General features: G+C 46.0%; 1 long non-coding RNA gene across 1 annotated transcript; it reads right to left on the reverse strand.

The window, feature by feature from the left end:
- Positions 1 to 6,463: 6,463 nt before the first annotated feature.
- LOC102127810 (uncharacterized) lies at positions 6,464 to 60,325 on the reverse strand. Its single transcript, XR_006700335.3, has 3 exons — positions 60,002 to 60,325; positions 12,036 to 12,206; positions 6,464 to 9,393 (listed from the first exon to the last, which is right to left on the reverse strand). It is a non-coding gene; the product is annotated as an uncharacterized lncRNA (long non-coding RNA).
- Between the last annotated feature and the right edge of the window lie 11,764 nt (positions 60,326 to 72,089).

The following is a 72,089-nucleotide window of genomic DNA, read 5'->3' on the forward strand; positions in this document are numbered from 1 at the left end:
TTTTACTAGAGTTAAAGTTATTGCCTGTTTGTAGAGGGTTGGTCTGATAGGAGTCTGCTTAGCCATACAGAAATTGAATTATCTCAATATATTTTGAGATGGGGCTAAAAAACCCAGCTATTTCAACAAGACCTCTTCTCATAATTCCTTGTCCTACTGCATTTCACAAAACTTTCACAGGTGAAAGAGCTGTATGTGGTGGGGGTGCAAAAGGACAGAATCCAACTATAAATTCAGACATTACTTGACCTTTAACATGGATCATTGCAACATCTTTAACACATTAAGAAGCACTTATTGAGTGTCCACTATATGCCAACCAGCAGTCCTAATGGATAGTACATGTCAAAGCTCTTCCAACTCTGGCTAATACGGATATATAGATTGTCCTGTACTACCTAAGGCACAATTAACAGTGATAGCTACTATTTTGAATGCCAAATGTGTGCCATGTGCTGACTCTAATCATCACAACAATTCAGCATTTTTGTCATCTCTATTTCACATAAGCAGTGTTATGAAGTGGAAAATAACCAGGTGTTGGAATCAGACCGACCTGGATTTAGCTCTAGCTTTGACATTAGCTAAATGACCACATCATAAGACAAATCACTAATGTCTCTGAGTCTCAGTTACCTTACCTATAAACTTGAGCATTCAAAATTGCTGTAATGCTAAGAAATAACAGGAATACAAGACCTAATAGACAACCTCACCCAAAATGACTACTGTTATTTTCATGGCCGGAAATAACTTAAGATTAGAATGTTTAAATAACTTGCTCATGATCAGAAAGCTATATTGCCACATAATAAGTGTCAAAACTGGGTTTCAACCCATGTCCATGCACTTTCTTTATAGTTGGCTACATTATGTTCATAATTACAACCAATTATTGAGCACCTATTCATATTATGTTCAACAACTATACTAGGTGCTTTACATACCTGTAGCTAACCTTGAAACTAACCAAGAAAATTAAAAATGCAAGACCCTCAGATCAGGCAAATTTTCCCCTCTTAGAATCACCAGAATTTAGATCTTTAAGATAATTCTTACCATCCCAGAGTTAAGGTCTCCCCTTGGAGGAAGCATTGTTATTCATGGAGGTGCTGTCTACCCCAAAATACCCCACCCAGAGAAGGATATGCTATCTACCCCAAAATGCCCCACCCAGAGAAGGATATGCTATCTACCCCCACATACCCCACCCAGAGAAGGATACTCTGACTGTTCTGCAGAAGCTCTGTAGATGGCCACCTGGTACCCACTTTAGTCAAGAACACATTCCAATGCTCAGATGAGGTTAGAGAGAGAAAGAAGTTTCTACAGAAGAATATTTAAGCCTTCCCAAGTCAGTGACAGAGACAACAGCCTTCTGTTTCTTCCTGTGCATAGATGAAAGTCAAACTGGGTATTATTCACACGTTTTACACCTTGCATTTCAATCAAGTCCCAAGTTATAAAAAAACCTCCTTTGTCAAGCCCATCATCAGTGATTTCAAGATTCTTGAGACTTAGATACAGACCTCCCACACCCACATAGTTATTTAAAGTGATCACTGAACTCACTTAAGAGCAATTACCTAGCCTGTTGGCCAGATTCCATCCCTCTCCTGTATAGTATAATGTATTTTATTTTTTCTGTTTATTACTCCATAATTGTTGACTTACATGTTGGTGTAACATCTCAGTAATATTGTCATATCTACTGGTATATCTATTTGTTCAACAAGTAATTATCAAATGCCTGCCTGTATCAGACACAGAAGCTAGAGATATGCATAGTTGTATTTCATGTTCCCTCTCAGGCCTGACACAGTAGACAGGACTCTGGCTCTGAACTCAAGAGATCTGGACTCATGCTCTGGTTTCTTTATTGATTAAGTCAAAGACTTTGGTTAAATATCTTAACTTCACCTAGCCTCAGTGTTTACACCTGTAAAGTGGAAATAATTCATCTGACATTTCTGACAGGGTCTCATGAGGATCAATAAAGTTATATAAGTAAAAGCGTCACAATTATAAAAGTATATAAATGTGAGCTATTATTACAATTAAGTATTATATATCATCTGTGTTTATTACTAATTGTTTCTTTCACTGTACATTTGTAATAATTTTTTGAACAGAAATTGCTATTGTTATCATTGTAATACGTAACCATACATCATTATACAAAGACTTTGCTTAATGTAATAGTGGGTAAATAAATAAAGGAATTATTTGAAGGTAGCATGTTTTTTCCAAATATTTTTACATATCTTATTCATCAAATAAAGAAGGTAACCCAGCCTTCTTAGAGCTTACGATACAGTCGCAAATACAGATCCTCATCATTGAATTATTGGCTAGATCGGTGTTAGTAAAGATGAATGACAAGGAGCGATAGGAGCACAGACCAAGGAGATGGCTCTAGCAGGAAGGAGGAAGGTCTCACTAAGAAAATCATCGCTAAACTGAGGTTTTTAATTAAATAGTATTGAACAAGCAAGAGAAGGAGACAAGAAGAGTGCTCCAAAAGAGAGACTAGTATGTTTGACAGACCAGAATCAAGTGCTAACATTACTGAGTTTAGGAACTGCAATCAACCCAGAGTGTTAGGACTGGAGAGAACCAAGGTCAGGGAGGCATGAGATAACCCTGGGGAGACTGGCAGAGGCCAGATCATACAAGGTCCTCTAGAGCACATGAAGAATTTGGGGTTAAGCAAAACCCACTGAAGAATTTGAAGCAGGAGAACTATGATCACATTTCCATTTTTATAATGGAACTTTCACAATGAAATGGAAAATAGATCTGAAGGGACAAGACTAAGTGTAGAAAGGTCAGTTAAGAACCTTTGCAATGATCAAAAAAAGAGGAATGATGTCTTGGACTAAGCTGGTAACAAGGTAGAGAGAAGTATGTGAATCTACAAATATTTAAGACCAGGTGCAGTGGCGTGCACCTGTAATCCCAGGACTTTGAGAGGCCAAGGCTGGAGGGTGACTTGAACCCAGAAGTTTGAGGCTGCAGTAAGCCATGATCTCACCACTGCACTCCAGCCTGGGTGATAGAGTGAGACCCTGTCTCAAAAAATAAATAAATAAAATAAAATAAAAAATATTTCAGAGGTATAAGTGACTAGGGTTGGAGAAAGATTGGCTATGCAGCAGTGAGGGAAAGAGAGAACTCAAGAATGATTCCAGTTTTCTGGTGTGAGCAACTGAGTGTATGATGAAGATACTTACTGAGAGTATGATCGAACCATAGAAGCAGCAGGTTTGAGGGGGGAAACAATGAGGTTAGTCTTGGAGATGTTAAGTGTGAGGTGCCTGTGGCAGAGGGAGCTAATTGTCCTCCCAATAATCATTCTGAGTGGCTGGGGGTTATATGTGCTGTAGACACTCAGCTCACCTGAGTCTCTCTCTCCAACTTTCCATTAGGCAGAGCCATATGACTGCTTTGCAAATACCAAAGAGAATGCATGATATCATGGCTCAAATAGGACTGAAGTGTATTTCTCTTGCACAGCATAGTCCTGAGTTTCTGGGCACTCCAGGGAGGGCAGGTGAGAAGGTGCAAAGAACCTTGGCCTTACAAGCCAGTTGGACAAACTTTGTCCCTGTCATTTTCCTTCCATCATTTTAATAGATTTACTTAATTTTTTATTATTCTATCATTGGGTTGATAAAGCCTAGGGCCTTCTATTTTTCATTTTCACAATAGAATATCCCAGGTTTTAACTGGCTACTCGGTCACCTAGGTAATAGCACATTGCCTAACTTAGCTTGCAACTAGGTAAGGCCACATAGGTCAAGTATACAAGGGCCAGGTACGATTGGGTCACTTTCATTTCTTTTTTTTTTTTTTGAGATGGAGTCACACTCTGTCACCCAGGCTGGAGTGCAATGGCGTGATCTCGGTTCACTGCAACCTCTGCCTCCCAGAATCAGGTGATTCTCCCACCTCAGAATCCCGAGTAACTGGGACTACAGGCATCTGCCATCATGCCCAGCTAATTTGTGTGTGTGTGTGTGTGGTTTTTTTTTGTTTTGTTTTTTGTTTTTTTTTTGAGATGAAGTCTCGCTCTGTCACCCAGGCTGGAGTGCAGTGGCATGATCTCGGCTCACTGCATCTCTACCTCTGGGTTTACACCATTCTCCTCTCAGCCTCCTGAGTAGCTGGGACTACAAGCACCCACCGCCTCCTTGGCTAATTTTTGTATTTTTAGTAGAGACGAGGTTTCACCGTGTTAGTCAGAATGGTCTCCATCTCCTGACCTCGTGATCCGCCCGCCTCGGCCTCCCAAAGTGCTGGGATTACAAGCATGAGCCACCGCACCCAGCCAATTTTTGTGTTTTTTTAGTTGAGACGGGGTTTCACCATGTTGGCCAGGCTGGTCTTAAACTCCTGACCTCTGGTGATCTGCCCACCTCAGCCTCCCAAAGTGCTGGGATTACAGGCATGAGCCACCATGCCTGGCCTACTGGGTCACTTTCTTAAGAGGAAGCGGGTTGCCTTCAGCTTCCTCTTCGACTTTGTACATGCTGGAAACACAGTGCATATAAGACACCTTTCCCCATGTGGAAAAGGACAATACTTTAAATGGTGAAGTCACAAGATAGAACAAAAAACTAAATCTCTAGACAACTTCATGGACCCACTTGCCCTCCCTGGAAAGCCCAGGAATTCTGGACTTTGTTGTGAAATAAAAATAAACTTGTCTTGATTTGAACCATTGTACTGTGTATTCTCTTTGATACGGCAAAGGAACCAACAAGAGGTGCCTAGTAGAAAGTTGGAGGAAAGGCTCATGAGAGTTGGCGAGTCTGAAGCCTTCAAAAGGCCATTGAAGTTGTGGCACGTAGACAGATCGTCTGGACAAGGGGAAAAATAGAGAAAGGAGAGACTAGGTCAAAACCTTAAGGACTCCAACAAGGTGACAAGGACCAAACCCCAAGCTAACAAAACAAACTGACAAGTGAACCAAAAAGTGAGCAGACCCCAGGAGAAGGTGATGTTCCAGAAGAGAGTGATCATATGCTAGGGAGGGGGCCCACAAGATGAGCACCTGTAAGATTTAGCGTCTTGCAGCTCTTTGGTGACCTTAAGGAACAATTTCAGAGGCATTGGTAAAGGACAGAAGCCACATCCAAGTGGACTGCAAAGTACCTGCAGTGATGATTATGACACCGTCATTTAGAAAGTGTGGCTGGAAAGAGACAGAAAGAGGTAGTAAATCTAGAGATTATGGCAGGAGCATCGTTTTTAAGATGGGAGCAGTTTGGCCATGTTTAAGTGCTAATGAGGAGGGAGAGCATGCATGCAATCTACAGTCCAGATCACAAGGCGGTGAGAAAGAATGGGAAGATCTAGTGATCCAAGGTGGAGGAACTGGCCACAGAGGGGGTAAAAAAGATCACTTCTATCTTAACAGAGGGGAAGAAGTCTATCCAACTACGTATCCACTCCTCTAATCTGAGTGCAGATTAACAAGTCCTTTATTTAACTTTTATTTTAGGTTCAGGAGTACACACGCAGATTGATTATATAGGTAAATTGCATGTCACAGCAGTTTGGTGTACAGTTATTTCATCACCTAGGTAATAAGAATAGTACCCAACAGGGCTTTCTCAAACCATACCTTCCTCCCGCCTTCCACCCTACAGCAGCCCCCAGTGTCTGTCATTCTCTTCTTTGTGTTCATGGGTGTACTCAATGTTTAGCCCCCACTTATAATTGAGAACATGTAAAATTTGGTTTTCTGCTCTTGCATTAGTTCTCTTAGGATAATGGTCTCCACCCCCATCCATGTTGCTGCAGAGGACATGATATTCTTTTTTATGACTGCGTAGTATTCCATGGTATATATATACCACATTTTCTTTATCCAGTCTACCATGGACGGGCATTTAGGTTGATTCTATGTCTTTGCTATTATGAACAGTGCTGCAATAAACATACACATGCATGTGTCTTTATGGTAGAACGATTTATATTCCTTTGAGTATATACCCAGTAATGGGATTGCTGAGTTGAATGGTAATTCTTTTTTGAGTTATTTGAGAAATTGCCATACTGCTTTTCACAATGGCTAAAGTAATTTACATTCCCAGCAGTGTATAAGCAACAACCTTTTTTTTAATCATCACTTTAGACAAGCTAGTTACCAAATCAGTCAAGTAGGACTAATAAGAGTTTTTGAACAAACATTTATAATAGTAAACTCTCTTACAGAATTTTGAAAACACCCTAATCAGTGGATGCTGGATGCTGAAACTGTCCACATTTTATTATCTATACTAATGTGTATATGCAAAATGCATGTCATTCCCAATTCGACATTTAGATTAAGAGCCCCTTGAAGGCAAGAATTTGAGAGTTTTTATTTGAATCCTGAGTACTTCATAGGTGCTTAATAAATATCTCAGGATTCAGTTAAAAACTAGAGACTTTGCAAAGCTGTTTGTTTGTTTGTTTGTTCTCTCTTTTTTTTTTTTTTTTTTTTTTTTTTTTGAGATGTAGTTTTGCTCTTGTTGCCCAGGCTGGAGTGCAATGGCATGATCTCAGCTCACTGCAACCTCTGCCTCCCAGGTTCAAGTAATTCTCCTGCCTCAGCCTCCCAAGTAGCTGGGATTACAGGCACGTGCCACCACGACCAGCTAATTTTTATATTTTTAGAAGAGATAGGGTTTTGCCATGTTGGCCAGGCTGGTCTCGAACTCCTGACCACAGGTGATCCACCCACCTAGGCCTCCCAAAGTGCTGGGATTACAGGCATGAGCCACCAAGCCCAGCCAATTATTTTTCTTTACCAAAGAATTCATCACTGGGTACCTTCAAATAGTCGGCAACCCTGGTGCATTTAAAATTTAATATAAACTGACATTCAAATTTAGGATATAAACTTGGCATTTTGAATTATTAGCATTTGAATTATATGAATTATTGCCATAGAATCTAGCCACTCTGGTGTTTTAGGGGTATATCTATTAAGTAAAATCAAGAACCCAGAGCCTTTCTCATCAGTGATAGGAGGTATAGCTATTGAAAAAGATAGCAGTCAAAGAAATATTTCTGAAATTTCCAAAGCTAGGGATGGAGGAAAGATGCAAAGAACCCCAACCTGACCGGCCAGTTGGATAAGCCTTATCCTTGTGCCTCGAGTCATTTTAATAGATTCTCTTAATTTCTTATCATTCTATCATGGGTTGACAAAGTCCAGGGCCCACCTATTTGTCTTGCCCCTGCAGTGAGTTTCTTTTTGAGGCCAAGAAGTGATTATGGGAAGGAAATATGCAGCTATGCACACTCTGGCGCCAGTTTTTACTTAAGCTCTAAAAATCACCCTGCCATGCCTTTGGTTTCTGAATTATTAGTCTATTCACACTCTTTGCCCCCTGTCAGGAGATGGAACTAAGACATACTGACAGTTCCTGGAGAGCCGTGTTTCTCTCTTTTGGGTCACTGCAAGTCACCCTCAAGAACACAGATCGGACGATGTGGTTGATGGGAATCCCAGCCTTCAGTCTTTATCTGCCTTCGGGAACAGAAAAGGCAAGTGGCTGGGAGCGTTAAAACATCAGTTCTAGAGAATCACCATCCAGTCCAGTCCCATCGTTTTGTAAACAAGGACACTGTGCCCCAAGATGGGGAAGCAATTTGCCCAAGCTCATGCAGCCACGTCAGCAGCAGGCTGAGGCTGGGATCTGATCTCCTGACTCCGGGGACAAGGCTTCCCCTGGAGATCTCCAAATTAACACATTAACCCCTTTTCAAGTATTTGGTTCCAGCCATTTCTACCTTTTCTGCATGGGTCTGGGAGAAGAAGAAGGTACACATTCCTACCCACAAGCTCTATGTTTTTCTAAGATAAGAATTCAGTTGGGGTAGAATCTGTCCCTGAGTGACATGTACTTTCCATTTTTCCATCTTACTGTTTTCTACAAATGCCCCCAGGAGGTCACAGAGGCTGGAGAACTCGCCTTAGTGCTCTGCCTTCCTTATTAGAGTCTTCACAGCACCCCTACTCCCTCTCCTAAAAAAATTATTCCCAAATACCCAACCTGCCTGGCTCCTTTCCCATTTTGCAATTTCATCCTCTCAAAGCAAGGCATCTAGGCCTGTGAGGTCTGCACAGTCCAAAGGCACACATTGGCCAGGGAGCCAAGACAGTCCTTGAAAGTGGCCTCTGAACTTGGAAGCAGGAGCCACACCTTTAGGGCCCCTTTGTGTCTTTCAGGCCCTTTCAAACATGCATACACAGATAAATATGCACACACATACATAAACAAGCACGCACGTATGCAAACTCACACTTGAAAATGTGTATATACACAAAAACATGCATACACGTATGCAATGCACGCGCGCGCACACACACACACACGGGACAGCCAAAAAGCCAAAACAAAACAAAACAAAAACAGGCCCACGCCGGAGAGGAGAAAATGTCCCCTTTCCATCTGCAGGCTGCCTCCAGTGAAAGCATTCCTAAATACGATAGGTTAAATATATTGCTGCCATTACACTCTACAAGAAACACATTCCATAAAAACGAAGGTGCTGTAAATTATACAAATATGATGCTAACAAGCCAGGAAACGCGCCGCTAATGAGGTCAGCTACAGAACTCCCGCAGCGCTGCAAATCATATGCCAATCCTGCATATGAGGTACAAGAACGGCATTGGGTCAGCATTTTCTGAGTGTGTTTGTAACCTGCTGTTTGGTGTATGGTTACACAGGTAGATAAAAAGCCTCCACTTCTCCCCCCAGTGGCACCCCCACAACTTTGTTTATGTGTCAAATATCCAAGTCACCAGACGAGCACACTCTGCATTAATGTACCTGACTATTATGCCTATTGTTCTTCTGCTCGGAGTAGAGAATTAGTCACTCAGATGTGTAAATATTGGTTACAGTTTTGAAGCATGCAAGCTTTGTGTTCCTATCAGCCCCGTTCCTGGAGGAATTATGCATGCTGTTGGCACCGGGTTTTGTACACACTGTATTTGCTAAAGCTCTAAAAATCAAATAAACATGTTCTCGGCTCCTGAATTATTAGTCCATTCACCATCTTTCCCCGTTAGGGGGGGAAACAATAAACACACCAAAATATGGCATTTAGGAACTGCAACAAGATTTCTGCTTGGCATTTACAAGTTGGAGAACAATTGAAACACCCTTCCTCCGCCTTTGTCACGCAGCCTTCGGCACAGAGAGCCGAGACGGCTTTGAGGTCACTCCTAACCTCTTAGCGAATTAGATCTTTACCTAGGGTCAATGTGCAGGCTCCATTTCCGGACAGGTGTCAGACATGGGGTTCGGTGCTTCTCCCAGGGATGAGCCAGGGAGGGACTCAAGAATCCAGGCATTACCAGCTGGGCCATATAGCAAGACTCCATCTCTACAGAAAGAATTTAAAAACAATATTAGCCAGGAGTGGTGGTACACACCTGCAGTCCCCGCTACTCAAGAGGCTGAGGCAGGATTTTTTGAGCCAAGGAGTTCAAGGCTGCAGTGAGTTATGATCATGCCACTGCAATCCAGCCTGGGTGACAGAGCAAGACTCTGTCTCTTTAAAAAAAAAATGGAAAAAAAAAAAAAGAATCTAGGCATCAAAGAAACCCACTCCACCCAAATTCAGAGGTTACAACCACATCTACCAATAGCAGCCTGACTCCCCCGTCTTAGGGTTCTCTAACACTGTACTCCCTGCCAGAGGTTGGGATTAGCAAAGTCACATGATACAGTTTAAAAGGCATTGTTCAAAATGGTTAGATTCACCCCATAAACCAAAGAACCCCCAGACTGGCAACTATTTGGAAGAAAAGAGGGTTGCCAGTTTCATAGGCCAATCCCATTGTTTCTTGGCACATTTTTTTCCAATACTAAGATCCAGGGCAGTTAAGGTTTAAAGCCATTGAGGGTGAGTGAATAGAAAAATTGAGAAGTTTATAGTGAGATGCTCAAAAGGATACAAGCGAACATTTAGCAGATACATACGATCACAAAAATATCTGCTACCTCCCCCAACGCTAAGCAAGGTATTTATGGTAGAGCTTAAGTTTAGAGCCAACATCAGGGGTGGGGGCTATTTTTCTGAGCCGCCTGGCCTAGCCCTAGTCTCAGACACCTGTTTATACTCCATCTCAAAGGTTTTATTGAGTCTGTGTTCTCCCCAGTCTAGGGGCCCTGCCGTGGATCTATTTGTATACACACATCACAGGTTTTGGAAATAACTTCAGCACATAAATGCCATTATTTCCAACACAGTTGGTGTAAACCATATTTACTACCCAAACACTCAGCTAAAAATTGAGCTGCAAGGAAACAGTCGCAGCCGCAGCAACAACAACAACAACAAAGAAATCCGTGACAGCTACAAACCACAACCACAAATCAAACACATTTGTAAAGTGGCCTTGAGGTGGGAAGCACAAAACAAAGGCATAGCAAGATGGCAGGCAGCGGCGGCAGCCTGCACACTGGAAGGAAAATTCGATTAGTAATTCCCTACTCTAAATTAAACACAGACTGCATGTGGGGAGCACACAGGGATGTAAAAAGGAGTAGGATAGGCGCAGAGGGAGGGTGACACAGTAAGAGAAGCACTAGTTTTTTCTCACTACCATAAAATCTCAACAGTCTATGTGATCACTGACAAGGAAATCTCAGGATCTATACAGAAAGTGCTGGAACAGTCACTGGTATTCAACAGTCACCTAATATCCAGCATCGTCCAAACAAGACGGGATATTGAATAGGCAGCATCTCTGCAAATCAAGGCTCTCTCCCTGGCCTGGAAGTGGGAATTGTCTTGCTTGTTACTCCAAAGAAGAAAGAGAAGGCCACAACATCAAAGCCACACCCACACCCCAAGTGGGAATTTTCATTCATTCTTTTTTTTTTTTTTTTTTTTTTTTTGACAAGCATTCAGTAAGCACCTGTTTGGTAAAGAGTAAAAACGATGTGTTTGGCACTGTAAAGGACAGAAATATAGGTAAGACCTTATAGTCTCATAGAGAAATAAGAAACATTCATAAGCTCAACACAGTGACTCACACCTATAGCCCCAGCACTTTTGAAGGCCAAGATGGGAGGATGGTTTGAGCCCAAGAGTTCAAGACCAGCCTGGGAAACATAGCAACAAAAATACAAAATAATCAGCCGGGTGTAGTGGCATGCACCTGTAGTCCCGGCTACTTGGGAGGCTGAGGTGGGAGGATCACTTGAGTCCAGGAGGTCGAGGCTACAGTGAATGGGGATCACGCCACTGCACTCCAGCCTGATCAAGAGAGTGAGACCCTGTCTCAAAAAATAAATTCATTAAATTAAATTAAAATAAAGGAAACTATTTTAAGAAAAAAAGAAATGTTAATAAGAAAATGATGGTTAAGTAGAAAATAATGATAATAGCCTTTTTTAAAATGTCAAAAAAGCAGTATATGATTGGCAGCCCAGTGAGAGAATGATATGAGCTGTAACTCCTGACTGAGTCCCAGGTAAAGAGAGAGCACTATAGGCTGGGGGCGATTCAGGAAGGCTTCAGGAGGAAGTGGACCTTGAAAGCAGACAGAACTGAGCTGGACAAAATAGAGTCAGGAGGAGCAGACTCAATGCAGGAGAATTACAGGAGATGGGAACAGCCAGGAGATGGGAACAAACATAGGCTGTCTGGGAAGTCCAAAGCGACCGTTTTGAAAGATGTGCAGATTTGTAAAGGGGAAGGGAGGCAGATAAAGTTGGAAAGGTTGTTTGTTTCTGCTGAACATTAACCAAACTAATAACTTGGAGATTTGATCATAGTTCAAAATTACCTGTAATAAACACTAGGCAGGCTTCAGTAGAAGATAACCCTTATTCCTGTATTCCTCATGTGTTTTCACAGAGGGAGAGGGAGTCACTACAGAAGCAGGCACAGGACTGTGTGCTGGAAGATGGAGGCATCTCTCTCCAGCCTGTGTGAGTCCGTCGTGAACACATAAGCACTGGGTCATTCACGCTACCTCCCTCCTGGAAGGCACTAAGCCAGCGTAGTATACTTACCAACCGCCTCTGTCTCCTCTCAGGCAAAATGCATGTTCAGGGGAGGGCAGGTGAGGGCCAGAGGAAGAGGGTGACAGAGAGATACGGTTCTTCCAGGCCAGGCAGAAGGTACTTGAACTCGGTAGGAAGGTCGGCTGTTTGTAACGGGAATGAGTCGAAAATCACCATCACCTAGAACAGACAAAGTGTGAAATATGCATTTTTCTCTTTCGTTTTACACCATTTTTATGAGACCTCTGTGTAGACGCAGCAAGCAAGCCCTTGGCTCAGGCCCTGCAGGGTTGGCAGATTTATTACTGAAGAAGAAAAAAAATGAAAACAGTTCAGCTGTCTGGCCAGGTAGAAGGGATTATCTCCACTTGAAAGAAATAGACAAAAAAAGACTTGCTGGGGTGGTGAGAAGGACACTTTCCCTGCCCAAAGCTGTGCGCCCTCCACGGCAGCTAAAATCCGCCACTAATTCTTCAAATGGCTCTTATTTCCACCTCCAACCTGGCTATGAGAACCAAACTGCCTCTCCTGCAAGCCCCTTCACTGGCTCTCTTTGTACCAAACCCTCTTGGTGCCTGTCCCAGCATGGTGGAGTTGCCAGCCTGATACGGACATTTATTCTTCTACCAGCACCAAGGGGTTAGGCCCAGACCTGGAAAGTGCTCCCCAGATGGGGCACCTGGTAGGACCTGGGTCTAGAGAAGCAAATCACCACAAATTCCAGCTCCTGGAGAGGACTCCAGTCAAGAACTTGGAGCACCTCCTCTGGCCTTCTCCAGGGCCCTACCCTACCCAGGGCTCGGCCCAGCATCAGTTCAGCCTTGGGTCAAATACCCCATCTTATTCTCCGAAATAGTAAGACTGTCAGAGTACCAAAAATGGTTGTCACAATTTACAAAATGCCCTTTCACTCACATTATCACATTCAACCAACTATTCATTTTAACAGACTTCATTCTTACCATGTGCCAGGTACCATGCTAGGTACCAGGCATAGAAAGGGGCCATGATGACACAGCGCCAGCTCTCAGGACTCTCACAGACCAGCGGGCTGGCGTCTTAGTCCTCAGGCTATAAATGGTCCCCCCTTATAAATAACAGAAATTTACTGCTCACAGTTTGGAGGCTGGGAAGTCCAAGATCAAGGTGTCGGCAGATTCAGTGTCTACCGAGGTTTTCCACTGCTTCATAGATGGTACCTTCTGTACATCTTCCACCAGCGGAAGGGGCAGAAAGCCTCCTTCAAGCCTATTCTATAAGGACATTGATCCTAGGCATGAGAGCTCTGTCACCTTCCAAAAAAATCCTCACCTCCTAATACTATTGTACCAGGATTAGGTGTCAACATACACATTTGGGGATGGGAGGCGGGACACAAACATTCGGACCTAGCAGCTGGCTTTTCCCAGCCCCCACTCAGGTAGGTGTGATTTTCATGCCTACTGCTTCCTGCTTCCTGTCCTCCCTTCCCCTCTCCAGCCAGCCTTAGAAGACACTTTTCCATCAGTTCTCCTCTCCCAGGAGCTCTGTTGCTGCTTGCCTTTATCAAAGGCCACACTCACCCAGAGGAGAAGAGGTAGATAAGAGAAAAGACACGTCCTACATCCCGGGACCTGAGCCTGGCACCTCGTCCCCAGCTTCTTACTACTCGCCTTCTCTGGTCATGGAGAACTGGTTGGCTCTCCCCACTTCTGACTATACCTCTCAGTCCCCCAACCCTTGTCTGCCCCCTAGAAACTGAGATCTTGAAGTCCCAGCTGGGGTTCCTTTTCTGAGAACATTGCAGACAAGGGAGGCTCAAGCCCTCACCCCTCCCTCATCCATCAGCCTCACCTGCAGCACCGGCCCCTCCTGCATCACTGTCTGGCCAGACTCCACCTCCTTGCCCCACACCCCTACCCTCTCTCCAGCCCCGAAAGAAGTGAGGGGTGAGTGTTTGCAAAGTGCTGTGAGGAGGAAAGAAGCCAAGTACTTCCCATCCACAAGAAGAAAGCGATTTTAATTGAAAAACGGAATCACAGATTACATGCAAATCTTTGTTGGCAAATTTCAATTACCGCCAAATTAAATGCATAGCTAAGCTAAGCATCTTCGGGACACTCCATTTAATGTTTTCCCGGGATGTGTCCACAGCAATCAGAGGCAGCATGATAGGTATCCTCCTGCAGAATGAGCCCGCAGGGAAGAAGTCTAGGATGCTCAAGCTCTAGCTGCTTGGGGCCCACATTTGGACCTTCAACAAGGTTATCTCAGCTGCCAAGTGGCCCAGGAGGGAAGAAGAGAAGAGTTCTTCCTGGCTTTACCCCTCCAGCCTCCTGTCCTTCAAACAAAAGCAGGCACCAGCAAGGGAAAAAAAGAGGAAGTATTCTAATAGCAATAATACTAAAAATTACCCTCCAAAAAATTGCCTTGTCTTTGCCTATTGTTTTACAAATGAGAAAACAGAGGCTAGAGCATGCCTTGAGCAAGCTTAAGCAGCTCGCCGCAGGGCCAGGACAGGAGCACAGGTTATCCATGCCCAGAAAAGGATTTTGTTCCTAGATCACCCAGTTAACCCTAAAGAACAGGGCGCACACTCTGCTGGGGGCCTAGGGATGATGATGCTGTTTTTATTCAGCTCTTTCTCATTTCACTCTCATACTCTACTTTGTATTGGCAACTGTGTCAGGCACTTTGCTCCTTGCCACATGTCCCTCAATACAGGTGCTTTGACACACCAGGCACTGTGCTAGGTACTGGGACTAGAAGACCAGAAACCCAACCACTCGCACATTGCACACAGCTGTAGGTCATATCCGGCAAGCACTGTGTCTTGCTGTGACAGTGAACACTACAATCACCACACCTAAGACTTTGGTTATAAGACAGTCTCTCCAAGCAGATTGTAAATGCCTTAAGGGAAGAACTGTGATCACTGATCTAAGCAACTCTACCCTCTAGGTCCAGCACCCTTCAGAACCTCCCTTACTGTGCACTCACAGAAAGTAACACATATTGGAAAGAAATCTGTAAGATCATGGTAGTTGTTGCTCAAGAAACATGGGGATAGACATGTGAAGTACTGCCCTGAATTAAGAGGTGTTCCTTGATGCCTTCCATCCAAACAGGAAGCTACTTATCACTATGAGATTGTTTTGATGCTGGCCAATATTCATGTCTCCAGAACACACCACGGGGCATTCGGTTAAGCAATAGTCATGCCCATCACAGCAGCTGTCTTGGCCTAGGGTACTCCTGCTCTGACCTGGTGACAGACCCCAGGACCTTTTGGACACCTGAGTGTAGAGAGCATGAGAAGGTGATCTGTAGGCCTAGCCCCAGAGTGGGAAGCCACACGGTTCAGGGAGCTGGAGCAGCTGCCCTGTCCAGGGCCCCCATCCTCAGTCTGATGAGATAAGCCAGGAAGAGTCTGACAGGCCAGGCTGCTAGAGAGAAAGAAAGTCCCCCTCAACAGGGCCTGGGGCTGCCCAGCTAGGGCCGCCTCTCACTCTGACTCCGCCTCTGCAGAGCATGTGGGTTCTCATGGCCTTATCTGCCAGATGGCTCCTGGAGGGGATGATTTATTAGGTGCAGAAAGCTCGCTGATAAATTTTACTGCAAGTCCCCGGCAGAAGACTGGGGGTAGCAACAGCCCGGCACAGGCAGCTCTAATGGAAAGTGCCGTCACCAAAGAGCAAAGCATTATTTATGACTGTCTGTAATGCCGTTCGGGGGAAATTCATCATCGCCTCCCTGCTCTGTGCACACAGGGACAGCAGCACTGGGGGGTAGCGGGGGGAGCACAGGACAGGTGGGGAACAGTCAGAGCTTCTCTGGGAATCTGCCAGTGGAGAGCAAGGCCATATTTTCCCTGGGTGACCCAACTCCCCTTGTCAAGCATCGACCTACAATTCCCTTCACCTCCCCTCTTTTCTCCCCTACACTATTCTCAACCCCCGGCCCACTTTCGCCACCAAAACACAGAGAAGACAGAAAAAGAATAGTGTTTCCCTGTTCCGCATATGGAGTGCAGATTCTTGCATGTCAGCACGGGTGAGGGCAGTCCTGCCCAGAAGCAGAGATCTAGACCAAATGACCACCCAGTTCCCTTTAGACTCAGAGCAAGAAAGGGGATGTTCTCACATTTTGCAGTGGCTAAGGAAGGCAAGACAGTAACCCAGCTATGCTCACCGGCAGTCAGTGGCAAGGAACTCACAAGGCTGGAGTCCCTAATGGACCATAAAGCATGTTCCCTGTCCCTTCAGCTGGATGGGGGCATTTGGGGGGATGCCCTGTCCTAGCCCACCTCACTCTCACCATGTCAACAGGTGAGGTCTTAATGCCTGTACTTCCTTGTAGCATATATAGAGTAGTCATGGATTGCTATCTGCCTTACATTGAAATTATTTATGTCTAAGTCTGTCTTTATTATCAAATTAAGTGATCCTTGAGGGCAGGGGCTGTATCTTACTACTCATTTTTATATTCATCTCAGCAGTAAGCAAAGTTCCCACATGCACATGGTAGCCTTGATAAAGCATGATAATAAAATTACACTAGCAGGCTTAGGACATACTGAGGCTGTGGCCCCATGTGTTCACAGTCATCTGTCACCATGCTGGTATTCACAGCAATTTAAAGGAGCTCATCCCCACCCGCCCGTCAGTCAGCATGGTATAATGGAAAGATCACTGGATTAAGAGTCAGGAGGGATGGGTTCTAGTGTTCAGTAACTCCAGACATTTTTTTAATACATGACATGGGCCAAGTCAGATTTTACCACTAGCGCATGATTAAACGTGGGCAGCTCAGCTTACTCCTGTATGGGTTGGCGTTCTGCGGAGTAAAGGGTGATAAAACCGGCTCATTCCAACTCACAGGACTTCTATGGAAACATGAGTATGATGAGAAGCAGATCTGAGTTCTAGAAAGGGAGGGAACAGCTTGTATCAGATGGTTCTCTATGCCAAGAAATGTGCTAAAGGGCTCTGTGTGTGCCATCTCATTTAAATACCTTCACAATAATTCCGTGGGGGTAGATTTTATTATTATGCTTACAATATAAATTTGAAAACGGGGTGTCAACTGCTTCACTAACTGGCTGGGTATCCTTGAGTTGAGTTATTTTCCCTCTTGGGGCTTCTTATCTCATCTGTGCAATAAAGTTGTTGACTAGATGCTTGATAAGGTCCCTTCAGGTTCAAATCCCTGTGAATCATCTAGTGATAATGTTGCCTAAGCAGCCTAGGCCATTCTAGCCCATGGGAAGGGTGAGGTGTGACGGATCACCAGCACCTCCAAAAGCAATGAGCTATGTATGAAGGGGGCTACTTAACTTTTTGCTTGAATATTTCACCCCAACAAGAAATATCAAAAAATGTGGTACTAGAATCCACTACAACCGTCTCCCAAGAAGAAAAGAACGTAACAACCTCAGGCCAGAAAGCAGGCAGGCCAGAGGTCGGGGGACAGTAGGCATCTCAGGAGCCCGGGCTAGGTTGCCCACCCTCTGACCATTCTGACCCGGTGAGGACATTGACAACAGTGCCACTGATGAGGTCCCATCGGTCTCTTTGCCAACTCCCTGGCTAACATTTTTTTCAAGAATCATGACATATTAGATGAAGAAAATAACTTTATGGCCTCTAGTCCAAAAGCTTTGCGTGGAAACTGAGGACTTCTAACTCACAGGACTTCTGTAGAAACATGAGTATGGTGGGAAACAGATCTGAGTTCTAGAAAGGGGGAAAACAGCTTATATCAGATAGTTCTCCAAGAAATATGCTAAAGGGCTCTGTGTGTGCCATCACACACACAAATTATTTGGTCTTGGGTAAAACAGCTTGCTCAAGATAACAGAGTTACTGAGTGGCAGAGCTGCCAAGAAACCAAACCTCCTGACTACTCATCAGAGTTCCTTCCTTTCTCTCTTTCCTTCCTTCCTTCCTTCTTTGTTTCTCTCTTTCTTTTTTCTTTCTTTCTTTTTCCTTCTTTTTTTCTCTTTCTTTCTCTCTTTCTCTCTTTCTTTCTTTCTTTCTTTTTTCAGACAGTCATGCTCAGTCACCCATGCTGGAGTGCAGTGGCACGATCTCAGCTCACTTCAATCTCTGCCTTCTGTGTTCCAGTGATTCTCGTGCCTCAGCCTCCCAGGCACACCATCACACCTGGCTAATGTTTGTATTTTTCATAGATCTGGGGGTTTCACTGTGTTGCCAAGGCTGGTCTTGAACTCCTGGCCTCAAGCAATCTGCCCACCCCGGCCTCCCAAAGTGCTGGGATTACAGGCATGAGCCACCACATCTGGCCTAGCACTCTTTCGTACACTGGACAATCATTCAGTCTAGTGGGCACCAGATGGGTCCTTTTCCATGTATGCTTCCCAGAATCCACTCTACAGGAGGAGTGGCCAGGTCATTCCATGGAAACATGTTCTGTGGAACATGTGTTGCTCATACACATGGAAAGCCACATGTGTAAGAACCACATTGGTTGTTTTGGGGGCTTTTTAATAACAGGGTAAGGCAGAGCCCTTTAACTTTTCCAAAATATAAATTTGAGGACTGAAGTTAATCCTAACACAGTTTAACATACTTTATACATTAAAAAGTAGACAAATAATAGGCCCATTGCTAAACTTGATGAAATTCTATCAAGTCAATGAGAACACCAGAATTTAACAGACCACTACTACTTTATCTAGTAAGCGTTCTTCTCAGTTACGTCTTGAAGTTTGCAACACTAATTATGGAGCTTGATTTTGGTCCCAGCAATGTCACTAAACAGCGTATTTCTTGGAAACAGAATTTAGAATGTAGTAAATAAGAATAAACATTTTAGAGTCAGACAGTTTTAGTTTAAAGAATCACATCCATATCCTGAGTCTTTCAAGGAAAGTTACTTTTCTGAACCCAAATTTCCTCTTCTGGAAATAATGATCATTTCTTCATAGGATTATTTTAAGAATTGCATTAGACAATGTATATCTAGTCCTAGTGAAGTGTCCAGTGAAGAATAGATATACAATATATGATACTCATTATTATGACACTAACTTTCAGAAAGTCAAGTGGACTCAAATATTGACCACATAACCAGTTCTATGGTTGTAATGTTTTTGTCCCCTCTCAAACTTATGTTGAAACTTAGTCCCCAATGCAGTAGTATTGGAAGGTGGGGCCTAATGAGAAGTGTTTAGGTCATAAGGACTCCACCCTCATGAATGGATTTATGGCACTCTAAAAAGGGCTTGCAGGAGTGAGTTCACTTTCTTTTTCCCTTCTGCCATGTGAGGGCACAATGTTTGGCCCCACATGCCCTTCTACTGTCTACCACATGAGGATGCAGCAAGAGAGGCCTCACCAGACACAAGATGCTGGCATCATGATCTTGGACTTCCCAGCCTGCAGAACTGTGAGAAATAAATTCTATTCTTTATAAATTACCCAGCCTCAGGTATTCTGTTATAACAGCACAAAATGAACTGAGACAACCAGAAACTTCAGGATAATTTGTCTTCCTGGTCAACATAAACTACTTTTCTCTCTTCTTTGATTCTTAAAACCAAGCCCAAACAGTAATATGGATGCCAGATAATTCAGACACATCCTAAAGATTGATCTCCATGAAGCATGACTTATGTTCATCCAAATGACCAATCTCTTCAGAAATTACAAACTCATTTCCAATATCCAAATGACTGCAGTTTTTCAGTACCTGGAACACCATGGCATGTAAGGTAGCTCAGCCATGGGAAATGAATATGGTATTTTTTGGCCAACCATCCAAAGACATAAATAAGGGCCGAAATATTTCTGTCATTTAAGTCTCTGGTTCCCAAACATAGATTCATGGGCTGGTCTCAGGAATAGTGCAGAAGAATTACTTAGGATGTTTTGTAAATATGGTGTTTCCAAGCTCCAAGACCAGAAATTCTGATTTAGTCTAAAACGAGTCCCAGGAATCTGCATTTAAAACAAGTGACCAATTCAGATGTACATCCAGGTTGAGAACTATTGATCTAAGCCAATAGTTATTTTTCTGTGTGTATTTTATATTTCTTCACATATCTCCTGCCTCTTTAAACCTCATATTTACACTATTAAATCACGGGGAGGACAGGAGAGTGAGAATATCTTTATTCTAGTCTTAGAGCCCCCTCAGCAACTTCCATTTATATTTAGAGATTCTCAAGGTGCTAGATATTACAAAATTTCTCCCTGCTTTGAGTCTTTGTATTTCATGAAAAAGTTACTTGGTATTTCAGATAGTGGTAACGTTTTAAGACTTTAAACAGAAAATGGCAAAGAGACTTCTTCTGGTGTAATACAACTGGCTGAATAGCAGGGGCTGCCTGGAATATCACAGGGTGCTCTGTCTGACAAGAGCCCCAACTAGGGCGAAAGCATGCCGGGTTCAATTAGTGATGTCTGGCATGGGCAAGAACAAAGTCAGGAAAATATCACTTCCTTCCAGCTCTACTTCAAAGCACATTACCTTCAAAAGAGGAAGAGTATAAAAATTAATTTTTTAATGATATTGACATTTAAGATTTCCAATCATCCTTCATTTGAGCACTTCTTTTCCATTCTTACAATTTTTCTAGCTAAACTGAATGTGCATTTCAGAATCTGTATACTCTCGGTCCAGAGAAAGCAGGCAATAACATGCAATGAGACCAGAAACCTCTAAGAGGTACTGGGCCCTTTGGACGAGTGAACACCGAGCAGCACTTCCCTCCTCCCACCCTAGAACGCTTTGCAGGAAGCTGGCTTTTGTAGTTCATCTGTGTATGTGTTAACAAGGATGGACTTCAATGTGAATAAAGGAATCTTTCCCCTCTCACTGCCTTGCCTTGAACTATTTCTTCTATCTTAAATGCCTTCCCCATCCTCTAATGTGTTTTTACTGCAACCCTACCAATCATCTAAGGTCCAAATCAAGACCTAGCTATCTCCTAACAAAAGATTTGATGAAATCTCTTTTCCAGGTGGAAGTATTCTCCCATCATATTTAGGGACTTTATAAAAGCACCCCTGACCATCTGCCTTGTTACCTTAGTTAATTATGTTTGTCTACCTCTCCTCCTAGACGGTGAGCCCCGGAGAGTAGAGATAGGGACACAGTCATATTCACTGTGATAGCCTCACAGTGCTCAGTGTGGTGAGTTGCCCTTGTTAGCACTCGATTTAATTGAACTCAAAAGGCAGCTAGACTTTGTTTCATAAAACTATAAAAAGAAAATAAGGTATGGGTGAATTGTGCAAGGGAAAGTCTTTGTGTTGTGTGTTCTTCCTGATGTGTCTGTGTGCAGGGAAGCCTGCGTGAGGAAATGCCTTAACTATTCACTCTCCAAGACTTTTCTTCTGCTTCTTGGGATAATGCAGAAGGAACACCGCCATTGGACAGCCCCTAACTGAGGGCATGTTCAAGGAGATTTGGTTTCTCAGAAGACTTTACCAATCTGTAGAGCGCACAGACTGCTGCAAAGGATGACTTGCAGGGATTAGCAAAGTAGCCAATGACACACCTTCCCAAGACAGTGCTAGCCTGGAGATGTGGTCAGCAGAGCAGCCAGAGGGCCCAGCATCCAGCCCTTCAGCCTCCTTCCCAAGCTCCAAGCAATCAGAGCACCTGGGCTTTTGTGCACAGTGACATTTGCTGCCACTGGGCTGCCCAGCCATCAGTCCACGGCCAGGAGTTGCACTCTCCTCCTGGAGATGAAGGAACTTCAGAGCCTGGGTTTGCTGGCCAGTGTTCCAGAAGTTCTTCATCTCCCCCTGGGCACTGCATCTCCAAGATGAAAACTGTACCCAAATCAGCTGGAGTTCCTTGATAACAATGCCAGGGCCTGTCAGTGGGGCTCCCTGTGGCCCAGGAGATGAAAAGAACAATGCTCTCACACATAATGTGGCATTTCCTCTAAAAACCCCTTCTTATGAAATCATAGAATTGTGATACTCTATGTATCTACATGATCATATATTCCAAGCTCTTCATTTTACAGATGAGGAAACTGAGTCCTCGACATGCCAAGTGATTTGCTCAAAGGCCTCCATCTGGTTAGTGGCAGAGATGAGGATATAGCCCAGGCTGGTTGCTCTCCAGGTCAGCATTATTATTATTATTAATTTTTTTTTTTTTTTTTTTTGGAGACAAAGTCTTGCTCTCTTGCCCAGGGTGGAGTTCAGTGGCACGATCTTGGCTCACTGCAAGCTCCACCTCCCAGGTTCACGCCATTCTCCTGCCTCAACCTCCTGAGCGACTGAGACTACAGGCACCCACCACCACACCTGGCTAATTTCTTTTTTTTTTTTTTTTTTTTGTATTTTTAGTAGAGACGGGGTTTCACCATGTTAGCCAGGATGGTCTCGATCTCCTGACCTCGTGATCTGCCTGCCTCGGCCTCCCAAAGTGCTGGGATTACAGGCGTGAGCCACTGCGTCCGGCCCAGGCCAGCATTATTTCTAATGTAAATTTCAAAATATACTAATTATGAGTCACTAGCTTTTCCTCAATACAGTATAGGTAAGAAAATACATGATTTCTGACAAGATATTGACTAAAAAGATAAACCTATCCAACTGGTGTTCTCTATTTTCCCTCTTAGTTCTCAAAGTCATACTAGACAGGGAGTTTAGGTTTTACCAGAATAGAAAAATTAAATGAAAGTCTGTTGCATACCTATGTCCCATCCATTGTGCCAGGCACATCTATATAGGTTATCCCATTTAGTCCTTACAAAATCCCAGAAAGGAGGATCAATTTCCCTTCTGTTACAAAGGAGGAAATGAAGCTTCAGATGTTAAGAGACTGGACCAAGAAGCAAAGCTAACAAGTGGTAGAACCGGAATTTGAACTAGATCTTCTGATTCTCAGCCAGCATCTTTGCTCTCTTTCATGATGCCACTCTCTTGTAGGAATTTTGGCCTCTTGGGACCAAGGCAAGACAAAAGGGCAAGTCGGGGGCCAGGTAGTCAGGGCAATTTCCAGGAGCCATTCCCCTATTCCACTGGCGGTGCCCTCTGCTCTACCCTGAGCCAAGCCCTCTGAGGGCTTCAGCCTCTGGGTGGCTGTAACTTATCCTGGAGCAATCTCCCTCTGCCTTATATTGACAGAGGGGAATATATAGAAGAGGAGGACAGAGGGCTTCCTCCTGGCCACACCCCAAAGGGGAGTTTACTTACAGAGGCACAGAGAGGAGAGGTCTCCGCTTAGTGTTGTTCTAATGGGGCCCCCTCCCTTCCTTACAAGGATGCTATGAGGACAAATGAAGTAATATACCTGAAGTGTTCTGAGAGCTTCCTAAGTGCTACATAAATATAACAATGGAGTTGCTGATGCTGATCACAATAATAACTGCAGTGATGATGAGCCTATACCCACAGTCATTATTTAAGGGAATATTTAAAATGAGAAAACCCCACCAAAATCAATCCACTGAAGTTTATTTAGAAGAGAGGCTGCTAATAAAAATGTTATGGGAATGTGAGCTCTTGGGAAATAATGATGATTTTCTTCTATTAAAAGACTCATCAGATCCATTTCCAAAGTACAGCTCAGTTATTTGTGGGTCCTTTGCTACTCTGTGCAAGAAGTTCTCATTTAAAGAGAAAGAAGCTGCTCTGGCTGAAGCTGCAGAGTTTAGAGATACAACTGGCCTGTGTTTCTAGAGCCACTGCCAGCTATGCCCATTTACAGAGGAGCCTGTACCAGCAAAGCATCTGTCTTTGATTTTCTTCTTTCTTCTCTCATCTCCCATCCCCATCAGCAGCTGCGAAATAGCTTGAGTTTAGAGTCATTACTAATGGAACAATAATGGGCTGGTGCTGTCTTTTTCAGAGTTGGGTAAGGTTACACTCCAAAGATAAATCTACCCACGTATGAAAACCCAGCATGGAGTGAACATGGAGTTACCCATTTCAGCAGCTGTCCACTCCCACATAGTGTGGGTCTGATCCCTGCTTGCTTGCATTACCCTGTTTAGGGACATTAGGATGGGGAGATTAAAACTTCAGACTAGGGAAAGACAATGGAGGTAGCATGAGGCACATTAAAGGGAAACAGAACTACAGGGGTTCTGGGGGAAATGAGGAACTGCAAAGGGATGGCAGAACCCCATCTCAGGCCCAAGCAGCAGTTGGTTCACCACCATCCCATCTTCAGTTTGGGCAATGGAATGGAAGTGGAGTGATATGGTTTGGCTGTGTCCCCACCCAAATCTCATCTTGAATTGTAGCTCCCAAAATTCCCAGGTGTTGGGGGAGGGACCTCGTGGGAAATAATTGAATCATGGGGTATCCCCCCATACTGTTCTCACGGTAGTGAATAAATCTCACAAGATCTGATGATTTTATAAGGGATTTTCCCTTTGGCTTGTCTCTCGTTCTCTCTTGTCTGCCACCATGTAAGACGTACCTTTCACCTTCTGCCATGACTGTGAGGCCTCCCCAGCCATGTGGAACTGTGAGTCCATTAAACCTCTTTTTCTTTATAAATTACACAGTCTCAGGTATGTCTTTATCAGCAGTGTGAAAACGGACTAATACTTGAAGAGAAGACTATTCTAATGCCATTTCAATCCTGGACTTCTGAATCCCACTGACCATGAGGCATCAACAGGAGAGAAAAAGATAACCATCAGCAGCATTTTGGAACTCGGTGATGAGCTTGCTTCTGATTCCTTGCAAATATCTCCAAAAAACACCATGAAGAAGTGGGCTACAGGTGAGGGCTGAGATCGGCTGCAGAAGGAAACTTGTCACCATTGTTTTCCTTCAAAGATGGAATTTGCCACTGAAAAAAGCTAGATGAGGAAGCCACATGGAGTGATGCTAGGCTATTTGTATTGTAGAGCCCACACTCTGGGGTTTACACAGTTGTGGGCTAAGGTCACCCAGCTTGACCCTGGAATAAACACAAGGCAGTTTCCTACTCACAGGTGAGGCCAAATCATGACAGGCAGACCTGGATCTTCACCAAGGCTCTGGTGCACCTTGAATGTGCCATCTCCTGGTATTCTCAGCAAGAAAGGGAGAGTTTTCAGGACATCTCTCCTTAGTTATTACCCTGATTCAATTCAAAAATTAGTGAAAAATGGTTGCCATTTTACTGATTCTCAGAAAGCAAAAAGACCTGGCCACTAACACCAATAAGCCACCTCCTGCCCTTCCAAATTCGGTGTTCCAAGGTGGATTCAGTGCAGAAGTGAATTCTTCCCTTCAGTTGAGCAAGTTAAGAAATGTATATATACCGTTACGTGTTTCCTGATGGTAATTTAAAACATTGTTTTTTATACTAAAATACAGATGTATGATGATACAGCATATATGATATTGATGAATTTTTAGCATTAAACACTAAACTTCAAACATTTAACACCTACTCTGAGAGGTTTCAAGCCAGGGAATCCCTGGAGACTGACGTCCACCACCTCTGCCCTCACTTGAGTGAAAAGGTTTCAGAAGCACGGCGCTGGGTTGAGTTCCCTGCTGCCTGTCCACTCTCTAGCTAAGGGATTCAATTTCATTATCTGTAGATGAAGCTATAAAATCTTTAAAGTGTGGACGTATTCTGTAGAGATTTGGTTCTAGAGCTTTTTCCCCAGAAGCTTCAAGGACAGCAGAGGCACACTTCGTTTAGAATGATTGAACCATGGTCACTATATTGCAGGAGAAAAAAAAAAAAAAAAAAATCCTGATTTCCAAAAGGCTCTTAACCTTGTTAATTCACGATGTTTCCCTTGCCCTGTGCAAGACTTTCTCTACCTAGAAGTGCGCAATTATCAATAGGTCCATCCCCTTCCTTTTTCCCTGTTCTCTTCATCTAAACAATGCTTTTCACTTCCACTCTCATCCCATCTTAACAAGATATTAGGATTTGCTTCCAGAAGAAAATGAGGCCGCTGTCTCTCCAGCTTCATTGTCACCAAAACCAAGCTCTTTTCAAAGGCGTCCACATGCAGGCACTACCACCCCCATCTTGCCAGTAAGGACCCTGCCACCTTACTCTATGCTCCATGTCCCCAAACTAGTGAATCCAGATGTCCAAGTCTGTCATGGAGTTGGAGAGACAGGGAGCCCCTGGCCTGGAACTGGAACCTGATAACCAAAGAGAGTCCTCCCATCCCCCATCAAGGCAGAGTACAAGATGCCTGCATTGGGCAAATGCTGCTCACACTCGTAATATTTCGGCATGACTGTGAGAGGGGCCTTGTATTTCCTCAGCACTTGGGACTTTCCTAAATGCAGTGATTAGTCTAAAATCATGTGCCTGGCTCTGCACAGTGGCTCATGTTGATAATCCTAGTAGTTTGGCAGGCTGAGGCAGGAGGATCATTTGAGATCAGGTGTTGGAGACCAGTCTAGGAACATAGCAAGACCCCCATCTCTACAAAAAAAAAAAAATATATGAAAAATTAGCTGGGTGTGGTGCCTTGTACCTGTAGTTCCAGCTACTTGGGAGGCGAAAGTGGAAAGATGGCTTGAGCCCAGGAGTTCAAGGTTGCAGTGAGCTGTGATCATGCCACTGTGCTCCAGCCTGAGCAACAGAGCAAGACCCTATCTCAACAAATAAATAAATTATATGTATATAAAACACGTCTCCAAGACCACTTCATCTCTACTTATTCAAGCCTATACCAGAGTGACCATTTGTTTAGCTAAAGGGAGTTTGGGTTTGCAGAGCAGAACATGACCTAAGTGCCATCCCTGGCTGGTATTCAGCCCATTCAGACTTTCACTGGGATTGTGATCTCATTCTCAGCTGGCCAAGTCATTCCCAAAAGAAATGGGGATTTCTCACTTCTCTTTGACCCAACATCCTGGACTTAGAAGCAACTTTGAATAAAGGAGAGGGAAGCTTTAAAAAGAAGGTTCAATAGTGTTGGGATCCAGTGCAAATTGCCATGTAGATGGCTTGTGCAAAGGGAATTCAATCTCATTTCCAACACTATCAGATTAACACTGCTATGATTTATTCTTGAGTCCTAATATTATGTGTGAGGTGCTAAAGCATTTCGGTTGGGTGTCACATCCTGTCACCAGAAAGCTTAACTATTTTCAGGATAGTTCTTAAACCACAGACGTGACTGTACTCAACCTTGCCCACAAAGTATGTATCCATACAATTCCATTGTCCTTAAGACAATGGAAAGTAAACACAAGATAAAGTTTTTTAAAGAACTTTTATTCACTCATTTATTTAAAAATTCACATTGAGCTTATATTCCTGCAGACACTTTAGCCTAAGATCTTTGGTCCCGGAGTGGGTCAGCAGAATGACCAGGAAAATATGCATTTCTTATGTGAGACTTCAACTGCATTTTTGTTGTTGTTGTTGTGTTGTTGTTTTTGAGACAGGGTCTCACTCTGCCACCCAGGCTGAACTGCGGTGGCATGATCTCAGCTCACTGCAACCTCCGCCTCCTGGGTCCAGCCGATTCTCTCCCACCTCAGCCTCGCAAGTAGCTGGGACTACAGGCACGTGTGACCATGTACGGCTAATTTTTGTATTTTTAGTAGAGACAGGGCTTTGCCATGTTGCCCAGTCTGATCTTGAACTCCTGACCTCAAGTGAGCCACCCACCTCAGCCTCCCAAAATGCTGGGATTATAGGCATGAGCCACGGCGCCTGGCCAAGACTTCAATTGAAGATGCACTGGGGCAATACACTGGAGTGACACCTTTATTTCCTCCATCACTTTCACCATCTCCATCACCCCACCCCCATTAAACTAGACCTTACCATTTACTCCCAGGGAAAGGACAACAGAATAGGAATGCTGACAAAAACAAACAAGAATTCTTCATTTTCCGGTTTCCAGGAGCAGCCCCTGCAATATAAGACTTCTCCGAAATACTTTTGACTTGACCGAATGCATCCCTCCAGGGTCTTGCTCTGTCACCCAGGTTGAAATGCAGTGGTGTGATCATAGCTCACTGTAACCTCAAACTCCCGGGCTCAAGCGATCCTCCTGCCTCAGCCTCCCAAGTGTCTGGGATCACAGATGCGTGCCACCATGCCTGGCTAATTTTCTACTTTTTTGTAGAGATAGGGTCTTGCTATGTTGCCCAGGCCGGTCTCAAACTCCTGGGCTCAAGCAAACCTCTTGCCTCTCCACTGATTTTAGAAGGCAACACCTTACTGAGATGGGACCTCACTGTATCTCCAGAAAGAGTTACTGTTTATCAACTACCACAGGCTGAAAACTTAAGTGCAGAACCCCTACCTTCCCACTGGTACGCACTACCCTTGTTCTCCTAAACGTGGCAAGGAGATCACGTGGGAACCTCTCCACTCACTTCCTTAAGCACAACCAGAAGTAATTTTAAATGCTTAGCACCTAATCCTAGTCACACCTATAGTTAGGATAATGATTGCCTTTAGATGCAGTGGTTCCTCGGCAAGGCAGCTGTTCCCTTTCCATGAGCCCTCTTTCCCGGTGAAAGAATTTTTCACCCTTCTGGCTGGAGGGTCTCAGATTCAAGCTTTTTAACCCTCTCCCCCAAATGCTGTTACCCATAAGAATAGTAATCACATCACCCATAAAGTGTCTAGGAGATACTTTAGGACCCAAGAAGCTCCTGTTTCTAAGTGGTAAATCTATCTGTTTTCAGCTAAGAGTCAGGTCACTCCCATATCTTCCATATACTCTGTCAAGGTATGGGGTATCTTAGACCTCAGTCTTCCCCTCTGCCAAATGGGTCGTGCAGCACAAATGGTATCCATGAGGAGACCCAGAGAGGCGAATCATAGTCTCAGAGAAGTGACCAGAGGCCAGAAGTGATGATGTGCTTAGTGATCATTAAACAGAAGGGAGACCCAGAGAGGGGAAGGAACTCCCCCAAGTCACAGGCAGATCAGAACATGACCTAAGTGCCATCCCTGGCTGGTGTTCAGCCCATTCAGACTTTCACTGGGATTCTGATCTCATTCTGAGCTTGCCAAATCCTTCTCGAAAGAAGTGGGGACTTCTCACTTCTCTTTGACCCAACATCCTGGACTCAGAAACAATTTTGAATAAAAGAGAAGGAAGCTCCTCCTTCTGCCCCGACAGAACTAGGAGCCCCGCCCCACCCCCTCCCACAGTTACTGGATTCCCTCACCAGGGCTCTTTCTCCAACACAAAAACTCTTCAATACAGAAATGCCTTCTAGACCCGTCAGGACCTGGGGATGAGAGTCCAGGGAGCCAGCACCGTCTTGCCCTGTGCAGGGGGAGGGGTGGTACACTTCCAGTCCGCGGCCCCCAGCCACTGGGGAGGCCCGGCTCCATCCAGCACGCCCCTCCGTCCCCTGCCTGGGTAGAGGCTTCCGCTCCGCGTGTGTAACTCAGAGCCACATGACACTGAAATGCTAAGTGAAGAGCAATTAACTTTTGCTTCTGAAAACCCACTTTAGCTTTCCATAACTCTTCGGGGGCCATTTCAGCTCAGCCAAACCTCCCGCACATTCTCCCTCAGCAATAAATTACCTTCCTGGCTTTAATTAGCTGCTGGCGAGCAAGCGGGGCTGGGTGCTGACGTGCTGCTTTCCCACAGGTCCCATTCTGTCACACAGACTCCGGGAGAAGGCGGCGGCGGGGGGCGCTGGGCCGCCTCTGCGAGACCAGGCCTGTAGCAGACGCCTCACCTGCCCGCGGTGTGAGGCGGGGAGCCTGAAAGTCCAAGCCTCGTGGAAGTTAAAGTCTAATGTAGACCAAGTTCGAGTTCTATGCAGAGCCTTAGACTCCCACTTCAGACCTCTTGACCTCTTAGTGATGTGCCCTCAGACCCATGTTCCCTCTCTCCAGCCTTCTCTTCCTTCAGTCGGCCCCGAAAACATACATGCATGCAGACACACCAGCCCTCAGACACCCAAGCTCTTCATCTCCCTCATTCTTGCTAGGGGAGAAATTACTGACAGAGCTTAACATATAAACCCTCCCAGGAGACTTTGCTGTATAATCGTGAGCTAAGCTTGAGTCAAAATGAATAAATCTCTAAGTACGGGGTTTAGTCACATCTGTGGGCCGAAATGTATTGGCTGGGGAAGAAAGAAGTAAAACAGCACCTTCAGAATCCCAGACACCATTCTAAGCCCAAGATTAAGATCTGGGGTACAGCCAATCCTCTCTCTAACTAGAAATGGGTCCCTCAGCAAGTCACCTCCCTTCTTCAGTCCAGGTGCCCATGAGAAAGCTGTGATGGGTGAACCCAAGTGCCTCGGGGCCCTGCTGTACTGTGATTCCGGAGGTTGGGCATGTGCACACAAGTGTGTGAGTATGAGCATATGTGGGGGTGGGTGGGTGTATGAATGTGAGTGTGTGCCAGAGTGTGAGTGTGTGTGACTGTGAGTGTGTGTGTCAGTGGGAGTGTGAATGTGTGTGTCAGAGGGTGTGAGTGTGTGTGGAGAGAGTATGTGTGACTGTGTGTTTGTGTGTAACTGTGTGTGTGTCAGAGTGTGACTGTGTATGAGACTGTGTGTGGGTGGGTGGGCATGTGAATATGTGAGTATGTGTGCATGTGAGTGTGTTAGGTTATGTGAGCGTGTGCATGTGGTGCGTGTGTCTGAGTGTGTGTGTAGTGTGAGTGTGATAGTGTCAGTGTGAGTGTGTGTGAAACTGTGTGTATGTGAGTGTGTACAGGGGAATGAGCAGGAAAGACGCATCCTAAAGCAGACTTTAGTGCACCTCCTGCTTTCTTCTAGAGTCTGCGGCATCTGGGCTGAGGGGGCAGCACCCCTGGGGGCCTGATTTCCAGGGGGGGCCAGGCCAGCAGGAGCACCACCTGTGACAGCCGGCAGCCACGCACCCACACTCTTCTTCCCGGAGGCTCTCCCTGACCAGGAAGGGCCTGGGAGAAGTGAGCCTCTCTCCTGGTCTGCTGCAGACATTTATGCTAATGGTGCTTCTCCTCCGTGCACCTCCTCTGACAGGTAATGAACTCCCCAAGTCCAATTGCAGGCAGCCTCTTCCATCCTTCTTTTCTCAAGGAAAAAATATTGAAAATGAAAAGTCCAAACACAGAAGACCCACAGCCAGGCCCTGCACACCGGACCAGTGACAGGTAGGCTGGGCACAGCCTCCCTCTGATTAAGAGGGTGAGCACCAAGCAGGGCTAGGAGCTCCAGCAAGTCCTCCCTGCAACTTCTCTCCACACCTCCCAATTAACAGGCAGCTTGTCAGGAACGAGGAGACGCTGGGCAGGCGGTGGGGCAAGACTGCAGGCAGGTACCCAGGCTGTCACCACCGTCAGACAGGGCCCGTGTCACCCCACCCTGCCTGCCAGCACCTGCCACACACCCCACATGGTGACAAGTGAACACTTCCCTCAGCCAAAGAGCGTGCAAGGACTGGGTGGCCTGTGCAGCTTCCCTTCATCCTGCCCTGGAGTGGTCTGGTGCTAGAGGTGACCTGGAGTCCACCTTCCTCGTCCCATCTTCCCAAAGTCAGTGATGCCCTCAAGAGATTTGTGGCAGGGGGACCCAGAGAGTCGCAGGGGCCTCCTAAATGGCCTGTGAGGCAACCTCAGCTTTGGCTGGTACTTTGGGAATCAGAAAATGAGCAACAGAGGTCTGCTCAGGTGCAGAAATTGACCAGGCTCTTTGAGTCAAATCACCCTGGCGCTCCTTGGACCAATTAACCACACACCTGCTCCTCCCTGGCCTCCATCAAAAGGGCGCCAGGCAGAGATTCTAGAAGGGCCTCACAATTCCACTCCTGCCCCAGCATAATCCCATGCATTGAGATGTCTCACTCCAAGCCCCATAGGTAAGGCCCTTGGTGTCCTCCTGTAGGCTTGACCTCCCTCAATCACAGGGACCAGGCTCACTCAGCCAGGCCTCCCACAAAAGCCCATGCCCTGCATGACTGAGTTGATCTCCATAACCACTCCCTACTCGGTGATCTGAGTTAGAAAGCCTCTCCTTGCCAGCTTTCCTGGGAAATGCCCCACGTGTCGCTGACTCCCTGCCTGTCTCAATAGCTGAGTGGTGCTGGCTTTGAGACCTCCCACAGGTGGAGAACCCACATACATCACACACAGTTCCATGCCCTTTCCAGACCAGATGATGCCTTCTACACAGACAGCCATGTGACTTTTGCCTCCTGGAGTTGGGTAATGTTGTAGCCCCAGCTCTTGCCTAACAACCAGGATTAAATCAATACTTATGTGCAACTACTGTGTACTCAGGACCTTTGGACAACACCTCTGCCCCTTGTCTTCTCCTGAGATTGGTCTACAAGGAAACCTGCTCTCCTTGGCATAGATTTGTGGCTTTGGCCATATCCAAAGAAGGCTAGGTAGAAGCCTACGTGTCCATCCCAGAGAGAAATAAATCATCTAGGATGCCTTAAACTTGATGTGAGGTGGGAGGTGAGAAAGTGGACCACATTGACAAAGGCTGAAGGGTGACGAATGATAGGTGAGGCAGGTTCCATAACTCCTAAAGGGAAGGGACTGCCTTGGTGGTCTTCCTGTCCCTAGTGTTGAGAATAACATCTGGCCGTGGTGAGCACTCAATAAATATTTGCTGAATGAAGGAGACACAGGAATCAGGTTATATGGTGACTCTCCTCATGTCTTCAGCACCAGAAACACTTAGTATATGTCCTCTTTAGGGGTCAGTTCAACCCTCATCACCCCTAATGATTGGCCCCTAAGGAAAGAATGCCACAAAGAAGAAAGATGCTGGGGAAACATGATCAAGAATAAAGGATGGTGAGAGAATGCACTTGGGCCAAGTCAAGCAACATGTTACTCCTCTCCACCTTACACCAGGAACTCTGACCTGCTCAGCAATAGCCAAGCAGCTCTAGGAAGCCATCATGTGTTTCAGAAATTGCAAAATTGGTACTAGAAGGAAGGAGAGAGGGAGGAAGAGAAGGAGAGAGAGAAAAATGATCTGCTCCCAACTACTCACTAAGCTACAGAAGAATTCACAAATATATAACCTTTCATTTGCAATGTGGTAGCATCCCCACTTGGAAAGGGGAATATAAAGTTATGGAGATGTAGATAAACAGAAACTAAATGCCAGCTCCCATCCATGACAAGGAAGAACATATATCAAATTCATTAATTATGATCCAGTTTGTGCTTGCACTGTGAAAGATAATCATTTGCCATCAAAGGGATGCCCTTCCCTTATTAAAGCCACTGAGACTCTCAGGAAGTGCTCAAAGGTTTTAAATTCTGTATTTGAATTTCACACATGCTCTTTACTGCTGGGACCAAAACTCAATCAACACTTGATAGTGCTGACACCAACATTCAAGCCACAGGGGTCTTCACTCCTTTACAACAGACTTACAGATTGGGTCTGGCTAATACATTTGCTAATTTGTTCTCCTCTGGATGTGTGTGTGTGTGTATGCACGCGTGTAACTATGCATAAGCCTATACCTTTTTTCAAATGGAGTTGAAGTAGGAGTAAAAGAACCCAGGCCGAGTTGGAGAAGGGAACAACTAACCTCATCTCTCACATGCCCAAGGCTGAGAGGAACCCAGCTGCCCAGTAATGGAATCCATGTCTTCACTTTCATCTCAAAGCCAAACCAAGATGAACAGGTTGCTTAGAGACCAGGCTTCTCTTTAAATTCTGGGGCCGAGTCTTTGGTCCATGCCCAGACAGGGCTTGAGTTAGAAGCCGGAGCTCAGAAGTTATTGCTCTTTCCTTCACAAGTTCTTTGGCAGTACCTTAATTCTGATTTGCCTTTTCCAAGCCTGCTTCTTGCTCTAGGATTCAGGCCGATCCAGAGAAAGTCATTGGATTTCCTGACTCAGGACACTAAGTGCTCAATGAAAGCATATTAAATGGTATTGATGCCATAGATGGACTGTAATGGACTGGAACAGATGGAATATAGTTTAGAAAGACCCTACTGCCAGCCAAAAAGACCTTTCCTTTCCTCAAGCTTCCCACTGAAAGCATAGAGATTTTCACAGAGTCTATAGCATACTATAGCATATAGCACACATAGCCTAACATATGCTATAGCATATAACTTAGTCTATAGCATATAGCACATGTAACATAGCACATACTATAGCATACAAATAGTCTATAGCATATAGCATACATAGCCTAACATATATTAGGTTGGTGCAAAAGCAATTGCGCTTTTTGCCATTGAAAGTAATAGCAAAATATAATATAGCATATGCTATATTACATATACTATATTGCTATAGACCATGCTATATAGTATAGTATATGCTATGTTATGTATGCCAAATGCTATAGGCCATGCTATATGCCATAGTAATGGCAAAAACCGCAATTACTTTTACATCAACCTAATACTATAGAATATAACATAGTCTAAAGCATGTTGCACATGCAGCATAGCATAGAGTATAGCATATAGCATAGCATATAGCATGGTCTATGACTGATACTGTTTGGCTGTGTCCCCACCCAAATCTCGTCTTGAATTGTAGTTTTCATAATCCCCACGTGTTGTGGGAGGGACCCAGTGGGAGGTAATTGAATCGTGGGGGCAGTTTCCCCCATGCTGTTCTCATGATAGTGAGTAAGTTCTCATGAGAACTGATGGTTTTATAAGCATCTGGCATTTCCCCTGCTGGCACTCATTCTCTCTCCTGGCGTCCTGTGAAGAGGTGCCTTCTACCATGATTTTAAGTTCCCTGAGGTCAATTAAATCTCTTTCCTTTTTAAATTACCCACTTCCAGGCAGTTCTTTATAGCAGCATGAGAATGGACTATAGCATATAGCACATGTAGCATAGCACATACTATAACACACAACATAGTAACATAGTCTATCGCATACACAGTCTAACATACACTATACCATATAACATAGTCTATAGCATATAACACATGTAGCATAGCCTATACTGTAGCATATCGCATGTTCTATAGCATATAGCACATGTAGCATAGCACATACTCTAGCATGTAACATAGTCTATAACATATAGCATTTATAGCATAGCTCATACTATAGCATATAGCATGGTCTATAACATATAGCATACATAGCCTAACATATACTATAGTATGTAGCATAGCCTGTAGTATATAGTGTATACAGCATAGCACATACTATAGCATATAAAGCATGGTATATACTGTGGCATATAGCATGGTCTATAGCATATAGTGTATATGGCATATAGTATGGTCTATAACATATATCACACATAGCATAGCATATACTATAGCATATAGCATGGTCAATAGTATATAGAATTGTGATATAGCATAGCTCATACTATAGCATATAGCATAATGTATAACATACAGCATACAGCATATGGAGCATACTATATACTATAGCATACAACATAGTCTACAGCACATAGTGATATGGTTTGGATGTGTCCCCACCCAAATCTCGCCTTGAATTGTAATGATCTCCACATGTCAAGAATGGGGCCAGGTAGAGATAATTGAATCATGGGAGTGGTTTCCCCCATATTGTTCTCGTGGTAGCGAATATGTCTTACAAGATCTGATGGTTTTATAAATGGGAGTTCCCCTGCCCAAACTCTCTTGCCCACCTCCACGTAAGATGTGACTTTGCTCCTCAGTTGCCTTCTGCCATGATTGTGAGACCTCCCCAGCCATGTGGAACTGTGAGTCCATTAAACCTCTTTCCTTTATAAATTACCCAGTTTCAGGTATGTCTTTATTAGCAGCATTAGAACAGATTAATACATAGAGCATATATAGCATAGCACATACTATAGCATATAAGGCATAGCATACACTATGGCATATAGTGTGGTCTACAGCATATAGGATACATAGCATAAGGTATACTATAGCAAACAGCATAGTCTATAACATTTGGCATACACAATATAGCATAGTATATACTATAGCATATAACATAGTCTACAGCATATAGCATATATAACATATCATAAGATATACTATAGCATATAGCATGGTCTATAGCATTTGGCATACACAGGATAGCATATACAATACCATATAGGATGGTCTATAGCAATATATCATATATAACATAGCATAAGATATACTATAGCATATAGCATGGTCTATAGCACTTGGCATACGCAGCATACCATGTACTATAGCATATAGCATGCTCTATAGCAAACTATAGTCTATAGCCTTCTTGAATGTAGGCTGAGTGAGGTAAATCTGCCTTGAAATGAAATTTTTATGCAGTATCAAAGATAATAATAATAATACTGAATCCTCTCACAGCCTAATGAGGTGCTGTTGTTATCTTCATTTCGCCATGAGAAACTCTGGCCAGAGAGGTGAGGTAACTTGCTCAAGATCATACAGCTAAGAAGGGACAGAGAAGAAATTCAGAGCTGGCCCTTTGTGAATAAACTAGGCGTGGGCAGGCAGGAGGCCCGGTCCTCTGTGTGGTATATTATTTGGGTGGCACATCTTCCCAACTCCAGGGGACCCATAAGAGGCATGAATGCAACACACACTCTTGAATTACCGACAGAGGGATTTCCTCCCTGCGATTTCTCTTGCTTTGGTATCAAGCACTGAGCTGTCCTTGTAGCTCTCTCGTGAACAGGCGAGGGCAGGTCTGACTGTGTTGAACAGAAGGGAAGGTTGAAGCACAGAGAGGCACAATACAGTGAGAAGTCGGAGGTCAGGCCCAGATTATAACTTGAGTCACCTGGCCCCATCCCCAGTCACTCCCAGCCGCAGGGCACAGCCCTGCCTCCTCCTCTCCCACCTGTGTCTGTGCCCTGCCAGCCTGAGGCACTGGCAGCCTGAGGCATCAGGGATCAAGTCTTTCGGATAGAGTTCTTGACACCAGATGCTTTTGGAGTGGCCAGGCAGGGCAGGGAGGGTGACTCTTGCGGGGGAAGGAAGGACACTATTTCCAAAAATAGAGTAAGAAAAGACCGGAGGAGTAAGCAGTGTGCCCCAGAGACGAGAAGCGCCAGGTCCAGCAGGAGAGAGGGAGCTCAAAATACCACATCCAGAGAGCCCAAGGCTCCACTCAGGATCAGCAAGCACCCACTCCACCCCGAGTGCCAATTACCCACATTTTCCTACACAGCACCCATATTTCCTCCTCCTGGCTCCATGACCCGGCCCCAAAGGCAATTTTTAAAAGGGGATTTCTACGCCTAGGCTGTGTTGTTGTTTCTCCCTTCTCTCAACTCCCATCGAAGCTTCTTTCTGAAACTCTCTAAAGAGGAAAAAGCGAGATGCATAATTTACATATCCTAATGTGTATGAATTCTAAAATATGACACTCTCCCTCCGCAGGGCCTCCTTCTAGCAAGCTGGTCCCTGGTCAAAAGCGTTGCTTGCCTCCCACCCTGAACATCTAACTGCACCTGCTATGTACCAGACACCAGACTCAGCACTGACAGCAACACAAAGAAGTAGAAAATAAAGTTACCGCCCTAAAGATAATTGAAGTCTAGGAAATTTAAGAGTTTTTTTTCTGCCACTACAAACACAGATAGGCCAGTGATGACCTGTGCCTCAGCTGTCCTTCTGTGTCCTTTGGCAAACTGTTCCATCCTCTCTCATAAAGATCAGATGGCAGGAGCCGGCCACTCTTTCAGGGAATGATGATAGTGGATATTAAGTACCTAGTCAGTGCCACGCACTGCGCAAGAAGTTTGACAAATATTCCTTAGGTCCCCAAGTCTACTCTTCAAGAGAGGTACTGTAATCTCCACTAAGACGTCTTGTCTCTGGTAAGTCAAGCAAACTCTCCACAATACCCCAGCCAGTGAGGGCAGAGAAGGGATTTAAATCACATGCCCCAGAATGTGGTGGAACCACCCCTGAACAGAGTGGGTGGTTGAATCACACTAATAATTGGATAAACTGTCAAGACCAACTTCCTCGGCATTTACTGAACACATGCAAAAAAACACAATGTTTAGATTGATGGCATAAATGAGGACAACCTGGAGAGCAAATATAGCAATATCCATCAAACTTCTAAAGGTACAAATCCTACATGCCAGAAATTTCATTTATGTGAATTTATCCCACTGTACAAGGATGCTCACTGAAGCACCATTTGTAATAGAAAACAAAGCTGGAATCAACCTAAATGTTTATCAATAGGTAAGAGGTTAAACTGGTTCATCCATAAAATGAAATATTAATACTGTGCATTCATTAAAAAGAATGAGATATGCCTACCATGAATACATGTTTATAAAATGTTCTTTAATGAAAAAGCAAGTTTCAGTATTATATGTATAGTGTGATCCTGCTTACACTTAAAAGAATTTTAGGCCAAGCAGGTTGGCTCATGCCTGTAATCCCAGCACTTTGGGAGGCTGAGGCAAGCAGATCACCTGAGGTCAGGAGTTCGAGACCAGCCTGACCAACATGGTGAAACCAAGTCTCTACTAAAAATGCAAAAATTAGCTGGGCATGGTGGCGGGCGCTTGTAATCCCAACTACTCAGGAGGCTGAGGTAGGAGAATTACTTGAACCCAGGAGACAGAGGTTGCAGTGAGCTGAGATGGCACCACTGCACTCCAGCCTGGGCAACAGAGCAAGACTCGATCTCAGAAAAAAAAAAAAAAAAAGCATTTTATATATAACACACATACATAAATATACAACATATCACACTTAAAATGCCTAAAACAAGGTTCTCCAACCCCCAGGCCACGGATCAGTACCAGTCCATGGCCTGTTAGGAACTGGGCTGCACAGCAGGACTTGAGCGGCAGGCAAGTGAGCGAAGCTTCCTCTATGTTTATAGCTGCTCCCCATCGCTCAAATTACTGCCTTAGCTCCGCCTCCTGTCAGATCAACAGTGGCCTTAGATTCTCATAGGAGTGCAAACCCTATTGTGAACTGTGCATTCGAGGGAATCTAGGTTGCACACTCCTTATGAGTATCAAATGCCTGGTAATCAGTCACTGTCTCCCATCACCCCCAGATGTGACTGTCTAGTTGCAGGAAAACAAAGTCAAGTCTCCCACTGATTCTACATTATGGTGAGTTGTATAATTATTTTATTATATATTATAATGTAATAATAATGAAAATAAAGTGCACAATAAAATGTAATACGCTTGAATCATCCCAAAACCATCCTTGGAAAAACCGAGTCCATGGAAAAACTGCCTTCCACAAAACCAGTCTCTGGTGCCAAAAAGGTTGGGGACCACTGGCCTAGAAGACACACAGAACCTTTAACAATAGTTACTGCTAAAGAGTGGGTGGGACACTTTCAGAATTACTTGGATTGCTTTTACAGACCCTATACTACTTTCAAAGCTTTTAACGATACTTATAGCAAGCCTGTTAGAAATAATTGCTTCAACATAGGCCGTCCTCCCTAAAAGCTTCAACATAGACTGTCCCCAATGAACCTACAGCCCCAGACTTTGAGTTCCTCTGCAGGGGCCTTCGTGGTAACACAGGACTGCTTGAGCCACTGACACGTCACTCTTGCCTGGTCTTTTCCTCAGGAGCTGCAGACCTGAAGGAGAATAGAGAGATCCTGGTGGGCTCCGACACCAGCAGATGTAGATCCAAATCTGTCTTCAGGACACTGTGTGGGTCAGGCATTCTCTGAAACCCAAGCTTCTTCATCTCTAAAATGGGGGCTGTGCTAGAACCCACCCCATAGGACTTCTGGGAGGGCACATTACAATGAGGAATGTTAAAGCACTTTTTAAAGGCCAGATTGGAAATGGACAAAAGCAACTGAAGTCATCTTTGATTGGCACCTCTCATTGGAAAGACTGGGTCATCAAAGGAAGCTGTTCCCATCCTAATCCTGACACCACCATCTCCCTGTCTGCGTTAACATGGCAACGTGAGGGAAACTGCCAAGTGTTCACAAACTCCCCAGAGAACGTCGCCCACCCCTCACGGGCTGGAGGTCTGAGATTGTGAGGCCATGGAAATGACCTCAGTGCAAAGTGCCCTCCAAAAATGAGTCTTATGTGTCAGTTTCCAAATCCCCAAGTAATACCAGTTCATTGGCCCATTGGTTAAAATCACCAATGGCATATCTGATGGCTGCCCAGAGACCCAAGGTGCTGAAACAGCAGCGAGTCAACCCAGGAATCCTTCAACAATGAGCCTCACATGATCCCTAAACTCAGCCCTTCACTCATCCCCTCCCGTTTCCCCTCTTCTCCCTCAATTTCCTACCACTGCCTCCCCACATCCACTGTGAATTAACCCTCCCTACATCAACAGAAATTCACTCCCCTAAAAACACCCCTGGGCTGGAGAAAATATCATTAACTTAATAGGCTGGTATCATTATATTAAATAATGATGATCATAATCAGAATATAGACTTTGGAAAAAGAAAACTGAGTTGGAATTCTAACTCCACCACTTATTAGGGAAGTCATCGTAGATAACTAAACCTTGCTTGCCTCAGTAAATTGGGGTTGATTATAAAACAACTCGCACCGTTGTGAGAAGATAAGTGGAGGAAGCTGCTGCTATACAAAGGTTAGTTGGAAATGTACATGAGGATTATTAAACTGCCCGATACTAAGGGTTTCCACTGTTAGGTAAGGTGACCCTTTCAACAAGCCCAGGAGGTGTCAAATGAGGAGACAAGAGCCTCCAGGAGACTAAGCCATTTCCCCAAAGTCATTCAACTGGTTCGGGGTACACGAAGTGAGGTTTTCTGATGCTGAGCCCAGCGTTCTCACCATCATGTGGACAGGGCTGGAGGGGCAGGCAAGGTTGAGTGAGACTGCATGGGTCCTTCAGACTCACCACCAGCCCAACTTGCCACCCAGGAGAAGGCAAGAGGGTGTAAGCCCCAGAAGTATCTGGGGCTGGAGGGCAAGGCTAAGTCACAGAAGCATGACAAGATGAGGAACAGCAAACAGGCTTCCAACAGCTTACTCAGGGGACAATCCAACACCAGCTCCACCAACAGGCCTTGGACGCCAGCAAGGCTGAGGGCAATGAAAATTCCCACAGCCTTCTGCGCTCTCAAGCAATGACTCCATCAATCTATGAATACTTGTTGAGCACCTACTCTGGAAAAGGCACAGGATGGAGCCTCAGAGGAGCCAGAAAAATGAGCCTGCTAAGCTCTCACTGTCTTCCGTGTGCTGCTGTGTCTCCTCCTAGGAATGTGTTTTCTCTGTGAGGAATGTGTAATCCCTCTTGTTGGGGAGAGAACATGCAAATGCATAAAAATGTAATTAAACCCACAGTAGGAGGGGCTAAGATCCCAGCAGAGTGCCAGGAATATGAGTTTTAGGTGTCCAGAGAGAGAAGGAAGGAGAGAATTCCAAATGGCTGGCAAAGCCAGGGAAGGGCATAGCCCTTCGTTCCATGGGGTTTTGAGTGTAAAAACAAAAAAAAATTCTCCCTGTCTGCCAACTATGACAGAGTGGAGTTAAAGCAGGATTTCACATGGGGAGCTGTGCCTCAATTAGGGGCGTCATTATCTGAATATTTAATTACATAATAGAAAACAACAGATTGCACTACATGTAGCAAAGGTAAGTCAACACAAAAACACAAGAAAAACGCGTGTATCCTCAGATATACGTGTGTGTGTGTGTGTGTGTGCGCGCGCGCTGGGCCACAGCGGAAAATACGTTTCTTGCTGTGGATTATGGTCCAAGTTTAAAATACACTGAACTAGAATGGAGAGGGAAATGACCCTGGAGAAAGGTACTATATTTAAGAAGGAAAGGAGTGAGCAAAGGTGAAGGCTAAAGAGGAGAGAGAGCATGGAAACGAGTCCTGGTCTCTAGCTCCCCTCCTGCTGGAGTCCTGCCCACATCCCTGGCCAGAGTGTGCTCCCTCCATGCTGGCCTCCCCTATCCTCTCCGCACCCCCAGTCTGAATCCTTCCCTTCCGGCAAACTGGCAGTGATTATCCCATGGCCTTGGCTCCTCAGACCTCCCACATCTCCTAGCACCCTACACCAGGCCTATCATTCTTTAAGTGTTTCATGTGCAAGGCCAGAGAACCCTGGGCCTAGAGTAGCTGTGTGACTTTGGGAAAATCACTGAGCCTCTCTGAGCCTCTTAATCTGGCAGTGATGAATGATAACTGAATGCATCTTGTCTCTTTTATAATACCGTAAACATCTCTCGAGGGAGAACCGTATCTTCCACTAATTTTGTAAACCACTGCCCATTGGTGTGGTGAATAGTGCTAGACACATGTAGATAGTTGATATTATTACTTAACTTGGAAACTGTGCTGCGTAAAAGGAGGAAGAAATTAATTCCTTCTATACCAGCATGATAGCAACAGCTGACACACACACAGCACAGAAGAGGCAGTTTATAAGCATGCAAGTTATAAAGTTACACCATACCCCCAACACACACTCAGAAATAAACCATGCTCTACTTATCACCATCTTGAAATTCTTAATAATTTCTGAGCAAGAGACTCACATTTTCACTTTGCACTAAGCATTGCAAATGCTGCAGTCTGGCTTAACCACATCTACAAAGACACACTAACAAATACATTTTGGGAATGTGTTGACTTCTTTAAAACTCTCCCTTCTAGGAGTTAGAACAGGTGGTGTTGACCTGTAAAGCGTGCATATAAAATTTCTCATCTGGCCAAGGGTGAGATTCCCATGTCAAGCAGCTGATCTCCCCTACAAGGGAACTGCCAGACACTGGTTTGCGATGACAGGGCTTTGGTCCCACCGTGAAATTCATTTGTGAGTAATGAGTACTGAGCCCTGTCTAGTGGTTCTCACAGTGCCTCCTAGACCCTCAGGAAAGCCAGCCTTTGAGATAAAAGCTTAACCATCCTGCCCACTAAAAAGAATGTAGGAGGAAAGACGAAGTTCGTCCAAATCACTCCTGTTTCTCCCTACAAATACTGTCAAAGCAACACTAGATGAGCAAAAGCTAGAACACAAAGCTTGGGAGTGTTTTTTAAAAAAAAAAAAAAAAGGCTGAGTCTTGGTCCAGTCCTTTGCCCTCCAGAAAAGCCATGATCAGATGGCTAAATAATACTGTTTAGCAAACATAAGGACTCTAAGAGCTCAAATAAAGGCAAATTGCTGCAGGAAAGGCCTGGACAGGAGGTGGAACTTCAGCTGTGCATGGAGGCAGCAGCATCAGCAATGGCTCCAAGGCGACCCCTGAACTTTATCTGCAGGAAACACCCAGGAGAGTGGCTGCTGGAGCAGATGGAGCAAACAGAGGTGCTATGTGGGGAGTAGAAAGAAATATGAGGATTCCTCCAGGGGTGCTTCTCATGACAGCCAAGGTGGCTGTACTTGATCTTACGGATAATGAGAAAACAGATAGACCCCAAGCCTGGTTCCACCTAGGGAGAGAAAGCCCAAAGAAACCGACTGCAAGGCTGAACTCCCAGCAGAAAGGCCACCTGCTTCAGGAAGCAGCTCCTGCTCGCCATGTGCAGGGAGGCTGGTCGAGATTCGCTGCCTCAAGCCACACCAAGGGCCACACACATACACATCCCACGAAAGGAGGGAGGCTGGGGGCAGAAAGGCCAGGTCTGCCTGTGAGAGATCCTCGCTCCACCCACCCTGGGTCTCTGCCCCTTCTGCCTGGCTTTCCAGATTCCAGCTGTCCTGCCTGGGAGGCTCCTCCAGCTGTGGCCAAATTAGTCACATCTGCCCTGGCCCCTCATTGGTTTCTCACCACATGTGTATGGTACATTGCAATTTGCAAGGTGCTTGTCACAAAGATTGTCTCATTTAATCCTCAAGAGTCCTGGGAGGCTGGCTGGGGAAATGAGAATCAGGAATCCAGGGCTGCAGGCATCTGATTCTAAACCCATGCACCTTTCTCAAGTATAGTGATTTCCCTCTTATTTGGGCTTGTAGAGCCCTTATCTCCACTACAGTATTATTTAGCCATCTAGGCATGGCTTTTGTGGAGGGCAAAAGACTAGACCAAGACTCAGTCTTTTTTTTAAATACAAAAATCACAAAGAGAATCCTGGTTACTTAACTTCTGTGTGCCTATGTCCTTATCTATAAAGACCCGGATCACTGTGATTAGAATACTGCTCATACTCCATTAGATTATTTCTTCATGTGGATCCCCACTACCGGTGATCTTGACAGTGATATGGGTCTTTGTCTACCCAGCACCTACCACATGACCCAGCATGGTTGGCCTACACATAGGCTGAGTGATGGGCTTACACCTGACATCCTTGCTCAAGGGTGCAGATGGCATCAATTGCTGTCAGGTGAATTTAAAAGGGAGAAAGGGAAGAAGGAAGGAAGGGAGGGAGGGAGGAGGGAAGGAAGGAAGGAAGGAAGGAAGGAAGGAAGGAAGGAAGGAAGGACGGAAGGAAGGAAGGGAGGGAGGAAGAAAAGAGAAAGGGAGGGAGCGAGGGAGGAAGGAAAGAAGGAAGGGAAGGAAGGAACAAATGAACGAAAGAAGGAACGAATGAAAGAAGGAAAGAAGAGAAGAAGGGAGAGAGGAAAGGAGGAAGGGAGGAAGGAAGGAAGAAAGGAAGGGAGGGAGGGAGGGAGGGAATCAAGGGAGGGAGGAAGGGAGAGAAGGTAGGAAAGAGGCAAGAAGAAAGGAAGGAAGAGAGGGAGAGATGGAGGGAGGGAGGGAGGGAGGGAGGGAGGGAGGGAGAGAGGGAGGAAGGGAAGAAGGAAGGAAGGAAGGAAGGAGAAAGGGAGGGAGCGAGGCAGGAAGGGAAGGAAGGAATAAATGAACAAAGGAAGGAACGAATGAAAGAAGGAAGGAAAAGAAGAACAAAGGAAGGGAGAGAGGGAAGGAGGGAGGAAGGAAGGGAGGGAGGGAGGATGGAAGCAAGAAAGGGAGGGAGGGAGGAAGAAAGGGAGGAAAGAAGGAAGGAAGGAAAGAGAAAGGGAGGGAGCGAGGGAGGAAGGAAAGAAGGAAGGGAAGGAAGGAATAAATGAACAAAGGAAGGAACGAATGAAAGAAGGAAGGAAAAGAAGAAGAAAGGAAGGAAGAGAGGGAAGGAGGAAGGAAGGAAGAAAGGGAGGGAGGGAGGAAGGAAGGAAGAAAGGGAGGGAGGGAGGAAGAAAGGTAGGAAGGAAGGAAGGAAGGACAGGAGGGAGGGAGGAAGGGAGGGAAGGTAGGAGGGAAAGAGGGAGGGAGGGAGGGAGGAAGGAAGGAAGGAAAGAAGGAGGGAAGGAAGGGAGGGAGGAAGGGAGAGAAGGTAGGAGAGAGGCAAGAAGAAAGGAAAGAAAAGAGGGAGAGATGGAGGGAGGGAGAGAGGGAGGGAGGAAGGAAGGAAGGGAGGGAGAGAGGAAGAAAAGAGAAAGGGAGGGATCGAGGGAGGAAGGAAAGAAGGAAGGGAAGGAAGGAACAAATGAATGAAGGAAGGAATGAATGAAAGAAGGAAAGAAAAGAAGAGAAGAAGGGAGAGAGGAAAGGAGGAAGGAAGGAAGAAAGGAAGGAAGGGAGGGAGGGAGGGAGGGAATCAAGGGAGGGAGGAAGGGAGAGAAGGTAGGAGAGAGGCAAGAAGAAAGAAAGGGTGGGAGAGATGGAGGGAGGGAGGGAGAGAGGGAGGAAGGGAGGGAGGAAGGAAGGAAGGAAGGAGAAAGGGAGGAAGCGAGGGAGGAAGGAAAGAAGAAAAGGAAGGAACAAATGAACAAAGGAATGAATGAAAGAAGGAAGGAAAAGAAGAAGAAAGGAAGGAAGAGAGGGAAGGAGGAAGGAAGGAAGAAAGGGAGGGAAGGAGGAAGAAAGGGAGGAAGGAAGGAAGGAAGGAAGGAAGGAAGGAAGGAAGGAAGGAAGGAAGGAAGGAAGGAAAGAAGGAAGGAAGGGAGAGAGGGAGGAAGGAAAAGCATAAAAGAGAGAGAGAGGGAAGGAGGGCGCAGACTCCATTTTCTCCTTCCTTCCCTCTTTGCCCCACCCCGGGAGAACACAGTCCTTCTGACTTTCATGTACACTATGATGGTTATAATAGCAGCTTTACATGCTTCAAGGGACTGTGGTGCAGAGCACACAGGAACGGGTGGTGCAATCAAGTACTGTCTTAGCAAAGCGCTGTGTGCAAATGAAACACTCAAGACAGCACATGGCAGTGCCATTTCTGGGCCATGGTCCACAAAACCTTAACAACAACTGCAAGGGTGAGGACTGTGTGCAGAGAGGGTGACTCCCCAGAGGGAGGGCCAAAGGAACTCTTCTGACTTACAGAGCTGTGAAGCCCTAAGACCCCCTCCACACACACACACATGACACTAACATTCTCCCTTCCCGCCACCCCCAGGTCCCCCAACTGCAAGTTTGAAAAGAAAAGTAGTGACAAAGTTCCTGCATACATTTCTTTTAATTAAGCACACACACAAAAAGAACCACTCCGGGTTTTGGCTGTTGTACTTTTGTTCCCTGGTCTGTTTGTACTTATTCAGAAATTATATAATTTTTTAAAAAATATATTAAGTAAATACGCACATCAGCCTGTCAAGTTACCTGGGCTCACCTTCACTTGGGAACCACGCTGACAGCCCCTTTATTTCTCTTACTTGTTTTTAAGCACAAAATATGTCACACCTGGAAGTAATTAGCATAATTTTTACTAATTTATAGCTAATTACACAATTACTTTTCTATGAAAGGTTCTGGAAAGACACTTGAAGTAAGTTTCATGAAATCTAGTGGCAAGAAATTGCTTGAAAACATTTTGTTAGCTTCAAACATTTAGGAGGAGGGAGGGGGAACGCCCAATAAAGTAATTCTTTCCTATTTCAGAGTGTTCAAATATGACAGGGATATAATTTCTCCAGTAATTTACAAAACAGAATGTCTAGATGCCTCTGCTAAGCCAACCTAATCAGAGACTGCTCTAGGGAAAGGCTCCAAAAAGGAGCATTGTCAACAGCACCCAACACAGCACCTAAAGGCCCTATTTTTTTTTTTTTTTTAATGCAATTGGTTTCCCAACAGAACTAAAATTTGGCAATGACTCTGCCTCCAGGAGTAAACCAACCTCTTCACAGAACGTGACCCCTGGCAGGTGTCTTGCTCAGCTCCTGAGAACAGGTGAGCAGGTGAGCTCAGAAGATCTGTCATGGATTCAAATCTTGGAGCCAATAGATTCTCAAAGTGAAGTTCCAAGATGTCAAGCTTGAGTGAATACTTTTTAGAGAGTGCAAACAGAAACAAAAAATATTCTCCAATTCAACTCATTCAACTCACTTTTTAAAATTTATTTCAATTGAAAATAATGCTTATTTTTTTCCGATTATTATAGAAATATGTTTTCCTTGTAGAAAATTTGGAAAACTGACCACTGGAAAGAAATAGGAAAATTGGTACAAATCATATTACCAAAAGACTAATGTTGAAGTCCTGTCATATTTTAATCCAGTCCTTTTGTCTATGTGTGTAGATATGCCATATTTTGTTTAATCAACTCCTTACATTTGGATATTGAACTCATTTACTTTTTAAACTTTAATAAATAACAATATGGTGAATATTTCTTATACATAAGTATTTGTGCTCAGCTGTGCTAGTTACACTTTAAAATTAATATTATTTCTGTAATTTCTTGTTTTATTTATTCATTCTGTATTTCTATCATCTATCAATTTTATAACATTTCTCTATGAAATTATAAATTATCTAGATATTATCTAGATATGCTATTATTTAACAAATATCATATCTGAGATATAGTATATCTTTCCATGACTTGGAAATTAATTTAGATTTATAAGGCATTTTCATTTACTGAGTGAGCTAACAGTTATTAAAGACTTACCATGTGCCAGGCACTGCGCTCCATGCATTACACGTGATTAGTTAATTTATCATCGATATTCAAGAGTGGTTAATAGCATAGACCTGGAGGTGGACAGCATGCGTTCCAGTCATAGCTCTGCTACTCATTGGTTTTAGGACTTTGTGAAAATTACTTTATTGTTCTGTAGCTCAAGGATCCCCTCTGTGAATCCATATAGAGTGCTTGAAAAGACTAGCTAAAAAAATTCACAAACCTCTCATAAACATACAAGATCAGCACTCTCATTTCCATTTTACAGATAAGAAAAACAAGCCTTAAAGATAAGTTGTTAAAGGTTCCATGGGAATAAATAGGAACAGGCTTTCACCTCAGTGTGATTATAGAGCCCGCCTGCTGAACCTCTGCGCCATCCTGTCTCTCCGTGTCTATGGGAGATCGTTAAACTCGGTTCTTTTCTACCTGTTTTTTTTTTCTTTTATTTTCTTTCTTTCTTTTTTTTTTTTCACCATCATTTAGCTAGTTAGTGACAGAGCCAGGACCCAAACCTACTTATTATTGAGTCTTTTTACTAATGCACTGTGATATTGCCTTCTATCATCCTGACAGACCTTCTGTTATGGCTCGTATTGGATTTTTCCTGTTTTGTTGCTGCAGCTATGTTTCATTAGTTATCTTGCTTTTCCTCACTCATCTCTTTAGATTCATCATTGCCTGAACACTTATTTCATTATTTTATGCTCTCTTTCACAAAAAATATAGGTGGCTTATAGAAATATCTACAAGACAAGATAAAATAAAATGAAACAAATCAGAGCAAACAAAAAGATAGAAACCTAGTTAAATAATCAGGATAATTCAACCATTATTGGCACTGAAACCAGAGACATATTTCTCCTATGGCCTTTTGTGACCAAAGGTAGTAAGTATCCTTAGAGAACAAGTTCAGGGGACTTTATGTTAGCTGGTCACTTCAGAAAAAGCAGATCTACAGTGATGCTGATAACATGCATCTAGGTATGAAGGTCTTTGAAGCAGCACTGCCCCCTTTGGAGACACTTCCTTGGTAATATGCAAGACAATCATATACAACCAAGTTTTCCTGCTCAATATGCCAGTGGAGCCTTCTATATGAAGGCCTGATAAGTAGACCATGTCGTTTGGACCACATTGCATATAAATTGCTTTTCTCGATGTAACTCAGTCACTTCCAACTGGCAGTGATTAGGTGCAGGTCCAGCACTTCATCAGGTGCCTTCTGGCTCACCATAGTAAGGACTCTTCTGCATACCATGCTGAAGGATGCCCATTTTTCTAGTTTTTTGGTGGGAAGATAGAGTGGCAGTGGCACTGTGATGCTTCCTCTGAGCACATGTTGTTGCCTACCATGCAGAAAAAAATGCCCTGGAGAAGCTGAGCTGCACGCAGCTCTCACCTAAGCAGTCAGGGCCATAGGCAGGAGCTGTTTTCTCCCCAGGACGGGGCCCCAAGCCACCGCAGTGGCCCCTCAAGTGGGTCCTGAAGGAACCAGAACTGCTCTCTTTCTCATTAACTCAACTCACATCTTTTAAGCCCCCACTCAGTGCCTGGTACTTAATGAGAATATTTACAAAGGAAACCATTCTTGCTTTCCCTCGTGTGCTAGTCCATTTTGCATTGCTATAAAGAAATACCTGAGACTGGGTAATTTATAAAGAAAAGAGGTTTATTTAGCTCATGGTTCTACAGACTGTACAAGAAGCATGGTGCAGGCCAGGCGCGGTGGCTCACACCTGTAATCCCAGCACTTTGGGAGGTTAAGGTGGGTGGATCATTTGAGGTCAGGAGTTTGAGACCAGCCTGGCCAACATCTCTACTAAAAATTCAAAATTAGCCGGGCATGGTAGCAGATGCCTATAATCCCAGCTAATTGGAAGGCTGAGGCATGAGAATCGCTTGAACCTGGGAGGTAGCAGTTGCAGTGAGCCGAGATTGTGTCATTGCACTCCAGCCTGGACGACAGAATGAGACTCCATCTCAAAAAAAAAGAAGAAGAAGAAGAAGAAGGAGAAGCATGGTGCCAGCATCTGCTCCTGGTGAGGGCCTCAGGAAGCTCCCAATCATGGAGGAAGGGAAAGGGAGAGTCACAGTGTCATATGGGGAGAGAGGGAGTGTATTAGTCCATTTTACACTGTTATAAAGACATTACCAAAGACTGGGTAATTTATAAAGGAAAGAGGTTTAATTGGCTCACCATTCTGCATGGCTGCAGAGGCCTCAGGGAACTTACAGTCGTGGTAGAAGGGGAAGCAGGCACATCTTACATGGTGGCAGGTGAGAGAGAGCATGTAAAGCAAGGATAGTCCCTTGTAAAACCATCAGGTCAAATGAGAACTCACTCACTACCACGAGAACAGCATGGGGAAAACCGTCCTGATGGCCTGATCACCTCCCAATTGTAATTGGGGATTACAATTCGAGATGAGATTTGGGTAGGGACACAGAGCCAAACCATATCAGGGAGCAAGAGAGACGCCAGGCTCTTTTAAACAACAAGCTCCTTTGTTAATTCATTACCAAGGGAAGGGCACCAAGTCATTCACAAAATATCTGCTTCCATGACCCAAACACCTCCCACTAGGCCCCACCTCCAATATTGGGTCTTATGTTTCAGCACGAAATTTGGAGGGACAAACATCCAAACCATATCACCCAGTCCTACCGAGAAGGCAGAAAGGATGCCAAACAAACAGCGAGTCTTTATTGAACCCTGATTTAGAAAGAGGGGAACGCAGGACAAAAGGGCCAGACGTAGCCCCTGCCTTGAAGAAACTGACAAACTGGAGCCCGAGCCACACCCAGGAAGCATGTGGTGTAGCACAGCCTCAGTCCTCATCCAAGCATTGTCCACGGGCAGCCTGGGCTCCACATGCTGCTGACATGGAAAGATGGCACTTGGGAAGCAACAGCCCAGGAAGAGGTGATGGAGCCCCAGCTCTGTATGATGGGCTGGGGGTGGGAACGTTCGGTCAGGACCACACAAGGACCCTGGGGAGGCAGGAAAGGTGATGATGGGTAAAGCGTCCCAAATTCCCTGGCAGGAAAAGGAGGTTAGGGAGCCAGGAGCACCCTGAAAGCCATTAGACCCCTAGAAAAGCCCCCTAGAATCCTGAGTTCTAGCCCACATCTGTCCCAGGGCTGGATATTTGGTAATAGTCATAGAAGAAAATGAATCCATGCCTACAGGACCTATAGGAGAAGTTGTCTGAGGTCCGCAGAATTGGTGAAGAGGGGAGAAAGCACGTGGTACTTGCCTGCATTCACAACAGGGGCGGTAGCACACCAACAGGGCGAAAGCTGGTTCTTGGGGGATTTTTAAAAATCTTAGCTATTGCAATGATTTGTGAGCCTTGAAGGGACCATGGAACATAGCAGATACATGGGATAGATGTGTTAGTAAGATTTCATGTGGGGTGCGATCAGGGAATTGTCTAAATAGTCATCTGCAGAGCCAGCCGCCGTGGCTCCCGCCTATAATCCTAGTGCTTTGAGAGGGCAAGGCAGAAGGATCACCTGAAGCCAGGAGTTTGAGACAAGCCTGGGCAACATGGTAAGACCTCATCTCTACAAAAAAAAAAAAAATATATATATATATATATATATACACATACACACAAAAATTAGGTGGGTGTGGTGGTGCACGCATGTGGTCCCAGCTACTTGTGGGGCTAAGGCAGGAGGATTGCTTGAGCCCAGGAGTTAGAGACTGCACTGAGTTATGATTGCATCTCTGCACTGCAGCCTGGGCAACACAGTGAGACCCTATCTCTAAGAAAAAAAAAAAATTCAACTGTAGCAGTTTGGAGGAGGACAGTCAACAATGAAAAGACAAACAGGTTTCTAGGAAACTTCTCCACCAAGAAGGCGGGCGTTCACCTTTCAAGTAATCTTGCTGTCATCTCCCCATCCTTCACATTCCTTCCTCTCAGTACCTACCCTTGCCTATCCTGTTACAGGTGTCCTCGTACTAAAATGTATCAGTTTGCAAGTCGGCCTTGCCTCCTGGATTGTGAGTTGCCTGAGGACCAAGGCCGCAGGATACACCTTCGCTCTCCTGCCTCCTGGCAGCCATCACACGGAGCAGGCCCCCCGTAAATGTGAGCAAAATGAAGCTGAATTGTTCTGCAACCACGTGTCTTTCTTTGAAGACCCCTGTGTAAGTCGGTGGCAGCGAGATATCTGGAAGATTTCCAGTTTCTGCCAGGCCCACCTCAAGGCTACTGAGACATTTTGGCAAAGGCACGTCCTCTGCCGCCCACAGGAGAGTAATGTTAATAGCTTGCACTTGGCATATTTCTTTTCACTTTTTCAAATTACTTTCACAGCTGCTGTCATTTGACCCTTGCAAAAACCCTATGAGGCAAGTAGAGGAAGTCATTAACGGCCACTCTTTTCGCAGGTTTCCTCATTCCGTCAACAGGTAGCCTTGAGCGAGCACCTGTGGCCTCGGCATTGAGCTGTTCCAACACTGGAACACAGAGGGGAACAGGATGTGAAAGGCCCTTCCCTCACCTTGAGTACAATCTCCAGAGACAAAACACACAAACAGCAAGATAGTTATGATCCTAATAAATGTTAGGGGGAAAAAAGGCGGGGTAGTTGTGGCTCACGCCTGTAATCCTAGCACTTTGGGAGGCTGAGTGCTATTTCCTAGCACTCCTTGAGCCTGGGAGTTCGAGGCTTCAATGAGCTATGATTGCACCACTAAACTCCAGCCTGGGTGACAAAGTGAGACCGCATCTCAAAAAGAAAAGAAAAAAAAATGCAGAATAATGAGAGAGCAGTATCACAGACTGTGTGGTCCAGAAACCTCTCCAAAGGCATGAGGTGGATGTGCCGAACGAACATACGCGGGTCATGTGGACAGCTACAGATAGCAACCAGGGTACCCAAGGCCAGGCTCACACCTCTAGTCCCAGCACTTTGGGAGCCGAGGCAGGAGGATCTCTTGAGGCCAGGAGTTCGAGACCAACCTGGGCAACAAAATGAGACCCTATCTCTACACAATTTTTTTTTAAAAAATCAGCCAGGCATATTGCTGCACACCTGTAGTCCTAGCTTTGCAAGAGGCTGAGGCAGGAGAATCACTTGAGCCCAGAAGTCTGAGGCTGCAGTGAGTGAGTTACGATCATGTTGCTGCACTGCAGCCTGAGCAACACAGAGAGACCCTGTTTCTAAAATAAATAAAAGAGAAACCAAGACCCAAGGGGGCTAAATGACTCACCTGGTATCCCACTCCAAGCCTCTCATTTTCTAAGTAGAGACCTGGATTACAAGGGAGGGTTTGGGAAATGTACACACACACACACACACACACACACACACACACACACAGGCATACACAGACACACATGCACACAGAGACGGACACACACACAAACACACACAGAGACACACACAGACACACATGGACACACACAGAGAGACACACAGACACACACGCATAGAGCCACACACAGACACACACACCCCCCACATCTCTCAACTCTAAAGGAAGCACCAGACAAACAGAGAGGCAGGCAGAACTCATCATAGCCAAGGTGCCTTAAGGACAACTGGAGAAGGCTGGGCCAGCCCCGGTACCTGCTCTCCTGCAGCCCCGCCAGGTGCCTGGGACAGAGCCAGGAAACCACCTCTCTGAGGAGCACCAGGCCTCTTCCCAGGCTGACATGACCAACTCGTCTGCCCCTGTGAGCAATGTTTATTATTCAACAGGGCATGATGAGACGGTTTTGAGATTTCAGAGTCGGCTGGCGGTTTCATTACAAGCAATCAGGGAAGCTTTGGACAATTAGTGGGGAGGTTTTGACAGAGAGAACGTGCACTAGCCTAGTAGCTCTCACCAGCACCCAAGTCAAAGTGTTTTTCTTTCCTTTTTTTTTTTCCAGCCACAGAAATCTGCATATTCATTCTTCTAAACATGCACTTCGCTGGTGACTTGGTGGCCAGCCGTTCTCTCCTTCCACTCAACAGATGTTAATTGATGCTCTAAGTCTCTCTGCCTTAGACATTCTCCTTGATCCTCTACTAGAACACTTCTCCCAACAGCCCACTTGCTGCCCCCACACCACACAGGCCATCACTGCGTAGCCAGCCATCACCCCACACTGTGAACTTGACACTGGCTATGAAAGAAATTTAAGAGGTGGTCCTGGGAAGTCTCTGCATCTCCTAGCCCATACAGTGAGTGAGGGGCTGAATTTTTGCTTTATGGAAGACCTACTACATGCCTTAGAGCATTGTGGGGACTTAAACACATTCTATATTTCCCACTACAGACCTATAAGCAAACTATGATATTATAAATCCCCATTTTACAAGACACAGAGACCGACAGTGTCTGCATCTAGGAGGTTCCTGCAACCACAAAGTTGCAGAGCTAAGATTCCAAACCCTCATCCATCTGACTTGATATCTGGCATCTCCATGTGACAGGGTGGTGCCTCTGCTCTTCTCAGCCTCCAAGCCTCAGGACGGCAGCTGCGGAAACAAATGCTTCCAGAAGAAATGAATCTCGGCCACTCGAGCAAATGCACAAGGGCAAGGTGAAGGTCTCCTAGAGCTGCAGCAGGGGTCTGGGACCTGGAGGCAGGCAGGAGTGTCTCATCTTGCACAGGAAAGGCTATTTATGTCCAGGGCTTCTGTGCTGGACAGCTGGTGACCATGGCTGAGGCTAAAGCTGTATGCAAGCCACTGCCAGCCATGATTCACTAAGGAAGCACTCCCTTCTTGATTCCAGAGCAGGGACCCTGAGCCCAAGGCATCACAGCTGGTGGAATGACTCACCCCAGAAAACCACCTGGTTTGAGGGCCCCTCCTTATTATGCTGAGAAAGGCCCTATTCACTCCAGGAAGGAGACTCGGTGCCCTCCATGACCTTCACTTCACCAGGATGTGTTTTCCCATAGGTAAGAAAGTTGGTTTCGAGAACCGCCTGATTTTTCCATGTGCCGTTGTACGTACAGAAGAAGGTGCAATGGATTTTAAATCATGAAACCAGGGTCCCAGTCCCAACCTTGCACCTAACTGACAGCGACACCTTAGGCAAGTCACTTCTCTCTGGCTCTCATTTCTCCAAGTGGTAAATGAGGGAAGTGGGGCGAAGAGAGTTGCAAGCTTCCAGCTCTGGAATTCTATCACCGCAAGCTGCTCCCGAACGGTGTTTCCCTCCAATACAAGCACCGCAGTAGGTTATCAGAGGGCTGGGAGGTGACAGAGAGAAACACAGGAGACAGAGAAACAAGGGCACAACCGGATGGACAGAGACAGATCGAAGTAGGGGAGGCTACCTCGCCAGGGAAAGGGAGAACAGCCTGGTGGCATGGAGAGAAAATTGGAGCCCCTGATGTAAGCAGACTGTTGCCAGAATTGCTGGAAACAAACACTGACAGATTGTTAACACGTTACAGTGAAAATTACCAACATGATGGGACTTTTGCACCATAACTGGCACCTCTTGTTATCCCATTAACAAAACTGATGAGACCAAATTGCTAATAGGAGAAAACGTTCATGTTGGATTATATCACTCCTGTCCTGCATAAAGAACACGACTAAAGCACAGACCAGAGGCACACAGAAACCTCCCAAGAGTCAATTTATTTTCGGCACAATTGGGGAAAGCCCTGGAATGCCCCAGCCTCTTCCATGAAATCCAGAAACAACCGCATTCACCACCGGCACCAAGCAAGGTGTCTGTTCACATTGCTGAGCTGGGCAGGATCGCCTGTCAGTCATTACATAAAACAGGAGCCAGTGACCTTTGCAAAGTACACAAGGTACGCTGGCAGAGCCAGTGGCAGGGAGGGAGGAACAAGTGGACAGTGGTGTGTCTGAACTGTAGAGTGTTAGATTCCAGGTCATTCCCATCTGCTCCTAGAACAAACGAACACATCAGAACTCACCACTATTTACATTTTTACCACCCCCATCTGGCCACTTCCCACTACAGCCAGGCCAGAGAGAGCCCTGACTCACAATTCCATCAGTCGCAGAGTTCAAGCTGTCATCTAAGCCCGGGGAGGTGTAAGGAACAGGCCACATCTGGTTCTTGGAAGTATGTGCCCAGGCATTTAAAGAGGATCTTTCCTCTTTGGGCCATGGGTGGATTTCCTGCTTAAGCAACCTTTATCCAGGGAGGGCAAGATTAGGAATGTATTTGATGCTCACTTCTCTCTCAGAAAAACCCTCCAATTGCCCAAACCTCTGGATGTTTTACAGCAGTGTTTCTTTTCCCCCAGGATAATCACTGACTACCCCAAGCCCCTGCCACCACCCCCAGATAATGGGACCGGCTGTGAGCTGTACGCCCCGGTAGTCATTCAGGGATGTAATTGACCAAAGATTATTCTGAGTAATTGAATGGCAAGGGCTTTTATATACCAAACAGGGACTTGTCTTTGTCAAAAAAAAGTCTTTACAAAGTACCCAAGTACTGGGTGTCAGACAGGACAAGTTTTTTAATCATGTTAAAATGATTTATTTAAACGTCAAGCCATGTCACCTCACTTCCTTTCATTTTTCAAACTGTTTGTGTTTTTTCTGGATGATAAATTTATCTTCAGACAGCCTCAATATGACTAATTAACTTTGAAATATAAGAACCAGATGTGTGAGTTGGAGAGTTTTCTGAACTCATGCCAGACGGGCTGATGGGTTTTTTCTTCTCCTCCTTCTTCTTCCCTGCCTTTCACCCCCCACTCCCCCCACCCCGCTTTCCCTCTCCCTGCTGGCCGCCCTGAAATTCCTAAGCAGAGACACATTCAGGAAACAGAATCACAGGACTCCAGCTAGCCATGAGCACCCGTTTCTGCTCTGATTTTAGCCTTTCAGGGCCCCATTCTCTCCCTTGGAAAGTAACCCCAGAGTGTGGTGCATATGGGGAGGCAACGCTATCTTAAGAGGAGGGACAGGCAAAAGGTTCCTTGCCCTTCCCCCACATTAAAGTCAGTCACCCCACACCATGGCACAGAGCAACTTCTCTTCAAGAAAGTCCTCCCCTGGGACGTGCTTCCCAGATCCGCCGGCTCCCTGCTGCCTTTCGAAGAGCTCCACGCATGGTGCCCAGCTCATGGGGACAGGAGAGGCAGGACTGAGCCCACGGCTGGGCTGTGCAGCGCCTAGGCAGTGCTTTTCAGCAGGGGCCAATTTGGGGGCTGGAAGCTGCAGATGTGCGCCTGTGACTGCATCTGCACACATGTGTATACATGTGTGTGCCTGTGTCTGTGTGTGTCTGTATGTGTGTTTGTGTGTGTATACGTGTCTGTATGTGCGTGTGTGTGTGTGTGTCTGTGTGTGTTTGTGTGTCCTTGTGCCTGTGTGCATCTGTGTATCTGTCTATATGTGTGTGTGTGTCTGTGTGTGTATCTGTGTGTCTGTGTCTGTGTGTGCACAATCTCTGTGTGTCTGTGCGTGCATACATGTGTGTGTCTGTGTGTTTATGTCTGTGTGTCTGTGTGCATGTGTGTGTTTGTGTCTGTGTGTGCATGTGTGTATGTCTGTGTGTGTTTATGTCTGCATGTGTCTGTCTATGCGTGTGTGTCTGTGTGTTTACGTCTGTGTGTGTGTGTCTGTGTTTATGTCTGCGTGTGTGTGTCTGTGTGTTCGTGTCTGTGTCTGTGAGTGCACGTGTGTGTCTTTGTGTCTGTTTATATCTGTGTATATGTGTTTCTGTTGTGTGTGTTGATGTCTATGTGCATAGGTGTGTGTTTGTGTGTCTTTGTATGCATCTATATGTGTGTGTCTGTGTGTGTGTGTGTGTGTGTGTGTGTGTGCGCTTTGTTCTCAGGGACAGGATGGCAACTGAAAATAATCCAGTGATGGCAAAAAAGAGTATTCATTTTTCCCGGACTCACAGAGCAAAATAAAGGGGACCAAGTGAAAGGCCTGAGCTCAGCACCTCAGTTTCCCCACAGGCTAATACAGCCTGTCCCACTGGATCTCTCTGCCAGAAGTAGGCTGGGATCATGTGAGATCACCAGTCTGGAAGCTCTTGGAGCCCTTTGAAAGGCAAGATCTCCATCCTGAGGGTTATTAGGATAATTGCCGCTGTGATTAGACCGTTGTGACCATTCTCCTTAGCATGCCTCTTAATGTCTGGGATGCCCCACCTGGGATCATCTCACGCACTTTCAAAGTCAGTAGACTTGCTCCCCACTCTAGGCCTCAAACAGGAGCATAAACAGCAGACTCAATTCCTCTCCTCTTGGGAAGAATGCCAACAGAGCACCCTCCCTGGCCCAGGGAGAAGAAAATCCCCCGCTTCACGCCTAAGACTCCAGGCTGCTGGCGGAAAATGACTCAGCCACCCACAAACCCCAAGCACTTGTGTTCTTGGGGGACAGGAGAAGGGGTCTATGTGGAAGTCCCTTCCCTTCACTGCAGAGCCCTCAGGGTCCTTCCGCCACCCCTGCCCTCTGCAGTCCCTCCTGCCTCTATGGAGAGCCTGGCTCTGGGGACAGGGGGAGGAGGTGCCGGCACGCAGGGCTCTTGGAACAGCAGGAGGTGAGCCAGGTTCCCTGGGGCCTCCTGCCCCGCCTGCCTGGTCACAGCCCTGGTTCCTTCCTACAAAATACTTCTCTTGCTTTCAGCAGGGTGTCACCTAATCCCCGGGAAGGAAGGAGCGTCACCCTTCCAAGAGGTATTTGTATTTGAGCAGGAGTTTCTGGAAACCTAGGAAGAAAAGGGACTGGAATAAAGGAGGAAGGGGGTGGGGTTGGAGACAGCGAGCTCCTCACTTCTCAAATCAAATCCTGCCTCATCCTGATGCTGAGACCCCACATCGCACAGGCAGACGGACCAGCATGGGTGGCCGTGGGCACTGAGGTCAGCAGTGGCTCCCAATACGTCTTGAGAAAGAGGCAGGGAGGACTGAACTACAGGTCAGGGGCCCTTAGCATTCACATCGGGGCACACCACCGTCGTCCAGCGTCCGCGTCCTCCACACAGGACACAAACAGTATTATGCCCCCAGAATTTCTTGGGGAGTGGGAGAGTGAGGTTGTAGGAATATTGAGCCTCACAGCTTTACTTGGCGTCTTCCAGCATCCCTGGGTAGCCACACAGATAGATGAGCAGAGACCACCGCAATAAGCTAGTGCAAGCTTCCCCAGCCATCACTGTGTCTCCAGGTCTGCAGTACGATCCCCGCCTCCCAAGAGGGTATCTTCTCAGTACTAAACACCCGTGCCACCGGGATGCTTGCAGTCTGCCACCTGCAGAAATCTCTATCTGGGGCCCTGGTTGGGGTCTTTTTCCTGCACTCCCCACCCCAGGGGAGAAATTCAGATAATTTTCTGACTATTAGTAACATTTCCTGCTGTGTGTCAAACTAAGATAATTATGGAGCTTACCAAATCGTAGGCTCACTGATGGCTGGGGAATGGGGAAGCCGGAAAAGTTCGGGAAGCCCACAGGCCAGTAAAGCGAGCCCCAGGTGTACTGGGACTGTCTTAGGACTGTGGCTTCTATGGCCTGCACCTGAGAGCATTTCTCCCTCCCTCCCCACCTCCCGGCTGCTTTTTCTCTCCAAGGGAACAAAGAGTTTGCATTTCGGGGCTGAAAGGTGCCCCCTCCTTCTGGCCAAGGGAGCCCAGGAGTACCCATCCACCCCCATAGACCCACCCAGTGTTTTTTGAAACCAAAAGATCTGGATTTGCTCTCCCTGCCTGCACAACCACAAGAGCCCCCCTTGCCTTCTGCCACTAAATGAGCATTACAAGGAGAGAAACTAGACGCTGCAATCGACAGAAGCCATCATTTGGGAGCTGTCAGACTTGATGTCTCAGAGACCCGGGATCCAAAGGCCTGTCCCCCTGTACAGCTTGAGATATTTAATAAAGTAAAGCCTCGAGGATCAAGGGGCTGCAATCCTTCCCACTCCTTCCCGCAGCTCGTGCTGGAGTTCTTTAAAGCCTGCCTTACGTCTGTCTTTCTCTCCAGAAAGCCTTTCATGCCGCCTCGCCAGACTGACATTTTGACAAGTTGCCACGAGTGACATCTGATTTGTACAAATTTCAAGACTAATAAATCTACCTGTCAAAGCGGAAACTTTAAAAGGAGCTAAGCCCAGCGGGTATAGTTTAACAGAACTCAAGTTGATGAAACTGTAGGATGGAGAAATTATATCTGTCACAATCCACCCACATTAGTTCTGCAGAAATGTTGGCAACTGAAACAAACGTCTTTCACGGGCGTTACCAAAAAAAATTAAAAATTAAAAAAAATTTTAATCAAAAAAGGAGATTGTTAATACCCTGAGTAACAAGTAACAGTTCTATTTTGTAAACTAACAAATTTTATTTATTTAATTTTTAATTTTGTTGCAGATGTTAGACGTCTTTCTCCTCCTACCTCTTAAGCTGTGTTGCTGGAATCTGGACTTTCCATTCAAGCTGGGGCCCATCAATCACTCGGCGGCTCCCGCTTGGAGAAGCAGAGGCGGTGCAGGCTGCAGGGTGAGGCAGGACTCATAGCCCACAGCCCTGCGTCCTCGGCGGCGGGGGGGCCTGCAGGGCCCCCCACTCCCCCCGTCCGTCCGCAGGCCCACAGGGCTGAATCATGTCCCCTTCACCCTCTGGCCTTGACCTGGACCCCAAAGTCTGGCTCCCACTCTGCGCAGGGCTGTGGGATTTTTAAGATTGTGGATGTTCATGGGGAAGGGCAGCGGGGGATGACTAAGATGAGAGGAACTCATAGGCCTGGCTAACTTGATTTTATTTTTATCTTCCCTTCCTCTCTCTGACAAGTCCACTTTTTTCCTGAATCATCATATCAGAAATGTTAGAGAAGCCAGAATTCACAGATCAGAGGAAGCAACTAGGGGGACGGGGCTTCTGGGGGTTCCCCTATACCTAGGAAATCAAAGGACAGGAGAGTCCTAGACCAAACCCCTTGTGTTTTGTGTCCTTCCCGCATACCACCTCTCCCTGCAGTCAGAGAGGAGGGTCCGCTGCTCTCAGTTCCTGGAAGTGGCCTCAGTTACCCTTCGGGGCGAGCTGTTTTCTCTTTAATGGCAGCCTCAACAAGCCATAACCTCCAAATAATCACTGTTATTACTACTGCCCTCCTCCTGGGAGTTCAAAATGGGATCTCATTTGCCCTCTCACTCACACAGTTAAGAAGCAAGCAGGCAGAGACAGAAAAGAGCTTTTTTCTCAAGTTCACCTAGAGGCAGTGGCCTCAGGGTCACCCTGCAAGCTGACGTTGGACCCCATCACTTCGGGGTGGGGATGAGGCCCTCGCTCACAGACCACAGGCTCTTTCCCCCATGCTCCCCACTGGGGCGGCTTCCTCCCTGGAATCCTAGAGCTTCTGGTTAATTTTTATTTGGCAAGGACAATATCAGACGCTAACACTTTCTTTTCTATCTCTTGGCCTGCTCGATATGTGAGCATGGTGATAATCAGGATAATGCCTTTAGGTGTGAGCTTTTTTCTATTTCCTGATAACAATGAGGCTGGATCACAGCAAAAGGGCATCTTTCACGACCAATGGGGAAGAGCCCAGAGACCCGGAGCAGCTGTCTTTTAGGTCAGGATGCATGGTGCTAATCTTTCTGCAATGAACTGGGGACTAGTTCTGCCCAATTCAGTATTTCTCCCTGTCAATTAGCTATTTATTAAGCAGTTTTCATGTTTAAGACACCCTGCTCAGCACTGTGTGAATTACAGAGAAGTACAAAACACGATCCTCGTCTTAAAAGAGCGCGCAGTCCATATGTAGTGTTGAAATGGTGATGCAAACAAAATAACACAGAACAAAATAGATCCTGACCAGGAACAAAGTGAGTGCAAGTACAAGAAGAAAGCACAGTGACTGAAGAAGGTGTGAAACCCAGCCCTGCCACCAACTGTGGGGTCTCAGCAAGAACGTTCTCCCTAGAAACTGAGATGGTTGGCCAGGTGATCAGAAGGCCCCTGCATTTCCTGTGGGTTTTTTAGAAGAAGAGGAGCTGAGAGATCATGAACCTAAAAACCCATTATAAACTGTAAACAGTTCCACGATTGCCAGTGCTGGTATTATCACTGTGGGCTGAGCCGAACAGGCCTGTCTTCACTGGGGGATCAGGTTATGATTCAGCACCGAATAGAGTAGATGAAGGAGCAAAGGAACATACAGATAAAGAAGCAAGCTGGGCCTCTGAAGAGGGATGGAATTCAGTTGCGCTTTGCTCACATTCTGCCTTTGGCACTCACAGCTTCAGCTCCATCTCCCAACCTCTCACCACCCCATGGTAAGCTCTAGGGCCTGCTCTGTGCCAGCAGACAGCAGGCTGGGAAGGTGAGAGCGCCAGGAGGCAACTCAAAGGAAAACACCAATATTGCTTTCCCAGGCCAGGCTGAAACAAAACCACAAATAAAGACAGCATATCTTGGGAGTGAGAGACCCTAGATCAGCCGGATAGAAACCCTGTGGTGGGACCCAAAGTCACCGAGCCATGGAACCGGGGAATGGCCGGGTTCACCAAGCTTACAACCCACAGGATTCGGAGAGGCATACAGGTCTGTTGACCTGTACAGATCGGTCCCAGGGGAGGGAATAGCTCTACTGAAATTTGTTAGGTGGACCATGTATTAGACACACCAAGGACACCGCATGTTCCTGCAACATAAGGATGCATCCATTATCTAACATGAATTATCAGGAGAGCCCCCAACTAATTTGATTCCTGTATTTCGATCAAGTCAGAGAAAACCCTTAGAGATGTTATTAAGAAACCAAAGCAGACCCATACCTATAATTCCAGCACTTTGGGAGGCTGAAACAGGAGGATTACTTGAGGACAGGAGTTTGATACTAGCCTGAGCAACATAGAGAAACCCTTTTTTTTTTTTTTTTTTTTTTGAGAAGGAGTCTCACTCTGTCGCCCAGGCTGGAGTGCAGTGGTGTGATCTCAGCTCACTGCAAGCTCCGCCTCCCGGGTTCACGCCATTCTCCTGCTTCAGCCTCCCGAGTAGCTGGGACTACAGGTGCCGCCACCACGCCCGGCTAGTTTTTTGTATTTTTAGTAGAGACGGGGTTTCACCGTGTTAGCCAGGATGGTCTCGATCTCCTGACCTCATGATCCGCCCGCCTCGGCCTCCCAAAGTGCTGGGATTACAGGCTTGAGCCACCATGCCCAGCCAAGAAACCCTGCCTTTACACAAAAATTTAAAAATTAGCTGGGCATGGTGGCCTGTGCCTGAAATCACAGCTACTCAGGAGGCTGAGGCAGGAGGATGGCTTAAGCCTAGGAGTTGGAGGCTACAGTGAGCTAAGATTGCACCACTGCACTCTATCCTGGGTGACAGAGTGAGGCATTGTCTCTGGGGGGAAAAAAATGAACTTAAAGAAAAAGAGGCTGGGCGCGGTAGCTCAAGCCTGTAATCCCAGCACTCTGGGAGGCCGAGACGGGCGGATCACGAGGTCAGGAGATCAAGACCATCCTGGCTAATACGGTGAAACCCCGTCTCTACTAAAAAAAAATACAAAAAACTAGCCGGGCGAGGTGGCGGGCGCCTGTAGTCCCAGCTACTCGGGAGGCTGAGGCAGGAGAATGGCGTAAACCCAGGAGGCGGAGCTTGCAGTGAGCTGAGATCCAGCCACTGCACTCCAACCCGGGCGACAGAGCGAGACTCCATCTCAAAAAAAAAAAAAAAGAAAAGAAAAAGAAACCGGCCGGGTGCAGGGACTCACGCCTGTAATCCCAACACTTTGGGAGGCCAAGGCGGGCCCATGACGAGGTCAGGAGATCGAGACCATTCTGACTAACACAGTGAAACCCTGTCTCTAATAAAAATACAAAAAATTAGCCGGGCGTGGTGGCGGGCTCCTGTAGTTCCAGCTACTTGGGAGGCTGAGGCAGGAGAATCATTTGAACCTGGGAGGCGGAGGTTGTAGTAAGCTGAAATCGTGCCCCTGCACTCCTGCCTGGGTGACAGAGTGAGACTCTGTCTCAAAAAAATAAAAGGAGAAAGAAACCAAAGCAGAGTGAGGTTTGGTGCCTTATGTACAATCACACAGCCAGCCAGCAGATTTAGAAACTGCTGGGTCGAGTTTTCCTCTGAGACAGTTGCTTTTTTTTTTTCTTCCCCTTAACAAGATGGTCCCTCCAGGGAAAGGCTCAGTTATGCCAAATGTGACTAATAAAAAAAAAAAAAAAAATTGTGTAAAGGTTTTTCTGTAAAATCAACATTTCACTTTATATTTTATTGGATTAGTGTTTGCTAACCTCCAAAGTTTCTTGGCCAGCAAATTGGAGACCATTTCCCTTACATAATGAGCTTCTCCTGATGGGATGAGGTGACTCAAGTCTTAGGGAAGGTTGCATGGCCTAGGTAGGGCCCCAGGGCAGGCCCAGAGGACTGAAGCCCAGCCTGGGAGCTGCAGGCTCATAGCACTGCCTTCTGCAACAAATGGAGGCAGGACGCTTTGATCCCCGACACAGTCACTCCCTGGTGCAACGCTATAGCCCATTGCCTCCTATCTGGGGTCCATTACCCGCCCGGCAGGAGGAACTTCAGTTTGAAAGGAGAGTGGAGGCCCATCTCTTTCTACTGCCTCCAGGCAGCATTTTGGGTTTTGCAACCAAAGAGAAAAGAAAAAAATCTTGAACTGTTTTTCAAATGTTCTGGGTCTTGGCAAACCCCAAAATGCCTTTTGCCAAATGCTTTTTTCCCTCGATTTTTAAACCTCGGGTGTATTTCCAGAACAATCCAATCCATCTGCTTCTGATTCATTTACACTTAACTCATTAGGAGGCTGTTGCGTAAGGAGCAGTTTGACGTCCCCAAGATCCCGGGTGAGGGATTCTTCTTCCCCTTTTGAATCAGAGAGAGGAGACTTGCCAGCTGGGCATGAATCACAAACCCCCCAAAAAATGGAAGCCTGGCTTGAAACGCTGAGCCCCAAGGATGAGAACCAGCTTCTCTGCATCCCCACCCATCATCCATCCTTCTCTGCACTACCCATCAGATCATTCTCACTATTACTGCTGTTACTGTCATTAAGGATATACTCAACAGTCATAGATTATTGTGAGTGGTTTTGCATTGTAGTTCACTGTGTGCCATTCTTTATTCATCCACTCCAGAGTCATCTACTGAGGCATTAGACAAATGCTCCCAGACAACTGTGAACCACCAGCAGGGCCTAGGGTGGAGTATCAAATATGGGACTTACATCTAAACACCCATCTCATTTTGTTTTACTTTCTGCAAAGACTGCGAATGCTACCAGGAAAGTCCAAGGGAGGCATGTGGGGAGAGAGAAGTTTCTCAGGGTAGAAAGCAAAGCTCGAGGGAGTGAGGAAGGCCCAGACAGAAGCACAAAGAGAGAAAGCCTGCTGATTTCAGGGGCCATGAATGACTGCCCAACCTAAGCCATAGGCTTGTGTTGCATCCGCGGGAACCTATGCATTGCCTAGGCTTACATTGTCACCCCCTTCTTTAGTGGAAAAGGGGTTCTTTTCTCTGTCTTCCAGTTCTTCATTTGCATCATTCTCCAACCCACCTTTATTTAAAAAGAATGCAAAATGTGTTGAGTAACCAGCCATAAAAAGGAATGAATTAATGGCATTCGCAGCAACCTGGATAGGATTGGAGACTATCATTCTAAGTGAAGTAACTCAGGAATGGGAAACCAAACATCATATGTTCTCATTCATAAGTGGGAGCTAAGCTGTGAGGATGCAAAGGCATAAGAATGACACATTGGACTTTGGAGACTCAAGGGGAAAAGGGTGAGAAGCAGGTAAGGGAAAACAGACTACCAATAGGGTGCAGTGTGTACTGCCTAGGTGATGGGTGCACCAAAATCTCATAAATCACCACTAAAGAACTTACTCATGTAACCAAACACCACCTGTTCCCCAATAACCTATAGAAATAAATTTTTTAATAAATATATTGAGTAACAACTATATGTTCAGCCCTGCCCTACGCTGGGAACCACAGGGGACAGAAAACGCAGATGAGGTGGTCTTCCCTTGAGGCCTTTGCACTCCATCTGAGGAAATGTGTCAATTTTCCATGACTGTATGTTTTCAGTAGGGCAGCCCTTGGCCAAATGGGCGAAGCACAGAGAAAGTATCAGAGATGTCCAGCAGGGAGAGAGGTCTCATGAGCTGAACCGGTCAGGAACAACTTCATGGAGGAGGTTGGTTTCAGAGAAGCCAGGCTGGAAGATGAGCCCTTGGCTATGCGGAGAGGAAGAGGAAGGCATATCCCTGGAAGAGGAGACAGGATGAAGGCTCTGCAGCAGGAAAGAGCATCGCATGTTTGTGGGGTGATGAGACCAACTGTGTGGAGGAACGAAGGCAAATCCATGGGAAGGTGGGCTGTAAGTGATTCCGCGAAGAAGTCTGTATTTAATCGCAAAGAGCCAGCATGAGTCACTGGAGGGTTCTGAGCAGGGAAGCACGATGGAGAAGGCATCGTTTTAGGAGAAATAATCCAGTGCGAATGCACAGCGTGGACTGAAGCGAAGACAGACCGAAGGCGGGGAACCAGCTGGGAGTCTGTGGCAATCGCTTAGGCACATCACGTCAGGGATCTCAAACAAGGCGGTGACAGCAAGGAAGGAAAAGAGGGAATGAATCAACTGAACTGGATGACTCAGTGGCTAAGGACCCTGAAGAAGGCAGAAGAGTTAAGATGACACAAAAACCCAGAGAGGGCAGAATGTTTTCAGCTCCAAAGGACATTGACGTAGCAGTGGCGTACGTGCCAGGCAGAACTGAGTGCCTAGCATGAGTTACCTCGCAATCCTTGCCACAGAAAGGCAACGCAGGGGCCAGGCGTGGTGGCTCATGCCTGTAATCCCAGCACTTTGGGAGGCTGAGGCGGGTGGATCACCTGAGGTCAGGAGTTCGAGACCAGCCTGGCCAACATAGCGAAACCCCATCTCTACTAAAAATACAAAAATTAGCTGGACATGGTGGCGGGTGCCTATAATCCCAGCTACTCAGGAGACTGAAGCAGGAGAATCACTTGAACCCCGGAGGCAGAGGTTGCAGTGAGCCGAGATTGCACCACTACACTTCAGCCTGGGCAACAAGAGTGAGACTCTGTCTCAGAAAAAAAAAAAAAGCAAAGCAGGCACTATTATTACCCTTGCTTTACTGTTGAGGAACTGGGACACTGATGCATTTACTAACTTGCCCCCAAATTCACCCACAGAACATGTGGGATTCCAACATTTAACCTCACTATTTGCTGCCCTGGTTCCCACCACCTCCCTGAGCCAAGCCTCCATTCCTCTCTCCCTCATCTCTTCACCTCAAATGTCTTAATCCATCCTGAAATTCCTCTGCCTGCCCCATTACCTGCCTAAATCCAGATCATGCCTCAACTCTTTCCAGAACCCTCTGTCACTACACTAGCGTCCACAGACCTGCTCCCTTGAACGCCTCCTCTGAGATTCGCTGTCCACACACTGTGCTTTTCCTGGCTTGGTCAGTTCCTGTGTTCACGTACTTCCTGGCTTTGGGGCTTGGCACTGGAGCTGAGGCTGAATCCCAGCCTTACCCTGAAGTAGTTACGTAGCCTTGGGCAAGTTACTCAACCTCTTCAAGGCTGTTTCCTCAACTGTCAGCTGGAGATAAAAGGGTTATTGTCAAAAATAGATGAGAAAATGCCTGGCACATCGAAGACACTCTGTGAATGGTATCAATCAATATGATTACAGTTGCTTTATTAATAGTTTTGTGATGGACAATGTTATGTTCAAAGCTTTGACTGTGGTAGGTGTGGCAGAAATATTCTTCTGCTTGATTTTTTGATCATTTCAACAGCTGTCTATAGCATTTCAGTATTCAGGGCTTAGAATCTTAGAATTACTACATTTATGTCATTGCAGGGAGAACAAATGTGTCGGCTAAGGGAGTCTTGTCATGGTATGCCTTAGACAGTGATGTCCAGAGCAGGGCAGGGAGCTGTAGAAGCTGCGCAGACACCCACAGCAGACGGCCAGGCGTGCTCAGCCTCCCTCGGGAGAGGTGCCGCCCACTCATCCCAACCTGAGTATATAGGACGCAGCCTATGCAGAGAGCTAGGCTAGTCCCGGCAGCATCGCGCCCTCCCCAAACACCACCCCCTCACCTCACTAGCCCCTGAGAGGAAGAGATGGAGAGAGAAAAGGAAACAGGTAGAGTTCATGATTGAAAATCGGGTCACCCTTACCATCAGTGCCCTGTCTCCTCTCTGGGTCCCACTAAGCTCTCCCCCTCCCTGTCTGCCTTTTAGTCACCTGTGAGGCCAGTGTCTTGGGCACGCCTGCACAGCTCAGAGCACCTCAACAGCAAGACAGCCCAGGCCGTCTCTCTGCTGCTCCTGCAACCCCTTCAAACCCAGCTCCCAATAGCTGTGCATAGAAGATGACAGCCCACAGTGAGACATGAATGCCTCATAGCGTGTTAGGTGCTTAGAGCAAGAAAGACATGTCCTTAACCCCCCCCCTTACCCAAAAACCAATTACCAATGCGGAAAAGAAGTGAAGAAGATAAATTTTGCAGGGGAGAGGGGGCCGGTGTTTCAGCGACAGGTATCTAAAGAAAACACCTTACTTCTTTTTCATTGTTTTCAGATGCACACATTTCAACAAAATGCAACAAGGGGGCTCTGCAGGAGACAAATATGGAGACAGAAGCAAAAAACTAGGGGGAAGGGCAAGGGGAGGCCTCTGGGAGTGAAGAGCCCAGGAAGGCCATGGGGAGCTGCAAGGAACGTGTTCAGGGACAGGAGCCGAGGGTGGGGAGAAGGTACCCAGCTCCACATGGCATCAAAACACTTCCTGCAGCTCAGCTGGGATGGGGTGGCCATTCCCTGTCCCAGCACAACCAGAACCCTGGCAGGACTGGCTACTGGAAGAGAGGAGACGAAAACCTGAGAATAGAGAAGGGATTCAGGATACACTTCCTGCAGCTCTACAGGGAGATGCGACCCGTGGAAGACAGAAACCCTTGGACAGGTGACCTGGGGCCTTGTCCTTCCCCAAGCAGGACAATTATCCCTGCGGCACCCCCGCCAGGGTGTTGGGGCTGCTCTCAGAGGAGAGAATAATTTGCGGATGGCTCTGCCTGCATCCAAGGGCAGCTAGCAGTGGGGACAGGTGGGCAGTTTTTCAGGCTCCATGAACTGCTCATTAATTCTCGGCCCTGGCAATTGACTTTCTTTTTCTTTTTAATGGGGATTCAAGGCCAAAAATCAGTACTCTCGAACACACACACATTTGAAGGGAGGGTGGCAGGGGGAGTCAAACCCCAAAGCGCATCTCAGGCTTTAAACGGCACAGGCTGTGCTTGGGAAAATGTCACTGCTTGGCGGAGGCACGGGCAGCCTGGCAGGCTGGGAGAGGCAGAGAGCAGGAACCGAATTTAGGAGTGACTGGAAGGTCGACAAGAAAGAAAAGCCAATGTGCAGCGTATATACATAGAAACAAGGACTGCTTCCCAGCCGGGGCCTTTTCAGGGCACCCACGGGTGCCCCTCAGCTTGAAAAATGGGCCCACATGTGTCGCCCCTGGATGCCATCTACACCAGGCTCATTCCTACTCCTGAGCCTATTTCTACTGATTCTGGTACTTGGAATGCTGCTCTGCAACCCCAACTGACACCACTATTACACACACACGTGCGCGCGCGCACACACACACACACGACCTATCAAATCTTCGAGGATAGGTCCAGCCTCCATCTGCATTCAGACACTTTCCTGTCAAACAATATTGATCTCCCATCCTCTAGCCCTTTATGAATCTTCCCTATGCCCCAGAATTTTCAAAAATTTGAACCAAGTGTTACTTAGCCTTTGATCCTAATCTGCCCCTGTATTGTTTCCTAGAGGTTCAGGTACATCTTGTGTCTCCCAGTAAAAACGGCGTGTCCCCTGAGCTCAGGCACGTTGCCACCTGCTTCTCCTGTGTGGGTCGCTATGTCCAGCACATGTCAGGGCAAACACGGAAGGGCATGGGTGGTGGGCCGGCTTGATTCAGGACCTCGCGTTCCTGACTGGGCACCAAGGATTTGCATGATTGAGGACACCCCCGGCCCTGCCAAATACCCACATATCCCCCCTCCTTTCCTCGCTGGAGCAAAACTTCTTTTCTATGTATTTTTTTCCACCCAAAGCTGTTCTGCAGAGAGGCCCCTCTTTTCCAGGCCAGTCACTCTTCACCTGATGCCTAATCAGATCCAGTGGCCCAGAGTTGACATTTTATATCAAAAGATGTCAAAAGCTTTATACTCAAAAAACCACAGCACATGGGGGATTAGACCAGGAGAATTTAACTCACTTAAGTGCGAGAAAGCCTGGTTAGGGAGATTACAGCTATTTACCCAAGAAGTAAATATCTCTGAACTCTGACCAGGCCGTGAGGAAGGGACGGCTGGCCTGGTAATTTTATTATCTTGCAGGAAGAAAAAGGAGAGGAGAAAAGGGAGAATAAAAGATGAGAGGCGATAATCTCTGAAGCTGGGATCACTCTTGTGTTGCAGCACATGCCAGAAATAAAAGATAACTGCTCTTGCAATCTTGCTGAGACATGACCCACTCAAACAGGAGGGCTGCCTGCCTGCTGCTCCACGGACATGAGAGTCAAGGGGCAGTCTAGAGGGGAACACAGAGAGATAAATGCTCCAGACAAAGAAAAATAGTGGGGGTGGGGGAGGTTCCAGGAAGAGAGATGGGCAACTCAGAAAGGCTGCCTTGTCTCCTCTCCTCCACTATATATATATATATATATATATATATATATATATATATAATATAGAGAGAGATTCTAAGTCTCCAATAATCCTAAATGCAGAGAAAATTCTCAACTATCAAGTAAAGGGATCTCAAGGGTGGGCAAGATGTCAGGTCACAGGAAGATCACCACATCACCCAGGAAGGCAGGTGGAAGAAGAGAGGAATGTGCAGTTTGAAAAAGCACATTTTGGCCGGGGAAAGTGGCTCGTGCCTGTAATCCCATATTTTGGGAGGCAGGCAGATCACCTGAGGTCAAGAGTTTGAGATCAGCCTGGCCAAGGTGGCAAAATCTTTTCTCTACTAAAAATACAAAAATTAGTGGGGCATGGTGGTGCAAGCTTATATTCCCAGCTACTCGGGAGGCTGACGCAGGAGAATCTCTTGAACTCGGGAGGCAGAGATTGCAGTGAATCGAGATTGTGCCACTGCACTCCAGCCTGGGAGCCAGAGGGAGACTCCGTCCCAAAAAAAGGGAAGGGAAGGGAAAGGAAGGGAAGGAAAGGGAAAGGGAAAGGGAAAGGGAAAGGGAAAGGGAAAGGGAAAGGGAAAGGGAAAAAAGGACACTTACGATTTTCTTACGATTGACTGGAAGGTCGACAAGAAAGAAAAGCCAACGTGCAGGGTATATACATAGAAACAAGGACTGCTTCCCAGCTGGGGCCCTTTCAGAGCACCCACGGGTGCCCCTGAGCTTGAAAAAAGGGGCCCACGTGTGTCCCCCCTGGATGAAAATAAGAAAAGTATTTGCTTTTGGAATATAAATTGCAGCAAGTAACACTCAACACAGTCTCCTTTGCTGATGGGGCATGATTTTATTAAAAACAAGAATGAGTAGAAAACACTGATTCTAGTTTGTCTTTCCCATTCACAGACCAGAAAACTGAAGCCCAGGGAAGGTAAGTGACTTAGGCAAGCCCACACAACTGGCTCCCAGGCAAGCCAGGAAAAGAAACAAAATCACAGGTACTTGTGCTACCGAAGAATTATTCTTGTTACCCTAAGTTTTGCCATCCCGGAATGCCGCGGAGTTTTCCCCAAGAGCTTCATTCCTGGACTCAGGCTGCATTTTGGTCACCTGGATCCTGTCCTCAGCATGACCCAAGGCCAGGGTCCTTCTTGGGAGGTGTCATGATGTCACAGGGAAACGTGTAGGCTTCTGATGTCGTGACATAATTCCTGGTTCCTCAGTTTACTAGCTGGATGACTTGAAAAGCTGCTCAACTTCTCTCGGGCCTCTATGTTCTCATCTGTAAAATGGAACCCACCTGACATGACAACCTCATAGAACTGTTGTGAGGAACTAATGAGATTATGTAACTAACATGCTTGGTATTTAGAAAGTGTTCCATTATTTTGGCCAGGCGCAGTGGCTCACGCCTGTAACAACACTTTGGGAGGCCGAGGCGGGTGGATCACTTGAGGTCAGGAGTTTGAGACCAGCCTGACCAACATGGTAAAACCCCGTCTCTACTAAAAATACAAAAATTAGCCAGGCATGGTGGTGCACACTTGTAGTCCCAGCTATTTGGCATGCTGAGGCAGGAGAATCACTTGAACTCGGGAGGCGGAGACTAGAGTGAGCCAAGATTGCATCATTGCACTCCAGCCTGAGCAACAGAGTGATAATCTGTCTCAAAAAGGGAAAGAAAATGTTCCATCATTTTTCATTTCTTTTCTCCAGCATCATTTCTGAATACTTCAAATGATAAAACATC

This window comes from Macaca fascicularis, chromosome 8, assembly GCF_037993035.2.
Source record: "Macaca fascicularis isolate 582-1 chromosome 8, T2T-MFA8v1.1".
Lineage (NCBI taxonomy): Eukaryota > Metazoa > Chordata > Mammalia > Primates > Cercopithecidae > Macaca > Macaca fascicularis.